Genomic DNA, 72,089 nt, shown 5'->3' with positions numbered 1-72,089 from the left:
GTAACTCCAAAAGCGGCCACCAAAGATCTTTATTGGATTCACGCGACGGGCTCTGCGCGTGTGCTGGCTGGCTGAGAAGAGAGATAGAGGAGGGCTGAGCACGGACTCTAGGAAATTTGTTCTACGTAACCAGAACCTCGATATAAGCTCGATATAGTGGGGTGCCATGGGCCATAACTAGCATTCACGTCTAGCAGTACGGCACACGCCACCCACACGAGTCCCATCCGACACCAATTTTCTTGGAGTCCATGCTACAGCCATCTCTTCTCCTCCTATTTTCTCAGCCATCGCGCGGTGGGAGGGGTGCGGGTTTGCCGATAGTCAGTTTGCTCAAGTGCGGTCCCACTTGTAAGTGAAAATGCAACACAGCACGCATTCCCCCTTGAGCGGCATGACGAACCAACTGTGTGGGGTGCTACGTACACGAACATGGCAGGCTTTTCCTTTTGAACTTGTAACTTGTAAAATTTGGTTCTTACGATTGGAGTGATCACTCTTGCCCTTGGTTAGGGTCCGTAGGTGCGTAGGATTTCGTAGATTGGACTTGCGGGGAGCCTTTAGGCTGGTCATAGTGGGGAGTATCGTATACTAGTATCATGCATATGATACTAGTGTATGATACTACATTCATAGTGCATAGTAACATAGATTAGTATCATAGGTGGTCTCATTTATTTCCATGCATGACACATAGTAGCATAACATTTATGATGTTATGATATCTACCTATGTTACTATAACCATCTCTCTCTTCTTTAATTGACTGCCACATAAGCATGTTTGTGAGTCCCAAGTGCATGTTACTACTTATGTTACCCCCACTATGGCTAGCCTTATATGAGAAGTGCAGACTGCGTTGCATTCACGTGTGTGTTGGCCATCTACTCCTTGGCCCTCTACTGCACCTGCCTTTGGTTGTATGACAGGTGGGCCAGCCACCTATTGGGCCCACGAGTCATTCACCCAAACGCAGGTGCAGTAAGTCAATGAAGTTGCGTCCCCCTCCGTCCCAAAACACTTAGGCACGATACATTAACTCCCTCCTCGTTTCTTATTTCATGACATATCAACCAATGAGATATGTGGGCCGTGCATGCTTTCAATGACTTGAGACTACCAAACATGACATGCAGTGCTTAGTTCATTGCATGTAATCCTATTAATTAGCAAAAAGAAATTAAGTTCTCTCGCTTTCCCCTTCGTCTTGGTTACGGTGCACAACCTAAGAGCATGGTTAATACTTAATAGTATAGCCAGCTGCTGGCTATATGATGTTGCCATGTCATAGTAGAGCCATCACTTGTAGGCACTCATACAATAAGGTTAGCTATAACACTGGCTATAAGAGTACTACTTTTTCTCATCTTCTCTCTCTCTCTTTCTCTCTTTCTCAATATTTATTGTATATCGGCCTAGGAATCCGCATATAGCTAGGCTCTTGCATGAGAGCCCACTAATCTTTTTCACTTGCTCTAAGATGACTTATACACCTAGACGGAGGGAGTAGTCTCAAGTCATTGGATGCATATGCACCCCACGTCTCATATTGGGTGATATCTTTTTTCGTGGCAAAAAACAGGGAAAGAGGTGGGTAGTTAATGCACTGTGCCTAAAAGTTTTGGGATTACTATTTGGTTTTCATAACGTGACTTATGCACTAGTACGGAGGGAGTACAATAGTAGTCTTTGATAGCAATTTTTTGTTGGTAGCTTACAAAGTTGAGCGCTCGGTGAGTACAATAGTTGTCTGATTGATGAGACTTCAAATTTGAGCCATCTACCGGAAGGAATAAAACAATACACCATGTATTTATTTACAGAGGGAGTAGTACATTTTTTGTGACATGCATTACTAGATATTGCTAGTCAAATATTAAATCCAGATGGACGTGGTAGTACTACTAAATCCAAACGATGGTGCTAGTACTAGTAGTAGTACTACCAATGTAGTAGCATTGTACTACCTGTTTGTCAAATTATTACGTGCTGCTCGTCGCAGTGAAGTGACAAGACCCTGCACCGGAGATGACACCCGAGTATAGGCGTCGTGTTCGACATAACACATAAGTCAGCCTCATCGTCTGCAGTCACTATCATCATGGCTATAGAGCTGGCCTGCTTACAACTAGTCGTGTTCGACATAATTTCCCGTGCGTAGATGCCCGTGCATTGCACGAAACACCAAGATTGGGGGTGGACAGCACCAGAAGCGGCCATCGCGCCAGATTTTTCCATGCCTTCTAGATGTGGTGGGAGGAGATAAGGCTGATTGTGAGAGACAAGGAGTTGTTTGTAAATAGGGAACAAGTGTGGGCATCTTTTTGCAAAACTGGAGAAGTTTGGTTTGTATGCGTCAGATCTAGATCCGACGGCTATTGGTGAAAGATGGTAGGCACAACATCATCACCAACTCAGGACCTCTTTGATTTGCAGGATTTTGAAAATGCAGGAATAGGACACGGCAATATTACAAGTTTCAAACTGATATTACAAATGTTAGGAGTAATGCTGCACCTACGAAGAGGGAATCTAGGAAGTTTACGTAAGAACTTCCGTTACTTTAGGTGTATGCAGCATTATCATACAAACTAAAATCCACCGCCCTGACAAGTCACTAATGGGAAAATAAATTTTCGAGTCTCTGGCTGTATATGAGCCCATGAGAGATAGCAGAGAGAGAGAGCTACTCCCTCCGTTCGATAATGTAGTGCCAATATTTTTTTAAGTCAAAATTTTGAAACTTTGACCACGTTTATAAAGAAATTACTTATATCTCCAATACCAAAGATAAATGATAGTATGAAGTAAGTACATGTTGTGATGAATCTAATGATCGTTCCAGATGTAAATGTTTTTCTCCACATATACCTGGTCAAACTTTTATGAGGTTTGACTTTTCAAAACATCCATATGCTTATGGACGTGAGAGAGTCCCTAACTAGAGAGAGAGAGAGAGAGTGAAATAGAAAGAGTGAGTGAAAAAAGTGTGTGTGCGTGTTTGAAAGAGACATGGACAACACACGATAAAAGTAGAGAAAAGGCGTGTGTGTCTTATGCAAACATATCACACATGCATCTTCGACAATGGAAGCAAGGTGAGGAGATAGTGTGTGGTTGTGTGCAACCGAGAGAGAAAGACCCCTAGCACGTGGCCAAGAGGGGTCTGACAAACAAGGGAGAGAGGTCGAGAGAGACGTACGGAGAAAATGCAGACATGGGGAGGAGAGAGTGTATGTTTGTCATAGAGAGATCCCCTGGAGATCGTGATGAGACTACAAGGGTGGGAGATTGAGTAACAAGGTGTGTGCGCAATAGAAGATACCCCGAGAGATATCGAGATAGACGTATGGATGGAAGGAGACAATACGTGTGTTCCAGATGGCTAGTGAGAGATAATCATACTTAGGGGGGAGTGCATGCGCCTATGATGGAGTGAGGGATTATGGTACTTAGGGGTGCGTGTCACATAGAGAGAGAACAAGGGAGCAGAGTGTTGGATGGGTCTATATTTAGCGCGAGCGAGACATGTGTATGTGTGAACTAGGGAGATACAAAGTTTGAGAGATATAGAGGAGCCCCGATAAGGCTGAGTGGTGCGTCAGATAGCTGAGAGGGGGAAAGAGATATTCCATCCACTCGATAATGCAGTGCATGTAAATTTTTTAGAAGTCGAACTTTGGAAACTTTGATCAGGTTTACGCAAATGTTATTTATATCTACAATACCAAAGATACATCATACGAAACTACATCTCATGATGAGTCTAATGGTATATGTTTTCCTTTCTAGATGTAAATGTTTTTCTCCACGTACATGGTCCAACTTTGTGATGTTTGACTTTTCAATAAATCTATATGCTATGGACCGAAGAGAGTGCCTAAGTCGAGAGAGATCAAGTGCGTGTGAAGGAGAATGAGTGAGTGTGCAAAAAGAGTATGTGTGTGAAAGAGAAAGGGGCAACAAACGATAAATTAGAGAGTGTGTGTGTTTTTTCGTCTCTTATGCAAACATATCACACATGCATCTCCGAGATAGAAAAGCGAGGTGAGGAGATACACGAAGATAGCTAGTGTGTGATTGTTTGCAACGGAGAGAGACACCCCTAGAGCACATGTCCAATAGAGGTCTGGCCAACAAGGAACAAAGGTCGAGAGGGACACATGGAGAACATGGATGCATGGGGAGGGAGAGAGGGTGTGTTGTGATAGAGAGATCCCCTCGAGATCGTGAGGGGACTATATGGGTGGGAGATCGAGGGAGGTGCGTGCGCGATAGAAAGATGCCCCAAGAGAAATCGAGATAGGCCATGCACATGTTTGTGATGGAGACTAAGATTAGCTAGTAATACACATAAAGGGGGGACTATGTGTGCCTACATTTGAGTGAGAGACCATATACTTGGCTAGGCATGAAATTGTGTGTGTGCGTGTGAGATGGAGAGAGAACGAGGGAGAGAGAGATAGAGTTTTAGATGGGTCTATCGAGTGCGAGTGAGATATGCATGTGTATGTGTGACCCAGGTAGATGGAGAGTTTGAGAGAGAGAGGGAAGAGCTCCGAGATGATAGAGTGGTGCGTGAGAGATTTACGGGCAACGAGCCAAGGAATTTGTGTGTGTATGATGAGTGCACCCAAGATATTTAGCTTGGACTAGAGAATCATACATAGTGTGTGAGAGAGACCTATAGATGGAGTATATATGCATCCAAACTAGAAAGACCCCCCCCCCACACACACACAAAGAGAGAGAGAGAGAGACGGAGAGAGAGGGATAGGGACCAAAAAGGTTTGTGTGTTGGATGTGTGCGACAGAATTGAAGATTGTTGTCAAGACAGACAGAGAGAGAGAGAGAGAGCAGGAGTCCGGAAGAGGGGGAGGTCGCGTTTTATGCACCAAATACTGATATAAACTATGTTTCGATATATACTTGCATTAAAATATTTAAATTGGAGAACATGTTGTCTGCAATCCACACATGAATGGAGATATGCGTATATCAAACAAGTTCATTAATTTGACTTTCAACATGTTCATGGAGTACAACAATACTTTACAACCTGCTACTCGATTGAGGTGTTCAATTTTGGATTAGTTCACTATTTTGACCTGGTGAACGAGCTATTTCATTGGATCGAGATATTTCATTTTGGGTTTGATTCCCATTTTTGAGTGGGTCAACTATTTGTCATATAGTAAATCACTAGCAACGAGCATGTAAAAACACATTACTCCTGAGCATCATCTCTCCATCTAAAAAAGAAGTGGCAAGCTATTATTTCAAAATTTGATTTGAATCGACTTGGTAAGGTAGACGTGGATGCTCGTTCTCCCAAAATTTGAACGAACCATTAAACACCCTCTGCTCGGTGGAATTCTCCCGAGCAAATAAATGGGAGACGCGAAATTACCGGCCTATGTGGGACACGCATCAATTGGCCCATTGTACATCGAGGGTAGGTTCGTAACTTCATCCAAGTGTGCCTTTTCCTCGGCTGAAATGACATGTGCCAAATAATTCATAAACCATGGTCGGCAAAACACCCTCTCCTCTCCCGAAATAGCTCGCGCCCACTGTTTCAAAACACGCTCTCCTCGCCCGAAATCGCTCACGCCCACTATATTTGAAAACACGCCCTCCTCGCCCGAAATCGCTCGCACCCACTATATTTCAAAACACGCCCTCCTCGCCCGAAATCACTCGCGCCCACTATTTGGGAGAAGCGAAGTTACTCTACTATCCCAGACCCTCAGTACACAGACCCAAGCCAAGAAGCCTAAAGGCAGGGGTAGAACTGTAACCCCCCACCACCACCACCACCACCACATTTCAGCAAATGTGTCCATAAGACATGGTTGCCCCTCCCAATTCCCCATTCATACCTCATGGGTGCCAAATCACCTTCTCCCCGGAAGCTCCCTTCTCCCGAGCCGTGAAACCTCAGCCCCTCCCCCATGGCGCCCCCCACCGCACCAAATTCACAGCCGCCCTCCTCTCTAATCCTAGAGACGCTGCCCATTTGCCGTTGTGCACTGGGTCGTGTGCCTCTTACTCCGTGCTGCCGGAGCTGCCTTGACGACGGCTGTGTGAATCGTACTGAAGCCAATTCACCCCCGCCGTTGTTCATGGCGCTGGAGCGGCTCCAACTTTGGACCCATCCAGAGCCCCAGCACTGCTTCCCCGTAGCCGTCGACCATCGCGACATCTCTGCTTCCCTACTACCAGTAGCCACCGCAACCGCGCCGGCCTAACCGACTAGGCAGCTGGAGCTTCCTACTTCATCGGACCGCCAGATAGGTCGCACCCTCATCTCAAACCACTTTATTTAGGCGTCAGTTGTCTGAATTTTTATTCTGGGCCAATCGATTCCCAATGGGAAGCGACACTCCTCGAGCCGGCAGAGCTCCTAGGCTGTCAGTTGGCTGGTGTCTAACGTAAGGGTGCGGGGGCGCAAGTTCGCCGCGGAAGCAGTGCTTAGATGGCTATCATAGAGTTGCGTGGGTTAAAGGTACTGCCGCAGCCGTATCTGGATGACGGCGAGTCTTTGTGGATTGGCCCGGGGGCGGCGCAACCACGGTAGTGCGGTGGGGCTAGGAGCAGGGTTTTGGTCGGGGCCACGAACGGCGGAGGCAGGCTGCTCTGCCAGTGGTCGCTGGCTCTTCGGGGAAGATTCCGAACAGTGTTAGCCAGGAGGCACAAGACGTCCATCAAGCCATCCGGCATAGAGCGGACAGTACCAAAATAAAATAAAATCATGCGACCCCAATTTAGTCTTCAGTCAACAGACGTGTGACCACTCTCGTACCTTGCTGTTGATCTCTTAGGGTATTTCTTCAGATCAGAGAGATGTGTCATTCTTAACATAATGTGTTTTCTGCGTCTTCATCCACACCGTGTTCTGACTCACCGCAGCTGCTCCAACAAGGGAAGCATACACCAGAAGGGAGATATAGTCCCCACTCAATAGTTCCCTGCATCGAATGCGCGTGCCTGACATGGACAGCCACAACAACTGCAGGGCCATCGACAAGTCAGCACATGATGCTCACTATTATGGATGGCGGCCAGATAGGTTGTACCATCATCTTACTTGTGTGCAACATTTATGGCTTTGTTATTCATCTAAACATGGAAAATAGATTATCACATTTCATTGTATATTCATGCTGATCTCTTATGAGTCTTGTTCAGGAGTTAACGTTGTTCCATAATTATCATCCATCAGCCAATGCTATCCCACAGGCTGGTGATTATAGTATTATACCACTTCTAGTATAACCTATGTTGTTCCTTAATACTTCTGTGTGCCATCTAGTTAATCTTGAGTACAAACGATACATATTATGTATCTTTCATCGGTGTTCTCCCTTTAGTTTCTAAGACCTGTTGCTGCTAGTTAACCCCAGCCTACTATTTATCTCATTTGCTACAGGAACTCATTACATAAATCTAACTACTAGTTGTCTTCCATGCATGTCAGATATAATTGCACACACTGATTTATCCACAAGAACCTCACAAAGAAATGTAATGGCCAACAACCTTGACGTCAATGATACCCAATATGATGGTACATGTAGAGGCAGTTCTTCACAAGACTTGTAGAAAGATGATGAATCCTATTCACCCCATAAGGTCCTTGCTCTAACTTGGCCCTTGATATGGGTACAACATGCATATAATGTCCTGGAGTGCATCTACTCTGTTGCAATGCCTTGTACTTAGCGTGCTAATCATGCATGTAAATATGGCATGTGTTCCTGTTTTTCAGTACCTATTACATTCATGATAACATGTTTTCAAATTCAAGTACTGTCATTCTACTCTATCGCAATGCCATCTGCTTAGTTTGGACATCATGCTTCTCAATATCTTATGCATTGTTATTCATCAGTATGTACTTCATCTGTCTACCATACCATGTTTTTCTTACATTGAAGTGTTGTTCTAGTGGTGTCTTGCAATGCCATCTTAGTTTCCCAATCATACATGCATACGTTTCCTTAGTATTTTTCTGTATGTATTCCACTAGCATATAGTTTTACATTCAAGTAGTGTTTTTTACAATGTTGTCTTGTCGTATCGCTAGCTCTTACATCATACTCCCTCCGTCCAGATTACATGTCGCAGAAATGGATAAAACTGGATGTATCTAGAACTGAAATACGCCTAGACCCATCCATTTATTTCCGGATGTTGGGAATACATGTCAATATGTCATGCCTTTCCATTCTTCAGTACCTATTCCATCTCTGTTGTAGCATGTTTGATAATTGAAGCACCATTCTTCTATATAAGGCATGCAAGGGGAAGATGTCTATGTTAGAATCTGAAGGGTTACAAACCAGGTCTTTGCAAAAGATCCAAAAGCCAGGAGATAATAAACCAAATCTAGTTTTCATAGATACTGCTCCAGAACAGAGAACCCCAACTCCCACTGATAATAAGAAGATTCCAGTGGCCAAAGAACTAGTCCGCTCTAGTCCAGCAAAAATATGTCAACTCCATTCTAAGAAGCGTGTGCGTATCCTCGCATCATGAAATTTTATAGCATTCTGATCATATTTTCTACATTTTTCTTACCAATCTCTCTTTTAGAAAATAAGCTTAAAGGATAGAAGACTTTCTGTACTAGGATCGTATTCGAGGAAAGTATCTTGCCGGAATTCTCTGTGCTCCAATGCTAATGTAAGTTCTTGTTGTATATCACTATATTTTTACATCAGCATGTATTTTGTTAATCGGTGTGAACACCTTTATCTGATCGAAATTCAGTTGTAGCAAAATGTTAAAGGCAAGAATATTGATTTTTGTAAGGAAAAATGCCTGGTAGTTTTGCATACTGAGCTGCATGAGTGTACTATCTCATATCATGCACATTACTGAATTGTAGTGCTGCTCTGGTTGCCCATTAATTCATTTTGTCAATGTTGCTTTCGTATTACCTTACTTGGCTGATGATAGATGTGCCATATTGTGTTAATTTGGTGTGGGCTAGTTGTCCAAATGTTCTTGTGTCAATGTTGCTTTCCTATTATCTGACCTGGCCAAGGATAGCAATGCTAGTGTGTTAATTTGGTGCAGGCTGCTGAAGATAAGAAGACAAACTTTGAAAGCAGCAAGGCAACCCCATTGTTCCTTTCCAATAAATCTAGGCCAGGTAATATGGCAATAACTCATGATTAATCTGTTTTGTTCCCCTCCTAATTTATGTTATGATGCAGTGGTCGAGACACTCTCCACTATCAATAATACAAGCCTGCCAAAATTGCCATCTAAATCTGTTCAGTTTCTCTGTCTAGAATGCAACGGAAAAAATGTATGTTTGTGAACCAATAAATGGCTGAAGCAATGATGGAAATGGTGGAGGAATTAGAGGTGCACATTCGTGCGCAACAACAACTGATCAATGTTTTCAGAGATAGTGTAGCAAAGCAGCAAGAACTTGCCCACATGCTTATGGGCGTCATCTGCGCTGAGTTGCAGATTGTGACATCGCAGATCGTTAGGTTTTGTTCATTTATTTGCACTGGCATCAATCTTTGATTGCCCAATGGATGTAGTTTCCTGTAATATATGCTGGATGTGCAACATTTTTCCCTGTATGCCATACCTTTGCTTGATTGGTTTGGGTCATGTGCATAATTGCTCATCGTAATGGGCTCAAATTATCTAATTGGGCCTAAAGACATGTACGAACTTTAGTGGGCCCATTAAGTTAATGGGCCATTACCAGGCCGAAAGTTAATGGTCGGCCCTCTTACCTCTCGGGTCGTTAACAGGCCGACATCGAAGCGGGCGACAGGTGGGCCCATTGGATTTCACGGGCCGTTAACAGGCCGTTACTAAGGTTGGGCTACATATGGCCCAACTATATTGTGGGTCTTTAGCAGGCAGAAAGAGACAGCGGGCTCGTACTGGACCATGAAGAGCATGGGCTACTAAGAGGCCGAAAGTCAGGTCGTACAGTAAATGGCCCAACTGTGTTGGGCCTTTAGCGGGCCGAAAGAGAAACCGGTCTGGTATTGGACCATGAAGAGCATGGGCCGTTAAAAGGCCAAAACTCAGGTCTGACTACAAATGGCCCAACTCATTTATGGGTCGTCAACAGGCTGAAAGACACACCGGGCTGGGAATTGGCCCAAAACGTAAATGGCTCGCTAAAAGACCAAAACTAAGGTCCGACTACAAATGGCCCAACTCATTTATGGGTCGTAAATGGGCTGAAAGACACACCGGGCCGGACATTGGCCCAACACTTAAATGGATCGCTAAAAGGACAAAAGATGTACATCCTGAAAATTGGCCCATCCCTTGAATGGGTCGTTAACAGGCCGAAATCACATCGGGCCAATATCGAGCCCAAATATATATCGGGCTATTAATGGGCTCGAACTGACGATGGGTTGCAATGGTGTCAAATCTTTAACGGGCCGTTGACGGGCCGAATTGGCACATCTTGTATGGGTCGTGGGCTTAAATGGACCTGACACAAGTAGGCCTTATATGGGCCGGCCTGCTAATTTATTACTGGGGCGGCCTTTTTCACCGGAATGGGCCACTGTTGGGCCATGCTACGCGTCGACCTATCATAGGCGCCTCCTGTCCAATGAGTGGATGACATCTGTCCCAACGGTGAGCCAACACATGTTTCCTCCAGCCAATGAGAATCTTACACGTGGAAAATCCCCAATTGTCTGGGCTGTTAACGGGTTATCGGATCCGAAACCGGACCCGGTAGCTTAACGCGACCTGTTACGGTGGATGCCACATGTCGATCACCCTTGACGAAAGCACTTCTATTACGTGCCATTTATCGTCTTGGAAGTGGACACTTCTGTGATGATACTTTTGGTAATGTCATGGAACACTTCTACGACAACACAGCTATGACTATCTTGATTCTATCATAAAATTGTCATGGATGTACATGCATGATAGAGAACGTGACCTACTATGACAAACACGTATCATCACGGAAGTGTCTTTTTTTGTAAGTGATTACATTTGAAGTCAGTAGCCTAATATATTTATTTCACAATTACAATAAATGATTAATTCACTACAAACTAAGAAAACAAATGTGTACTCCCTCCGTTTTTATTTAAGTACGCGTATTAGCATTGGTCAAAGTCAAGTTCTGTAAACTCTCAGAAAGTTTATAAAAAATATTAACATATACAATAACAAATAAATACCATTAGAATCATTATTGAATATACTTTCACATCATACATATTTGTTATGGTAAATCTTTATATTTTTCTATAAACTTGGTCAAACTTTAGGAAGTTTGACTTCGTTCAAACCTAATATGCAGAGTTAATAAACTTTAGGTAGTAAATACTAGTACTACTCGCTAGTTTCTTAGCCCAATCACCCAACACGCCACACGGGGAGTTCAGTGTCACAAAATTTTGAGGTCGGCGGGAAAATCTCTCGCGACCTTGATTCAAGCAGTGCGAAGTTACCATCATAGCCTTCGGAACAGGCCTATGGATGACGCTTAGTAGGGGCTGTTTTCATAACTTCAGGTTCACCCTACCCAACCAACCCCACCCTGGCACCCCGAGTAGTACACCTGAATACTCCCCATTTTCTATCCCCACAGCAAAATAGACTTCTCCACGACACCACAGCCTTCATGCTCTTCCCCTTCTACATCGGCGCACTCGTCCACCGCGGCGCATCTGCCTTATCGACGACCTCGTACGCCGCACTAGAGATGGTCCACTGTCATCGTCGTACACGAAGCCTCTTCCCCAGCAGCATCTTCCACGGTCTCGAATCTGCTTCTTGAAAGTCGACGCCAAGCGCAGAAGCACCACCGTCATGGACAATGAACTGACTCCCGTTGCCAACCATGATGCACAGAGGCCGCCGCGGCCATCCTTCTCCTCCTTGATTGGTAATGTTTGTATTGAATCACTTTGCAGTACATGTGCAGTTCCAATTTTGTTCATACCTACCCTTGAAATTTCCAGGTTGCTATTGTTCCCGTAAAAGTAATTGGTTATAGCCTCCATTGTCCAACAGAATATCAGCATGTAATTGTGTGTCACTCCTGTATCGCGCTGTGCTTGGGTAGGTTGTTCGTATGCAACTAGTAGTGTGGCAAATGATGGAAAGTGTTTTAGAACTAGCAAGATTCCCATGCGTTGCATGGAATATCAAGATGCATTTGTATGAGTAGTTTATATTGTAGGAGAAAAGGATGAACAAGGGAAGGCCTTATTTTCAAATCTAGAGAGGGGTGTGGGTATCTTCCTGCAAAATTGCCATAGTTTCCTTCCTATTCATTGGATATAAATCAGACGGCCTATATTGCAGGATGGTAGGCACACCATCATCACCAACTCTGTTTTTTTAAGAAGAAAAAAGAGTAGAGAGTAGAGAAGTAGAGATAAATATAGAATATAAAATAAATATAACAATAGAGAAGAGAGTAGAGATAAATATTAAATATAAAATAAATATAACAGTAGAGAAGAGAGTAGAGATAGCAAGGACGTCCAGAAAGGATTGCTCGCACGGGAAAAAGCGGCCGGGCTCGCGCTAGTTTTGGCGCACGGCGTCCGGCGCGCTTTATAAATTCCAACGCCCTCTCACCGCTCTGTGCCTTGCCACCGCTCTCTCCCCGCTCTGTGCCTCGCCACCGCTCTCTCCCTGCTCTGTGCCTCGCCACAGCTCTCTCCCTGCTCTTTCTCGCCTCGCCGCCGCCGTGCCACCATGCCGCCGCTTCGCTGGGAAACTTGGGGATACTGCGGCGTCCGCGCGCGCCCCTCCAGCGGCTTCTCCGCTGAGATCCGGTTCTGCGGGATGCGCCTCGGCCTTGGCAATTTCTACACTGCCAACGAGGCCGCCCACGCGTACAACACGGCGGCGTGGCGCTTCCGGTGGCCTCATAGAACATTGAACTTCCCCAACGTGCCGATGCGGGAGCAGGCACAGGAGCCCAGGCCTCTGCTGCGGCTTATCACCGACGAGGATCATCGTGACAACCGGAGGCGGGAGCACCATCTCGGCATCACCGAGATGGACAATGAAGCCATGGCACTGTGGCGTGCTACGTCTTGAGCTTGCATTGGTTTTCCCCGAAGAGGAAGGGATGATGCAGCAGAGTAGCGTAAGTATTTCCCTCAGTTTTTGAGAACCAAGGTATCAATCCAGTAGGAGCCCACGCTCAAGTCCCTCGTACATGCACAAAGCGATAGCTACTCGCAACCAACGCGATTAGGGGTTGTCAAGCCCTTCACAGTCACTTACGAGAGTGATCTGATAGATATAATATTTTTGGTATTTTTGGTATTATGATGCAAAGTAAAGAGTAAAGGCAAAGTAAAAAAGCAAAACAAGATTAAAGTGATAGAGATAGATATGATGAGAATAGACCCGGGGGCCATAGGTTTCACTAGTGGCTTCTCTCAAGAGCATAAGTATTCTACGGTGGGTAAACAAATTACTGTTGATCAATTGACAGAATTGAGCATAGTTATGAGAATATCTAGGCATGATCATGTATATAGGCATCACGTCCGTGACAAGTAGATCGAAATGATTCTGCATCTACTACTATTACTCCACTCATCGACCGCTATCCAGCATGCATCTAGAGTATTAAGTTAAAAACAGAGTAACGCCTTAAGCAAGATGACATGATGTAGAGAGATAAATTCATGCAATATGAAATAAACCCCATCTTGTTATCCTCGATGGCAATGATACAATACGTGCCTTGCTGCCCCTTCTGTCACTGGTAAGGACACCGCAAGATCGAACCCAAAGCTAAGCACTTCTCCCATGGCAAGAACTACCAATCTAGTTGGCCAAACCAAACGGATAATTCGAAGAGACTTGCAAAGATAACCAATCATACATAAAAGAATTCAGAGAAGATTCAAATATTATTCATAGATAGACTTGATCATAAACCCACAATTCATCGGTCTCAACAAACACACCGCAAAAAGAAGATTACATCGAATAGATCTCCACAAGAGAGGGGGAGAACTTTGTATTGAGATTCAAAGAGAGAGAAGAAGCCATCTAGCTACTAACTATGGACCCGAAGGTCTGAGGTAAACTACTCACACTTCATCGGAGGGGCTAGGATGATGTAGAAGCCCTCCGTGATGACGGCCCTCTTCCGATGGAGCTCCGGAACAGGCCCCAAGATGGGATCTCGTGGATACAGAAAGTTGCGGCGGTGGAATTAGGTTTTTGGCTCCTGTTCTGATCGTTTGGGGGTACGTGTGTATATATAGGAGGAAGAAGTACGCTGGAGGAGCAACGAGGGGCCCACGAGGCAGGGGGCGCGCCCCCCACCCTCGTGACCGCCTCTTTTGTTCCTTGGAGCAGGGTCCAAGTCTCCTGGATCACGTTCGGTGAGAAAATCACGTTCCCGAAGATATTATTCCGTTTGATATTCCGTTTATCCGAAACACTGAAATAGGCAAAAATCAGCAATTCTGGGCAGGGCCCCCGGTTAATAGGTTAGTCCCAAAAATAATATAAAAGTGGAAAATAAAGCCCAATATAGTCCAAAACAGTAGATAATATAGCATGGAGCAATCAAAAATTATAGATACGTTGGAGACGTATCAGGCATCCCCAAGCTTAATTCCTGCTCGTCCTTGAGTAGGTAAATGATAAAAAGAGAATTTTTGATGTGGAGTGCTACTTGGCATAATTTCAATGCAAATCTTCTTAATTGTGGTATGAATATTCAGATTAGAAAGATTCAAGACAAAAGTTTATATTGACATAAAAATAATAATACTTCAAGCATACTAACAAAGCAATTATGTCTTCTCAAAATAACATGGCCAAAGAAAGTTATTCCTACAAAATCATATAGTCTGGCTATGCTCTATCTTCCCCACACAAAGTATTTAAATCATGCACAACCCCGATGACAAGCCAAGCAATTGTTTCATACTCTAACTTTTTCAAAACGTTTTCAATCTTCACGCAATACATGAGCGTGAGCCATGTATATAGCACTATAGGTGGAATAGAATGGTGGTTGTGGAGAAGACAAAAAGGAGGGGAAGATAGTCTCACATCAACTAGGCGTATCAACGGGCTATGGAGATGCCCATCAATAGATATCAATGTGAGTGAGTAGGGACTTGCATGCAACGGATGCACTAGAGCTATAAATGTATGAAAGCTCAACAAAAGAAACTAGTTGGTATGCATCCAACTTGCTTGCTCACGAAGACCTAGGGAAATTTGAGGAAGCCCATTATTGGAATATACAAGCCAAGTTCTATAATGTAAAATTCCCACTAGTATATGAAAGTGACAACATATGAGACTCTCTATATGAAGGACATGGTGCTACTTTGAAGCACAATATATGAGACTCGCTATATGAAGGACATGGTGCTACTTTGAAGCACAAGTGTGGAAAAAGGATAGTAGCATTGCCCCTTTTTATTTATTTTCTTTTTTTGGGCCTTCTTTTTTTCTTTGGCCTTTCTCCTTTTGTATTGGGACAATGATCTATTGAATGATGATCATCACACTTTTATTTATTTACAACTCAATGATTACAACTCGATTCAAAAACAAAGTATGACTCTATATGGATGCCTCCGGTGGTGTACCGGGATATGCAATGCATCAAGAGTGACAAGTATGAAGAAATTATGAACAGTGGCTTTGCCACAAATACTTGTGTCAACTACATGATCATCCTAAGCAATATGACAATGATGAATGTGTCATGATGAACTAGATGGTGAAAAGTTGCATGGCAATATATCTCGGAATGGCTATGGAAATGCCATAATAGGTAGGTATGGTGGCTGTTTTGAGGAAGGTATATGGTAGGTGTATGATACCGGCGAAAAGTGCGCGGTATTAGAGAGGCTAGCAAAGGTGGAAGGGTGAGAGTGCGTATAATCCATGGACTCAACATTAGTCATAAAGAACTCATATACTTATTGCAAAAATCTAGAAGTTATCAAAGCAAAGTATTACGCGCATGCTCCTAAGGGGATAGATTGGTAGGAAAAGACCATCGCTCGTCCCCGGCCGCCACTCATAAGGAAGCCAATCAATAAACAAATCATGCCCCGACTTCGTTACATAACGGTTCACCATACGTGCATGCTACGGGAATCACAAACTCTAACACAAGTATTATTTAAATTCACAACTACTCAACTAGCATGACTTTAATATTATCACCTCCATATCTCAAAACAATTATCATGCTTCAATCTTTTCTTAGTATTCAGCACACTCAAAAGAAAGTTTCACAAATCTTGAATACCAAGCATATTAATATTAAGAAAATTACCATGCTATTTAAGAGACTCTCAAAACAATTTAAGTGAAGCATGAGAGATCAATAGTTTATTTAAAACAAATCCACCATCGTGCTCTAAAAGACCTAAGTGAAGCACATAGAGAAAAATTATCTAGCTCAAAAGATATAAGTGAAGTACATAGAGCAAAACTACTTAGCTCAAAAGATATAAGTGAAGCACATAGAGCAAAACTACTTAGCTCAAAAGATATAAGTGAAGCACATAAAGTATTCTATCAAATTTTAATTCATCTATGGCTCTCTCAAAAGGTGTGTACAGCAAGGATGATTGTGGCATACTAAGACACAAAGACACAAATAATACAAGACGCTCCAAGCAAAACACATATCATGTTGGTGAATAAAAATATAGCTCCAAGTAAATTACCGATGGAAGTGGACGAAAGAGGGGATGCCTTCCGGGGCATCCCCAAGCTTTGACTTTTTGGTGTCCTTGGATTGTCTTTGGGGTGACATGGGCATCCCAAATATTAGGATCTTTCCACTCCTTGTTTCATGATCCATCAAAAGAATTTACCCAAAACTTGAAAACTTCACAACACACAACTCAAAATAGAAAACTCGTGAGCTCCGTTAGCGAAAGAAAACAAAAGACCACTTCAAGGTACTGTAATGAACTCATTCTTTATTTATATTGGTGTTAAACCTACTTTATTCCAACCTCTCTATGGATTATAAACTACTTTACTAGCCATAGATTTATCAAAATAAGCAAACAACACACGAAAATCAGAATCTGTCAAAAACAGCACAGTCTGTAGTAATCTGTAGCTAGCGCAAGATCTGGAACCCCAAAAATTCTAAAATAAATTTCTGGACGTGAGGAATTTATCTATTAATCATCTTCAAAAAGAATTAACTAAATATCACTCTTCAAATAAAAATGACAGCAGTTCTCATGAGCGCTAAAGTTTCTGTTTCTTACAGCAAGTTCAACAAGACTTTCCCCAAGTCTTCCCAACGGTTCTACTTGGCACAAACACTAATTAAACACAAAAAACACAACCAAAACAGAGGCTAAATAATTTATTTATTACTAAGCAGGAGCAACAAGCAAGGAATAAAAATAAAATTGGGTTGCCTCCCAACAAGCGCTATCGTTTAACGCCCCTAGCTAGGCATAAAAGCGAGGATAGATCTAGGTATTGCCATCTTTGGTAGGCAATCCATAAGTGGCTCTCATGATAGTTTCATATGGTAATTTTATTTTATTTCTTGGAAAGTGTTCCATGCCCTTTTTTAATGGAAATTGAAATCTAATATTCCCTTCCTTCATATCAATAATCGCACCAACCGTTCTAAGGAAAGGTCTACCAAGAATAATAGGGCAAGAAGGATTGCAATCTATATCAAGAACAATGAAATCTACGGGCACATAATTCCTATTTGCAACAATAAGAACATCATTAATCCTTCCCATAGGTTTCTTAATAGTGGAATCCGCAAGATGCAAGTTTAGAGAGCAATCATCAAAATTACGGAAATCTAGTAAATCACACAAAGTCTTGGAATAGTAGAGACACTAGCACCCAAATCACACAAAGCATAAAACTCATGATCTTTAATTTTAATTTTAATAGTTGGTTCCCACTCATCATAGAGTTTTCTAGGGATAGAAACTTTCAACTCAAGTTTTTCTTCATAAGATTGCATCAAGGCATCAACAATATGTTCGGTGAAGGCTTTATTTTGACTATAAGCATGTGGAGAATTTAGCACGGATTGCAACAAGGAAATACAATCAATTAAAGAGCAACTTTCATAATTAAATTCCTTGAAATCCAATATAGTGGGTTTAGCAACATCTAGATTTTTATTTCTTTCAATCCCACTTTCATCAATTTCATCATTAAGATCTAAACACTCCGAATTTTTAGAACGCCTTCTAGGTAAAGGAAGATAATATTCAGTTTCATCAAGATTAACATTGCAAAATAAAGATTTAATAGGAGACACATCAATAACTTTTAGATCTTCATCTTGATTTTCATAGGTATTGGAAGAACACGCTTTAATAAAGGCATCTTTGGAAGCACGCATCCTAGCGGTTCTTTCCTTGCACTCATCAATGGAAATTCTCATGGCTTTGAGATACTCATTGATATCATGCTTAGGAGGAATAGATCTAAGCTTTAAAGAATCAACCTCAAGAGAAATTCTATCAATGTTTCAACCCAAATCGTCAACTTTAAGAAATTTCTCCTCAAGCAAAGCATTAAAATTCTTTTGTGAATTCATAAACTCTTTAACACTATTCTCAAATTCGGAGGGCATCTTATTATAATTTACATAAGAGTTGTTGTAGGAATTACCATAATTATTAGAAGGATTACTAGGATGTGGCCTAGGATTAAAATTCCCTCTATAAGCGTTGTTACCAAAATTATTCCTACCAACAAAATTCACATCCATAGATTCATTGTTATTCTCAATCAAAGTAGACAAAGGCATATCATTAGGATCAGAAGAAACACTCTTAGTAGCAAATAATTTCATAAGTTCATCCATCTTTCCACTCAACACATTAATTTCTTCTATCGCATGCACTTTTTTATTAGAAGATCTTTCAGTATGCCATTGAGAATAATTAACCATATTATTATCTAGGAGTTAGTAGCATCTCCTAAAGTGATTTCCATAAAAGTGCCTCCCGCGGCCGAATCTAAAAGATTTCTAGAAGCAAAATTCAATTCGGCATAAAAATTTGTATAATCATTCACAAATTCAAACCATGAGTAGGGCAATTACGTATCATTAATTTCATTCTCTCCCAAGCTTGTGAAACATGTTCATGATCAAGTTGTTTAAAGTTCATAATATCGTTTCTAAGAGAGATGATCTTAGCGGGAGGAAAATACTTAGAGATAAAAGCATCTTTGCACTTGTTCCATGAATCAATACTATTCTTAGGCAAAGACGAAAACCAAGCTTTAGCACGATCTCTAAGAGAAAAAGGAAATAGCTTCAATTTAACGACATCATTATTGACATCTTTTTTCTTTTGCATATCACATAGATCAACGAAGCTATTCAGATGAGTAGCGGCATCTTCACTAGGAAGGCCGGCAAATTGATCTTTCATAACAAGATTCAACAAAGCAGCATTAATTTCACAAGATTCAGCATCGGTAAGAGGAGCAATTGGAGTGCTAAGGAAATCATTATTATTGGTATTGGTGAAGTCACACAATTTAGTAGTATCTTGAGCCATCACGACAAACAAGCAATCTAACACACGAGCAAACAAAAAGCAAGCGGGCAAAAAGAGGCAAATAGAGAGGGAGGATAGGGAGAGAGAGGGCGAATAAAACGACAAGGGTGAATTTGGGGGAGAGGAAAACGAGAGGCAAATGGCAAATAATGTAATGCGAGAGATAGGGATTGTGATGGGTACTTGGTATGTTGACTTTTTGCGTAGATTCCCCGGCAACGGCGCCAGAAATCCTTCTTGCTACGTCTTGAGCTTGCGTTGGTTTTCCCTGAAGAGGAAGGGATGATGCAGCAGAGTAGCGTAAGTATTTCCCTCAGTTTTTGAGAACCAAGGTATCAATCCAGTAGGAGCCCACGCTCAAGTCCCTCGTACCTGCACAAAGCGATAGCTACTCGCAACCAACGCGATTAGGGGTTATCAAGCCCTTCACGGTCACTTACGAGAGTGAGATCTGATAGATATAATATTTTTGGTATTTTTGGTATAAAGATGCAAAGTAAAATGTAAAGGCAAAGTAAAAAAGCAAAACAATATTAAAGTGATAGAGATTGATATGATAAGAATAGACCCGGGGGCCATAGGTTTCACTAGTGGCTTCTCTCAAGAGCATAAGTATTTTACGGTGGGTGAACAAATTACTGTTGAGCAATTGACAGAATTGAGCATAGTTATGAGAATATCTAGGCATGATCATGTATATAGGCATCACGTCCGTGACAAGTAGATCGAAACGATTCTGCATCTACTACTATTACTCCACTCATAGACCGCTATCCAGCATGCATCTAGAGTATTAAGTTTAAAACAGAGTAACGCCTTAAGCAAGATGACATGATGTAGAGAGATAAATTTATGCAATATGAAATAAACCCCATCTTGTTATCCTCGATGGGAACGATACAATACGTGCCTTGCTGCCCCTTCTGTCACTGGGTAAGGACACCGCAAGATCGAACCCAAAGCTAAGCACTTCTCCCATGGCAAGAACTACCAATCTAGTTGGCCAAACCAAATGGATAATTCGAAGAGACTTGCAAAGATAACCAATCATACATAAAAGAATTCAGAGAAGATTCAAATATTATTCATAGATAGAGTTGATCATAAACCCACAATTCATCGGCTCAACAAACACACCACAAAAAGAAGATTACATCGAGTAGATCTCCATAAGAGAGGGGGAGAACTTTGTATTGAGATTTAAGAGAGAGAAGAAGCCATATAGCTACTAACTATGGACCCGAAGGTCTGAGGTAAACTACTCACACTTCATCGGAGGGGCTAGGATGATGTAGAAGCCCTCCGTGATGACGGCCTCTTCCGGCGAAGCTCCGGAACAGGCCCCAAGATGGGATCTCGTGGATACAGAAAGTTGCGGCGGTGGAATTAGGTTTTTCGCTCATGTTCTGATCATTTGGGGGTACGTGTGTATATATAGGAGGAAGAAGTACGCCGGAGGTGCAACGAGGGGCCCACGAGGTAGGGGGCGCGCCCTAGGGGGGGGGCGTGCCCCCACCCTCATGACCGCCTCTTTTGTTCCTTGGAGCAGGGTCCAAGTCTCCTGGATCACGTTCAGTGAGAAAATCACGTTCCCGAAGATTTTATTCCGTTTGGACTCCGTTTGATATTCCGTTTATCCGAAACACTGAAATGGGCAAAAAAACAGCAATTCTGGGCTGGGCCTCCGGTTAATAGGTTAGTCCCAAAAATAATAAAAGTGGAAAATAAAGCCTAATATAGTCCAAAACAGTAGATAATATAGCATGTAGCAATCAAAAATTATAGATACGTTGGAGACGTATCATGGCGCCAACGCTTCCCGCGGGACATCATCAACGAGTGCGAGTGAGGAGTCCTGGATTACGGGGTCCTCGGGTGTCCAGGCTATGCAACATGGGTTGAACTAATGGGCCGTGAAGATACAAGATAGAATACTTTACCACGTGTCCAGATGGGACTCTCCTTTGCGTGGAAGGCAAGCTTGGCGTGCGGATATGAATATTCCTTTCTCTGTAAACTGGCTCTATACAACCCTAGCCCCCTCCGGAGTGTATATAAACCAGAGGGTTTAGTTGAGAGGCAATCATAATCATATAGGCTAGACATCCAGGGTTTAGCCATCACGATCTCGTGGTAGATCAACTCTTGTAACCCCTATACTCATCAAAGTCAATCAAGCAGGACATAGGGTATTAGCTCCATCAAGAGGGCTCGAACCTGGGTAAACATCGTGTCCCAGTCTCCTGTTACCATCGATCCTTAGACGCACACTTCGGGACCACCTACCCAAGATCTGCCGGTTTTCACACCGACATTGGTGCTTTCATTGAGAGTTCCTCTATAGCGTCAACTGAAGGACCGATGGCTCGCCTTGTCAGCAATGATTGTATCACTTCCGAAGGAGACCTAATTCTAGGGCAAACCCTCTGGCTCGGCGACTTCACTGTGGGTGCCCGTCCGGTCATTAAGCCAAAGGCAACCCCCCAAGTCACCGAAAATCCCCTTTGTATCAGCCCCGAATATTCCGAGAAGACGGACCCGGCAGATCTATTGTCTTTGAACGAACTGCTAGATCGCATCGCCGCCCTAGGAGTCTCAACTGACTATGATCAGATTGGGCTTAAACCTGATCAGAGAGAAATTAAATCTCCGCCGGTCACCCATTAGGTAGCGGTTGTGGAGGAACAGGCTGACAATAACTCCTCTCCTGCATTGAGAACCAACTATGTTCGTATTTCCGAACCCGGAGAACCGGATACCCACCCTCGAGAGGACAGTCCATGTCCCCCGAACAGAAAATCGGGCGTTAAGCCTGAGAATTCCCAGACACTCCGGATCCTGGGCTGGTAACCTCGGAAATTCTTCAAGCTCCGGACTACATGGTGGGTCAAGGTGCGAATTTGAGCCCGCCCACCCCCCACTAGCAATATTCTCCAATAAACTCCGGCTCTTCGGACATATGCGACCTAATGTATGTGCGGTAGCAGCCTCGGGAAACAGTCCATCAGTTTTGGGATAGATTCCTCCTTGTTAAAAACAAGATAAAGGACTGCCGCGACGATGACGCAATTGCAGTATTCCGCAACAACTATACGGATGAGGGAATCCTTAATTCCCTCAATCGTCATCATGTCCTGCACTTCGCAGATTTGGCATGCATAGTAAAAAAGTACTGCGCAATGGAAAGCACCTGGAAAACTCAGACAGACTGCTGGGAATCGCGGGCCTTTAAGCCATCTCCAGGACGAGCAAAAACGGTGCACCCTCATAGGGCACCTAATCATCATCTCGTGGACAAGAAATTGAAGCCCTTTACGGGACACAGAACAATCTTTGAAGAATGGCTCGACGGGCCTTGTCAAATACATACGAAGCCGAATACCGAACCAACGTTCTGCCTACGGGCATGTTGGATACTCCGGCAGGTGGCCAAGAGCAGTGAGGGTATGCTCACTGATACTACAACAGAAAAGTACTCTAAGGAACATGATCCCGAAGTACTCACAGTCTTTGAGACCTTCTCATCAAATAATCAGCGCAACGGGCGCTGCGTGACCTTGCCGAAGTCTGCCATGTAGCAGCAATAAACACTTGGAATGATACGACAATTACTTTCAATGCCGATGACGAACCAAGATCCCGCTTAGTCCGGGCACCAGCCGCTCTGGTCCTCAACCCAATTGTGGACAGTTTTTGGCTCACTAGAGTGCTAATGGACGGTGGCAGCGGACTGAACCTCATCTACGAGGACACGCTCAATAAAATGAAAATGGACAGGAGTCACATTGAGCAGAGCAATACATCCTTTAGGGGAATCATTCCCAGCAGAGAAGCAAGATGCTCGGGGAAAATTAAGCTAGATGTGGTATTCGGAACACCAGAAAACTATAGGTCTGAAGAGAAAATCTTCCAGGTGGCTCCTTTTCACGGCGGATATCATGCCATGTTAGGGGGAGATGCATTCACACGCTTTCAAGCTATACCTCATTACGGGTATATGAAGCTCAAAATGTCCGGGCCCAATGGTGTTATCACTATCTCAAGTGATCTGGACATAGCACTCCGTGCCGAAAATAAAGTCGCATCCCTGGCCCTTGAGGCATTGTCCGAAGCCCTAGCGGCCAAGGAACCCACCGCACTGCGTTCCATAGTGGATAGGGACGACGTAATTCTTGACAAAAGGCCCAAATCCACCTCTTTCAAGCCAGCTGACGAGATAGTTAAATTTAAAGTCCACCCGGTGGATCCCAAGAAAACAGCTTCCATTGGGGCACAGCTGGACCCGACGGTCAATGCTGCATTACACGTGTTCTTGCGTGAGAATTGGGACATCTTCGCCTGGCACCCCTCAGATATGCCAGGAATCCCATGCACCATGGCCGAACATAGTGTCAATATACTCAAGGGATAGAAGTCGTTCAAGCAAATGCTCTGGCAATTTTCCGAACCCAAACGACAGGCTATGGCGGAGGAGCTGGCCAAACTACTCGAAGCTGGGTTTATCAAAGAGATCAAACAATCGGAGTGGCTAGCAAATCTGGTCATGGTACCAAAGAAGAATAAATCCTGGTGCCTATGTGTTGATTTCAAAGACCTTAACAAGGCCTGCCCTAAGGACCCCTTCCCACTACCTCGCATCGACCAGATTATTGAAGCAACCGTGGAACACGATTCACTTTGTTTCCTCGACGCATACTCCGGATACCATCAAATTGAGATGAAGGAATCCGACCAAGCCGCAACGGCATTCATCACCCCGTATGGGCCTTTCTTCTTCAACACTATGCCTTTCAGGCTCAAAAACGCCAGCGCCACTTACCAACACATGATTCAAACGTTCCTGGAAAATCAAATCGGCAAGACTGTGGAGGCACATGTAGATGACGTAGTCATCAAAACCAAGCATGTTGAATCATTGGTGGATGACTTGCGCCTCACATTCGACAACCTCCGAACATATGACATAAGGCTCAATCCGGAAAAGTGTGTTTTCGGCGTTCCCGCCAGAAAATTACTCGGGTTTATTGTCTCCAATAGGGGAATCGAAGCAAACCTAGACAAATTCGAGCCTTGTCACAATTGGCAACACCAACCGACCTCAAGCAGGTCCAAAAATTAGTCGGGTGTGTGGCAGCCTTGAGCCGCTTTATCTCCAGATTAGGAGAAAAGATGTTGCCACTGTATCGCCTGCTCCGACACACGGACCACTTTGTCCGGGCGGATGCTGCAACAGCCGGGCTGGAGGAAATAAAAACTTTGCTAGAAAGCAACCCCATCCTGGCCGCACTAAATGTCGGTGAACCAATGCTGCATTACATATTGGCAACTCACCAGGTGGTGAGTGCGCTGCTCGTCATCGAACGAGAAGAGGAAGGACATAAATTCCCACTCCAGAAACCAGTATATTACGTATCGACGGTCCTCACACCATGCAAATCCAGATGCCCACATTATCAGAAGATAGCATATGCGGTCTTTATGGCATCCCGCAAGCTACAGCACTACTTCCAAGAATGCTCAATCACGGTGGCTTCTGAAGTACCACTCAATGATATTATAAACAACCGGGATGCCACCGACAGGATTGCCAAATGGGCCACTGAGCTCCTACCATTTTAAATAACATACAAACCATGGTGAGCCATTAAATCTCAGGTGTTGGCTGACTTCGTCGCTGAATGGACTGAGGCCGAACTCCCTAAAGAGTACGGCACATATTCCAACTGGGTGATGCACTTTGACAGCTCTAAAATGTTAGCCGGACTGGGGGCTAGTGTCATCATGACATCCCCCACAGGAGACACAGTTTGTTACATGCTCCAAATATTGTATACAGACTCTAACAATGTAGCCGAATACGAGGCCCTATTGCATGGTCTCCATATGGCTGTCTCCATGGGCATACTGCCTTGAGGTGTGCGGGGATTCCAACCTTGCAATATCCCAAATAAATGGAGAATTCGACGCAAAAGATCCGAAGATGGCAGTTTGCCGCAATGCTGTACTCCAAATATCAGCTCGGTTCGAGGGTCTCGAGTTTCATCACGTGGCTCGAGAGAGTAATCAAGCCGCGGACATCCTTGATCGCATGGGCGCTAAACGCATCCCCATCCCACCTAACACCTTTGTGGATGAGAATGGGAGCACCGACCCGGAGCCGATCATACCCCCTAATTTTGAACACAGTCCCGATATCATCGGGGGCTCAGGCACCGAAATAACACCATCGGCCCACGAAATTATGGCTGTAATTGCCCCATGGACCGAGCCTTTCCTTGCATACCTCACTAGGAACGAGCTCCCTAAGGATCAGACTGAGGCCCGTCGCATCGTTCGACGTTCGAAAGCCTACAAAGTTCATGAAGGATAACTATACAAGAAAAGTACTACCGGGGTCCTTCAATGATGTATATCCGAAGATGAGGGACGATAGCTCTTGGCTGAAATACACGCTGATCTTGGCGGCCATCATGCCGCAGCCCGGGCCCTTGTAAGTAAAGCCTTCCACATGGGTTTCTTTTGGCCCACAGCCCGGGCAGATGCACAAGACCTCGTGCAGCGCTGTGTTGGATGCCACCTTTTCGCTAACCAAAGCCATATGATGCCTACTGCCCTCCGAACAATCCCCATTACTTGGCCCTTTGCGGTCTGGGGGCCCAATATGGTCGGACTTCTTAAAGGGGGAAGCCAGAAGAAGAAATACTTGTTGGTAATGGTCGACAAGTTCACTAAGTGGATAGAAGCCAAACCAGTTAAAATGGCTGAAGCCAGACCGGTGATAGACTTCATATCCAGCATCGTACACCGTTATGGTGTCCCGCACAGTATTATTACTGACAATGGCTCTAACTTTACGCAGTGTGTTCAGAAGAATCATTATGGTTTCATAAAAAGCAGAACAATTCAGGATTGTATTGGGTGGACTTTTGAGTATTTACACCAGTGTCACCAGTCCAAGAGACCAATTGTCATTCTAAGTTGGATTTTGAGAAGGATTTTGATTCCCTTGAGCATGAGGCAATAGTGCAAATATTGAGATATAAGGGCTTTAATGAGAAGTGGATTCTTTGGATGAAGCAGCTTTTGACCACAGGTACCTCATCTGTTCTACTTAATGGAGTTCCTGGTAGGAAATTCAAATGTAAAAAGGGTGTCAGACAGGGTGATCCAGTCTCTCCCCTCCTTTTTGTCCTACCTGCTGGTCTCCTACAGACTGTAATCAATTACATGTTCAGAAGGGGCATTCTTCACCTACCTATACCTTGTCATGATCAGGATTACCCTGTGATTCAATATGCTGATGACACTTTGATTATTTTGCCTGCTGACAAGGACCAACTTATAGCTCTGAAAGACATGCTCAAGGTTTTCTCTGTGTCCACTGGTCTTGATGTGAATTACCACAAATCCTTTATTATTCCCATCAATGTGGACAATGTTGTCATGATTGAATTAGCTGCTGCTTTTGGATGCCAGATTGGGAAAATGCCATTTACATACGTGGGGCTGCCAGTAGGAACTACAAGGCCCAAAATGGTGGATTTTATGCCATTGGTGGACTGTATGGAGAGGAGAATGACAGCTAGCTCCTCTTTTTTAAATCAGGGGGAAAGACTTCAGTTTCTGAACTCTGCCTTGTCTTCTATGCCCATTGTCTTCCTTGGCAGCTTGGTTGTTCCTGGTGGAATTCTTAAACAATTGGAGAGAATCCAGAGACCATGCCTCTGGAGGAAGAATAGGGGGGAGCTTGCCCCTTCTCTTGCTGCTTGGGACCTTATTTGCAGACCAAAAAACAAGGGAGGCCATGGTGTTCTAAATCTGGGTGTTCAGAATGTTGCACTCCTACTCAAACATGCAAATAACTTTCTTAATAAAAAGGATCTCCCTTTGGTGTCTTTAATTTGGGATTCTTACTATCATGACAGAGTTCCCCAAGGAACTTCCGACTGTGGCTCTTTCTGGTGGAAGGATATATGCAAGGCCATGCAAAACTTTAGGGAGTGTGCTTGGGTTAAGATTAATGAAGGGACACTGCCCTTATGTGGTCAGACAACTGGCAGCTTGATGATCAGGTGTCTAGCCTTCAATTCAGATTTCCCAGGCTCTTTTCCTATGTTAAGGACCCCTTGATCACTGTTAAAGAGTTCTTGGACTCTCAGGACATGTTCCAGCACTTTCATCTTCCTTTGTCCACCCAGGCTTTCAATGACATGACCACTCTCCAGTTTCTGTTGGATGGCCAGAATGGAGCTCCTGGGTCCAAGGATGTTTGGTTCTGGAGGGGCACTGCCAAGGGATACTCACCAAAGTTGTTTTACTCACATACTTTTGTGTCTGAGTCTTTCAACCCTTTGACAGCTTGGATCTGGAAGTCCTCCTGTATAATGAAAATAAAAGTATTTGCTTGGCTGCTTATTATGGACAGGTTGAACACCAAGAACATGGTGTTCTTTGTACTTTGCAGACTAGGGAAACAAGAGATCATCTCTTCTTTAACTGCAATTTGTGTCAGATTTTGGAACTACCTGCAAATTGATTGGTCATCTGGTGACTCTATGATTGATTTGGTTATCAATGCTAGCAGGAGCTTCAGGAAGCCATTCTTCACTAAAGTGGTGTTCATTGCTTGCTGGAATATCTGGATTGTCAGGAATGCTAAGGTCTTCAGGCATGAGAGAGCTGGATTCAATAAATGGAGAAGTGCATTCATCCATGATATTACCTTAATGCAATATAGGGTGAAAGCTGCCTATAAGGATGATCTTCTTAGATGGATTTCATTTCTGCCACCTTGAGGTCTTTCTTTTGTAATTTTATCTTGGTTCTCTTCCTTCTTAACTTAGCTTAGTTTGATTACCTCTTGTAATCCCCCTTTGTACTTGTACTTGCTCTCTCTTTTTCAATAAAGTTTTGATATGCTGTGGGGGTTTCCCCTATAGTTCCCAGTCAAAAAAACGGCTCTAACTTTACAGCCGACAAGGTGAAAACTTGGTGCGCCAACTTGGGCATGAAGCTTGATTACGCCTCCGTATACCACCGTCGGAAAAACGGTCAGGTCGAACGGGTAAACGACATGATAAGGAGCGGCATCAAACCCTGACTAGTGCGATCTCTCCAAGAATCATACAAACACTGGGTCGAGGAACTCGATTCCGTACTCTGGGGGCTGCGGACCATGCCCAATCGCACGACCGGATATACCCCCTTTTTCATGGTGTACGGTGCAGAGGCAGTCTTGCCTTGCAACATTATTCATGACTCACCTCGAGTGCGCATGTATGAAGAGAGAGAAGCTGAGCTCGATCAGCAGGACGACCTGGATGGCCTGGAGGAGGAGCGCGATTCGCGAATGCCCGTTCCGCATTCCATCAACAGCAGGCCCGGCGATACCAAAGTAGAGAAGTACGGGAAAAGACCTACAATGTCGGTGAACTAGTTTTACGCCTACCAGAAAACAAAAAGGCAAGCTCAAGCCCAAATGGGAGGGTCCCTTCATTATAGATGAAGATCTCACTGGAGGAGCATATCGTCTTCGCAATGCTTCGGATAATCGCTTGGATCCAAACCCATGGAACGCCGCAAGGCTCCGACGATTCTACGCCGAAGTCCGCACATATACCTTTTTTCTCATTCTGTCTTCCCTCCTTTTTACAGATTTTCCCTTTTTTGCCTCATTTCTATACGACTTCGAGTTCATGTTCGGATAAACCGTACACCTGAAGGGTAGACATCCTCAAATGCACTTACCCCACAATACCTGGGGGCTTCTTTTCACAAGAATCTTATTCTTGTTATTATTCTTCGAACATCGAGATCACCATATATATATATATATATGTCATCTATCCATATATGTCTTTTCTTCACCATTATATGCACCTTTATGACTTAAGTTTTTGCCAAGCTGGGTTGCCTGGCTCCCGTACTTATGCCCTACGTTCCCGTTTGTTTGGCTAGGGCATAAAGGGAGCACCTCTGCGATTGTTATAGCTGGGTCGTCCGGACATGTACCTCAGACGGATCAAGTCGAAAGCTAGCGTCCTTAAGGGAATGATTGGTCGGTGAGTGAAAGGGAACTGCCCTCGTGGCACTATAAAACCCTAGAGTATAAACGCGTACTGTGATTTTTCAGCATCACAGCTTCGGTATGCACAAAGAACTACATACTAGCCCAGGGAAAGGAACCCTTAACGGAACTATTCCCTCTGGAAGATGTTTCTTACAATCAAATGTAATATAACATAACTCCTCAAATACAACTTGTCTATTCAAGCAATGATGACCGTACTGCCCGGTTTCCGGACATACTTTGGTGTTTACCTATGGCATAGTATTCGGAAACACTCCTAACCTCGGGGTTTTGAAGGTCTAAGAAGAAAGTCTGCCATGACAATCTTTTTACAAATTCGGCTGGAGACAAGTTTGTTGAAAAAAGTACATTGCTACTTAGACTCAAAAACTTCTTCCCTCTAGACCCTCTAACAGGCTGTCTAGTTTACAATCTTGTTGGGAGAACTTGGCGGCCACCTTCACTTGGTCATACACCAGGCTGACCGGAATTTCCTGTCCGTCGGATCATCGAGGTCCGACCCAGGCCATATGATTGGGATCAAGTCTGGTGTATCGTCTTTTTACCATGGCCTAGGCTTCCCGAGCACCTTCTCGGCATGCTGATATCTTCCATAGCCCAAAACGGTGCCGAGCTCCCTTGAATAAATTCACAAGGTCCTCCATACTTCCTGGTGGAGAATTGGCTGGCCATAAAGCCTTAGCAATGCTTCTCATCGCCTTCCGTGCTTGCTCATGCACCTTTGACAGCTCTTGTAGCAGGCCGCCATGAAATCCGAACACCTCTTCTTCGGGCCGCCCAGTCAACACAACTGTAGACATAAAACTTGCCAGGATTCGCATCAGCGAACTATACGACAGTAAGTTAAAAGGCATACTGAATATGCCGCCTCTCAGCTTTTTGTTCTCCTTCAAGGCGTCTGCTAATTGGGCTCGCACATCTTTCAGCTCTTCGCCGAGCTGCGTGTTGGCGTCCTACAGCTTGTTCTTCTTGTCCCTGGTCCGTGTCACTACACGTTGACCAGTAGCCTCTTGCCTTTCGGCATGTTCTTTGTCCGCCTGCGCGGCCTTCGGTTTCCCTTCTAGCTGCGTCGCTGATCCTGCCATTGTAAAATGAAATTGTGCTCATTTGCATACACATGACTGGCACATGATTATTTTTCCAGACAGAAGGGAACATTACCAATTGGTGCCTCCTTGGACTTCTCCAGTTCGGCAGTAGCAGCAGTCAGCTGCGTCCGACACTGCTCTAGCTCCCGAGATAGCATGTTGTTCTTCTCCGTGAGTACCTGATTACACATAGATCCTTAAAATCAGTTGCTTCAACTATTTTCAAGTCTTGGGGGCTACTGGTATATGGCTATTAAATCTACACAAAATGATCTTACTCGCATATCCTTTGAAAGCTGGCGAGTGGCCCCAGCAAGCCCATCCCGAGCAGTTCGGATGTATGCGTCCGTCGAACTAAAGGCATTAAATGCCTGTTCAGTAAAGGTAGGATCGTGCATGGCGGCCCTCTGGCGTCGATGGTTCATGGCACTCTCCACCTCGGAGTTGGTGACGGATACATTGTCTAAATCGTCGGAGAGAGGACAGTCCGGCATGGCACCCATATCGACTCTAGCCCTAGAGGCAGGGTCCGGGGTCAGATTGATGGACATGTGTCCAACGAGGTCTCCGGATATAGTCCGGTGAGTGCTCTTCCTGAAATATGGGGGAGGAGAAAAACGTCACAGTTTGGTATGCTTGCCGCAGGGCGTATCAAAAGCCGTACCTTTTTAAGGAAGGTCGGAGCTTGGAAGAATAGTCGTCCGCCTTTCTTTTCGAAGATCCACCTTGTGTCGGCATACCCTTTTCAACGGACGATCCCGATGCGGCGTGGCGAGACGAGCGCCGCCCCTTTGAAGCACGAGACAGTGCAGCGGGTGAGGCACAATGGGAAGACTCCTTTGGAGGAGATGCTCCCTAGGCTCTTATGTGGGAAGACGGAAGAAGATCGAGGTAATCGGCTTCGATGGCCACTTATGTGCCATCAGAGGTCGCGTGATAAAAGACCCCCTCCTTGAGCTCCACGGATATATTCGGATCCTCCTCGAATCCGGGATCTAGGTCCCGATTATGGTCCTCCGGCTGCGGAGCGGGGTTGTAGATCCCTGTAGTAGCCTTTCTCCATTCCTGGTAAAAATGGTCGGGTTAAGATTGACTAATTACGACTCAGGAAGAATATTAAGTGAGGTGTTGGATTGAAAGCTTACCCGGCTAGGGGGTTGTACATGGAAAATCCATCTCGGCACTTGAGGCGAGTGAATTCTTCTTTCTCCCATTTGTAAAGATCAGCCAACATGGCGGCCAGGGCGGTGAAGTTATCCGGACCCTTACGCCCATAGCGGGATGTATCATCCTCCCCGTTGTAGTTCCACATGGGGAGTCCTCTGGATTGGAGTGGCTGGACACCACACGTTATGGAAATCACCATGACTTCAATTATGGAAAGTCCGGACTGGGCGAGTACCTTTATCTTGTCCAATAATTTCTTAACTTCCGCATTGTCCTCCTCCTCGAGGCTCCGGGGGCGCCAGCTGTGGCGTTTCTACGGGCTATTGGAAAATTCAGGTAGGCCACGTCGGATTGGGTCCAAAAAAATGAAGTCTTCAATATAGAACAACTCTGAGGGAAACTCCTCGGATGCCTTCTTCGGAGTGCCGGGAAGGTATCCTGTTCCGGCTATGCGCCATACTTCGGTGCCGCCAGTCGGTGTCAAAACCGGCGGATCTCGGGTAGGGGGACCCGAACTGTGCGTCTAAGGTCGATGGTAACAGGAGGTAGGGGACACGATGTTTACCCAGGTTTGGGCCCTCTTGATGGAGGTAATACCCTACGTCATGCTTGATTAATATTTATGAGTATGTGGATTACAAGAGTTTATCTACCACGAGATCGTAACGGCTAAAACCCTAGAAGTCTAGCCTGTATGATTGTGATTGCCTCTATGGACTAAACCCTCCAGTTTATATAGACACCAGAGGGGGCTAGGGTTGTACAAAGTCGGTTACCGAGAAAGGAATCTTCATATCCGAACGCCGGGCTTGCCATCGACGCCAAGGAGAGTCCCATCCGGACACGGGAGAGAGTGTTCTATCTTGTATCTTCACGGCCCATCAGTCCAGCCCATGTCCAACAGGTCGAACGCCTGAGGACCCCTTAATACAGGACTCCCTCAGTACCCCCTGAACCAGGCTTCAATGACGAGGTGTCCAGCGCAGATTGTCTTAGGCTTTGCAAAGCGGGTTCCTTCTCCGAATACCCCAAAGCACCCTACGAACACAGAAAACGTGTCCGGCTCTGCAAAAAAGGTACCACACACAACCGCAGAGTGTATAATATTTTACAAGTCCAATCTGCTGACATTTTTTGTAGCGTGACATCATGTCAGAACCCGGTCATTATTTCGAACCGTTTTTAGCTTCCCGCTTCAAGTTTCAAGATGCGGTTTTATTGGCACGTCTTGTCAAAGCAGAGATCGTGTCCCCTTGTTGCGGGATTCTCATCAATACGGGCATGGGTAATCCAACCGTGCTGCCTGCACGACCCTTGGGGAATAGGTGAGTTTTAAGGTGAGTGGGGAGGTGCTTGATATTCACTTCCTTTATAAAGGGATAAGGATTCACCTCTTTCACCCACGCCTTCCTTCTCTCTGCCCATCCCTTCTCGAGCTCTAGCACCCAAGATTCCATCCTTCCCACCTCAAAAAAGCACTCCAGCCATGTCCAGATCTAGAGCGCAGGGCAAGTGGATGGTTTCCTCCTTTAAGGAGAAGGACATCACCAAGCTCCGGGAGGCCGGGTACTTAGCCAAGGAAATCGCCCACCGGCTTCCGGCCAAGGGACAGATTGTCCCCACCCCGGAGCCCCATGAGAGGGTTGTGTTCATCCCCCACTTTGTTTGCGGGTTGGGATTTCCTCTCCACCCATTCGTCCATGGACTCATGTTCTACTACGGGCTGGATTTCCACGATCTGGACCCCAACTCCTTCCTCAATATCTCGGCATTTATTGTCGTGTGCGAGGCCTTCCTCAGTATCCCACCCCACTTCGGACTATGGTTAAAGATCTTCAATGTGAAACCGAAAGTGGTGGATGGCCAACATACAGTGTGGAGGTGCCATGGTGAGCAAGATGCCCAACGTCACATGGCCCAAGGGTACCTTTGTGGAAACTGTCAACGGGTGGCAATAGCAGTGGTTCTACGTCACAGAACCTCGTGATGCCACCTGGGCCGCGGCTCCTGAATACCAGTCTAGCACCCCGATGTGGCTGACCTCCTGGCTAGAGAAGGGCCTGGACTGGTCTTCATCGGATGAGCTGACGGCGCTTCAGACGCGCATCAGGAGCATGGTGGACAAGAACGTCAAGTTTGTCAACATGATCCAGGTGATGCTCCCTCGCGGATCCTTCCGTGCCAAAGACGGACTTGCCATTTGTGGCAGTTCGATCCGGCCAAGCACCAGACCTTGCAACAATTCTTCGACACTATGCATGAATACATCTGGAAGGTGCTCTTGAAGGCCAACGAGACATGGTCGGCGACGACCGAGGACCGTGGGCATGACCTGGCCCATCCCGCTAGTGCGGTAAGTTTTCCGTATTTCAAGGTGTGTCCTTTACTTGCATACGCAAGGAAGATGTCTAAGCTTCGCTATTTGTTTTTTCAGGGCTGGACAAAGAAGGCAGAGCGGATTCAGTGTCCGGCTCCGCTGCCCGAAGAACTAGCTATCCCGCTTCTGATGAAGATGCTGGTTCCGGCGCCCTACCAAGCGCCGGAGAAGAAGGCAAAGAAGAAGGCCAAGGAGACTAGGAGTTGTCTCCACCGTAAGGGCACTTCGGACATAACGTCCGAAGACGTCGAGACCCACTCCTCCCACAGCGATGGAGACGATGAGGAGGAGGAAAGTGATTCTTCACTAGAGGGGGAGGGAAGAAAAGGGCGGCATCCACGCATCTGGAGGTAGAGGCGTCCAAGAAGGGGAAGGCCTCCGCGACGGACAGCTCCGCTTGGGACATTGACAGCAGCTTTGAGTGGCGCCCCAGGGATAAACCCCTAGACGAATCATAAGTACTCAAAGACGCACACAAATATCCACCTTCTTTACTTCATAATTTTAACATGTTAAATCATGCACTTGTAGTCCGGCTCGCTCCGACCTTGAGCGATCCTCATCTTCGGGAAATTCGCTGGATCCAAAGGTGATGGACAGCGGGTCCCTTCCGGTGGCCTCCTCTCCCAAGACTACGGAGGATGTTGAAGTGCTGTCTCGAAGGACCCTCCCGGCTCAGGGGGAGGCATAGGAGGTCGTCACGGTGGCGCCAGAGGATGATACCTCGGCCACTGGACACATGGGGGAGCAGATCCCAATGGAGACTGGCGATGGGGGCCATATCCAATTTGGCCCCCAGCCGAATACGACCCCGGAGACCTACATGGCTCCGGAATCCGGCAAGCAGCCTCCTTCGAAAGAAGGAGGTGCACCAATTCCCCCGATGACCTCTGTCCATCCATAGGCACCAGATACTCTATTGGAAGTGCTGCAAAGTCCTTCCATTGTTGAGGAACACCGTGTCCTTATGGGTACGGTGATTGAGAGGGTTCAGTCCGTTAACAGCGGACTGAATGAAGCCTGCACCAGCCTCCTAACAGGCTTTCAGGTAAGCGACTCAATTGTATAAAAATAATGTCATAGTATAGACAGTAGCCCCTGAGACTCTGTCCGGTGTTCGGAAGGAAAGGCCGGACAGGGGATCAAGTAATTTTTGCAGGAGACTAACCAAATATGTCTTATGTGAATAAGCAGGCGTCATTGCTGGCTACGACCTCTCATGTTGCTGAGGTCTCCGGACTAAACCAGGGTCTGTAGAGGGCCGAGGAAGAGCTTGGCCGTGTAAAAAAATAGCTAGAAGACAAGCAAGGTATGCAATGACCTTTTGTATATCCAGAAAGGATGAATGATTTGTGCTGACCATAGTGCCATGATATTTGTTAGGAGCGGTGACCGAGGTGGAGGCCCTCAAGAAGGCATTGGCCGAGGCCGAGGAGAGAGCGGCAAAGGAACAAGCCGCCCGCGAAAAGCATGAGGCCAGGGTCGCTGAGGTCCTGCAGGAGCTCCAGGACGCTATGAAGAAATACGAGTCCTTGCAGTGCTGCATTGCGGATCAAGAGTCCGAACTCACCAAGGCCTGGCGAAGCACACAAGATGCCTTGGTCGAAGCCCAGGGTGGCCTCCAGGAAATCCAAGAGGCCAGAAAAATCACGGCGGGTAAGGCCTTCATTATGCAGAGCAAATATGTGAGGAAGAGAAATCTCTTACTAACCCGGATTTGGAGTTCTCCACGAGTGTTTGCGGATTACCGCACAGTGTTGCCGATGCTGCGGAGTTCTTCCGAGCCGAAGAGGGGAGCTCGACAGAGAAGTTGTTCTGGTCGCAATACCTTGCGCCAGAACATCCGGTCCCCTTTAGCGATCAGCTAAAACAGCTGGTCAAACTACATAGGGTGGCCTAACTAGCCATGAAAGATTTAGTAATCCGGCTCTGGCCTAGCGAAGGCATACCCAGCAGCTACTTCGGGCTCGTGAAGCGGCTGGTCAATGCTTGCCCCCAGCTTGACGTCATCAAGCAGTCAGTCTGCATCGAAGGTGCGTGGATGGCCTTCTCCCGTGTCAAGATAAAGTGGGCGAAGATGGACGCCGTCAAGCTTGCGGCCGAGGGACTGCCTGCTAGCAAGGAGCGCCGCACGCCGGAGCGGTATTTTGATGATGTCCTCAAGGGGTCCCGCATTGAAGAGGACCAGTGTTCAAAAGACATTATCTTCGAGTGAATACATTCATGTTATCTTGTCTTGTATGATGAAACAAAGCCATTATGTAATATAATGCTTGTTTATTATTTAAAAAAATTCCCTCTTGTGCGGTCGTTTTTATTAAATCTGATAGTTGGCCAGTCGTCGGCTTCAGCCCCCATGTAGGTAGTACGAGGGTGTTCGGGATGGAATCTAAACACTCTTGATCCAAGAATTTGGTCCTTGAAGGAGGTGTTTAGCGCAACGAACCAGGCAATCAGACTATGTGGCTTTATCACCCTCACTTAGCCATAGGAGTTTGACAATAAAAATGTAGGCGTGGCCCCTAGTATTCGTTAGTCCGGACTAGGGTGTTGTAGACACCTGATCGGGTGAAAGCCGATCCGTCGCATAATGCGGAAAAAATCGCAGGAGATTTTAACCTCCGAAGAGCTGACCGGCTCACGCCGCATCATGACAGTCAGTTTTCGGCTTTCTCTACTGAGGTGATCATCCGGATAAACTAGGACACAATCGCAGTAGTTCTCCCTTTAATACCCTAGCCGATAGAGCAGAACGTAAGGTAGTAAGTACAGGAGCCAGTCAACCCAACTATTGACCAAAGACATGATTCAGAGCCAATGCATATAATGCTAAATTCGAGGGCCGAAATATACTATAAAAGTGTTCGGACATGTTGTCGTAGTATGGAGCGCAATAAAGCCCCTGGCGAACTACAGCGTACCAAAGTGTACGGATGCAATCGGTAAGAATAGCAAAATAAAATGAAGTAGTAAGCTAGTGCCACATAAGTTGGGCCGCAAACTGTTTCCATTATGATTTTGATTAGTACGTCAAAGCGTATTTGTATAAATAGTGCGATAAGCAACAGTGGCTATTTAACATGCCAAGACCAAGGGGGGCTACGTACGGGTCCTGAAAACAGGTAGAATGATCGTTAAGAAGAACATCTAGAGATTCCCCCACACGTCTGTGCTACTTGCCACCTTGGTATGTCCGTCCTTCGAAAGGATCGATTATCAGGCCGTCGAGAGGGGCCTGTGAAAAAGAAACCTGAAAAGGATAAAAAGAAAAGTAAGAGTATGTGTGTCCTGGGAAGGTCGAGCCGTATTGTGGACCATAATCAAGTTATGCCTCTGTCTGTGCCCATGGTATTTTGAGTGCATAGTTATGTAGACGCGGTACATATGCCGCCATTTGGTCAAGACTGAGATGGAGGCCGAATCGCTAGTCGAGCTCCTGATGGGCTGGACTTCCCTGGTGCAGAGTAGTCTGGACTCGTTTGACAGTGTCCGAGAGCGTGGCCGCCGAATTAAGGTTCTGCTTGTTAAGGCCGCTCTGTACTTCTGCTGCCAGGGCCACGGTGTGCTCCTCAGTAGAGAGGGAGTGTTCTGTGTTTCCATTGACTCTGATGACACCGCGTGGTCCGGGCATCTTGAGCTTGAGATAAGCATACTGCGGCACCGCATTGAATCGAGCAAACGCGGTTCGTCCGAGCAGTGCATGATAGCCACTACGGAAAGGGACGATATCGAAGAATAACTCTTTGCTTCAGAAGTTGTCCGGAGATCCGAAGACGACCTCCAATGTGATTGAGCCCGTGCAATGGGCCTCTACACCTGGTATAACTCCTTTGAAGGTAGTTTTGGTGGGCTTGATCCTTGATGGATCGATGCCCATTTTGCGCACTGTATCCTGATAGAGCAGGTTGAGGCTGCTGCCACCGTCCATGAGGACTCGGGTGAGGTGGAATCCATCAATTATTGGGTTGAGAACCATTGCAGCTGAACTGCCATGATGGATACTGGTCGGATGGTCCCTGCGATCAAAGGTGATCGGGCAGGATGACCATGGGTTGAATTTTGGGGCGACTGGCTCTATCGCATAGACGTCCCTGAGCGCACGTTTGCGCTCCCTCTAGGGGATATGGGTAACATATATCATGTTCATCGTTTTGACTTGGGGGGAAACTTCTTCTGTCCCCCTCTTTTCGATGGACGAGGCTCCTCGTCGTCATTCTTGCTTTGCGACCCCTTCTCCTTGTCCTCGGCATTTAACTTGTCGGCCTGTTTAAAGACCCAACAGCTCTAATGGGTATGATTGGCTGGTTTATCAAGGGTGCCATGGATCTGACATGGACGATCGAGTATGCGGTCCAACCTAGAAGAGCCCTGATTATTCCTTTTATATGGCTTCTTCCAATGACCGAACTTGGAGCCACCGAATCTGGCGTTGACCACCGTGTCATCAGTATTGTCACCATTGTTTTGATGCTTATGTCTGTTGCGTTGGGTCTTGCCATTGCTATTCTTGGTTTTGGTGGTGCCAGGTTCACCTGCATTATTATTGCTAAGGGCTAGCCAACTGTCTTCGCCCACACAGAAGCGGGTCATAAGTGTCGTGAGGGCCGCCATGGACTTCAGCTTTTCTTGGCCAATGTGTCGAGCGAGCCATTCGTCGCGGATGCTATGCTTAAAGGCTGCTAGGGCTTTGGCATCCGGGCAGTCTATGATCTGGTTCTTTTTAGTTAAGAACCTGGTCCAGAATTTCCTGGCTGACTCTCTGGGCTGTTGAACTATATGACTTAAGTCATCGACATCCAGAGGTCTGATGTATGTGCCTTGGAAGTTGTCGTGGAAGGCGTCTTCTAGGTCTTGCCAGCTGCCAATAGAGTTTTTAGGAAAGCTGTTCAGCAAGTGCCTGGTCGGTCCCTTGAGTTTTAGGGGGAGGTATTCGATGGCATGAACATCATCACTGCGGACCATATGAATATGGAGAATAAAGTCTTCAATCCATGCCGCGGGATCTGTTGTTCCATCATATGATTCGATATTCAAGGGTTTGAACCCTTCTAGGAATTCATGTTCCATTACTTCATCAGTGAAGCAGAGGGGGTGTGCGACACGTCTATATCGGGCCAGATCACGACGTAGTTTGGATGGAGTCCGTCTGCGGTTTTTGGCCCGGACGTGATTGTGCTTGTCATGTTCGGCTTGCTAGCTGTCTCGTGCGTCAGGGCACGCCCCCGTGATCCATAGATTTATCTGGTTGGACCTGCTTTATTCATCAGGTCCTACCACAGGTCATATGTCTACCCATGAATGGTTGTGTCTCTGCCTTTACAGCGAGATAGTATGGGTCGGTGTTCGGCTTGAGTTGTCATTTTGTCCCGGTCACGTGGTGGTCGGTCAGCCGCATTATGTGCTGCTGGTACGGGCTCGCGTGCCTTGTCGTTGAATTGGGGTAGCAGTTTACGCTTTGGGTAACTTTTGTTTGGGCGCACGAGGCCGTATTCCTCGGCTGCCAGGACATTAGTCCATCTGTCGTTGAGTAGATCTTGATCAGCTTGAAGCTGCTACTATTTCTTTTTCAGGATCCTTGTAGTGGCTATTAGCCGTTGCTTAGGTGCTCGAGAGGTTCCTTGGGCACGATAAAGTCTTTGTCGCCGAGGCTCACCTCATCCTCGGAGGGTGGAAGGTAATTACTGTCCTCCGTGTCTTCGTTTGCAGCCTGTTCATCAGGGCTAACTTTCCCATCCTCCCGATCATCTTGTTTAGAGTTTTGCTCGATGGGGTTTTCTTGGTCTTCGGCATCATTCGGAGTATTGTTGTCTCTCGTGCGGGTATTGTTGTCTTTGCTGCAGCGTGATTTAGAGCGGTGTCGTCGGTGCTTTGGTTGTATCTCACGAGGTTTATCCTCGACTGGGTTTTCTTTGCCATCGATGTTAGCTTCTTTGGGTGTATCCACCAGGTACACGTCATAGGAAGAGGTTGTCGTCCAGCGTCTGGTAAACGGCGGGTTTTGGGCCTCCTCTTCTCCGGCATCGTCGTCCATACCGTCGATGTTTTCGGAGTCGTAATCGAGCATGTCTGTTAAGTCCTCGACAGTGGCTATAAAGTGGGTGGTGGGTGGGCGTAAAATTCCCCGCTCTCAGCCCCTAGTCTGGGCTAGGCGTAGTTCAGACGTTGCTCCTCTGTAATTACGAGGGATCGCATCAAGTCCAGAGCCTCGCTTAATGGTGAGGTTTGTCGAGGGAGAAAAGAATCCGTGGAGCATGGTGGGAAGGGAATTCCTTGGCCTAGCTCACACGATGATGACTCTGAGAGTTTGGAGCCAGTGTCCGGGGAAGAGTCCGGCTTTGTGATGGTTGCCGGCGACACTGCTTCCTCCGTCTCTCCAGTACAGGGCCTAGTGGCCACAGATAGTCTGGCGGGTTTAGAAATCCCGTCTTCGGTCCTGGCGAGGCGCTTCAGCTCTAAGGCTAGAACGGAGGTTGGGGTCGTGAATCCTTGGAAGATCAAGTCTCCTCGGATATCAGTGACATAATCCAGGTTTCCAAAACTAATCTGGTGACCTGCGGTGTAGCTGTCGATCTGCTCTAGATGGCCAAGCGAGTTGGCCCGCAGTGCGAAGCTGCCAAATACGAAGATCTGGCCGGGGAGAAAAACATCCCCTAGGGAAGCATCATTGCATATGGTGGATGGAGCCATCAAACCTTCCGACGGCGACACAGTGGAACTCTCAATGAAAGCACCAATGTCGGTGTCAAAACCGGCGGATCTCGCGTAGGCGGGCCAGAACTGTGCGTCTAAGGTCAATGGTAACAGGAGGTAGGGGACACGATGTTTACCCAGGTTTGGGCCCTCTTGATGGAGGTAATACCCTACATTATGCTTGATTAATATTGATGAGTATGTGGATTACAAGAGTTGATCTACCACGAGATCGTAATGGCTAAAACCCTAGAAGTCTAGCCTATATGATTGTGATTGCCTCTACGGACTAAACCCTCCAGATTATATAGACACCGGAGGGGGCTAGGGTTGTACAAAGTCGGTTATAGAGAAAGGAATCTTCATATTCGAACGCCGGGCTTGCCATCCACGCCAAGGAGAGTCCCATCTGGACACGGGAGAGAGTCTTATGTCTTGTATCTTCACGGCCCATCAGTCTGGCCCATGTCCAACAGGTCAAACGCCCGAGGACCCCTTAATCCAGGACTCCCTCCCCGCCCACCTCAAATATGGATCCATTTTGGGAGCGGGGTACGAGGCAGAAAAGCTTCCTCCATAGCTCGAAATGGGCCTTGCAGCCTAGGAATAGCTCGCAAAGAGCGACAAAACGTGCGATGTGCAGAATGGAGCCCGACGTGAGATTGTGCAGTTGAAGGCCATAGTACTCCAGGAGACCTCGGAGTAAAGGATGGATTGGAAATCCAACGCCTCTTAGGAGAAAGGAAATGAAACATACTCGCTCCCCTTCTGAAGGGTTTGGGAAATGTTCCGCCAGGGCTTCGCCAGTAAAGGAGGTTAATCCCGCCCGAACGGGGACTAGATCCACAGGGGGGAGATATCCCTGCATCTGGAGCTTGGTCAGCTAGGAGCGGGATATAGAACAACTCTCCCAATCTCCTTTTTGCAGACCGTGGGGGCGGGAACAAGAACTCGGAGCGCTGGCCAAGTTTGCGTGGTTTCCTGTGACAAGCTATAAGGATTTTCCACCTAGTGTGGAATGGCATCTAAGATTCAATCTCCTTAAATAGACGCCTTCCTTACACGGCCCGGGTGTTATGTGTAAAAATGCTTGGACCCTTCGTATTCATCTGACACGTGAGAGCTGGAGCGGCGATGGCACAAAAGCCGAAGGATATAACATTTAATGTAAAGCCAAAGACCAAAGACCGAAGATGTAGATACGAATATAGTCCTTTGGTTTAGATGCTTGGAGATCTACGGACGAGGAACCCGCCTTGCAATGCCGAAGACAATTTGCGCGCCGGACACATCATCATTGAAGATTGGTTCGGGGGCTACTGAGGGAGTCCTGGATTACGGGGTCCTCGGGCATCCGGGCTATGCAACATGGGCCGGACTAATGGGTCGTGAAGATACAAGATAGAAGACTTTCCCCCGTGTCCGGATGGGACTCTCCTTTGCGTGGAAGGCAAGCTTGGCGTGCGGATACGAATATTCCTTTCTCTGTAAACTGACTCTGTACAACCCTAGCCCCCTCTAGTGTCTATATAAACCGGAGGGTTTAGTCCGTAGAAGCAATCATAATCATATAGGCTGGACATCCAGGGTTTAGCCATCACGATCTCGTGGTAGATTAACTCTTGTAACCCCTATACTCATCAAAGTCAATCAAGCAGGACATAGGGTATTACCTTCATCAAGAGGGCCCGAACCTGGGTAAACATCGTGTCCTGTGTCTCCTGTTACCCTCGATCCTTAAACGCATAGTTCGGGACCCCCTACCCGAGATCTGCCGGTTTTGACACCGACAGCGAGTTCTACATGCAAAGGAGGGCGGAGAGGAAGAAGAGGAGAGCGGAGTGATCCACCTATCGCAAGGACAAGCGTACACGAAAAGCGGACGCTCAATTCAACATGAGGCTAGGAGCAGCGTCACCCTGGGAATCCGATGACAATCGGTATATTCATGCCTACATTGAGACGTCGGACGAGGAAATCACTGAGGAGGAGTCAGACGATGAGGAGTAGTTGAACTATCTATTTTTTTATCTATCTATGCTATATCTATGTTGAGAACTATCTATGTCTATACTCTCTAGTGTCTACTCTCTATCTCTACTTCTCGATCTCAGCACTGTAAACGCTTTTTTAAAGCGCCGCACATTGTGCTTCTGTTGGAGATGCTCTAACATGGCAGACGAGTGCTTTAATGTTGCCTACAATATGTGTGAGTATTACTACTAGTATATTTTTCTTGCCATGTTGAGATTTTAAAACTACGAGTCCGAACATGCAGAGGATCAATGAATACCAAACATAGGATATTGGGGCCATCTTCAAGGAGTATGGCAAGTTAAAGAGGATCTGCACCGAACCTATAAAACGAGCTTTGGTAAGTAACACCCTTTCAATTACTTTCGTTTAGCCTCGTGTTCTTCAATGTGTATATGTTGTAGTTTATGTTTCTCTTAGCCTCGTGTTCTTCGATGTGTAATAAGAAGAGTCTTAATTGTCCTAGTGCTTTCGCTTTTAGCTTGATGTAGGAAGTGGGTGTTCTCACCTTGTAGTCTGTTTTTATATTTTTTTCCTTTTGATTTCACTTCTTCGAGTCATGTTTATCTGGCTTCTACTAAATGGATCTGGATTGTTCTGAGTATTGATCTAAAAAAGAAGTAACTTCATGTCAGGATGCAGTTCTTGCGAGGAGGGAAGTATGTTCAACCTCGAGATCATGTTTCCAAAATGAGGCTGGATTACACACAAGGTGTCAGTTCCCTAATGATGCTAGATTAGACACAACATGCAAATTCCTAGATGATGCTGGATTACACACAAGCCAGGTGGAGTCATCAACTGTTTGTGTCCTCGTGGCTCTAGTAAAGGCTGAAAGAAAGCGTGGAGCAACCCTTGAGAATGTAGTTGAGTTTCTGAAGAAGCGAAAAGAGCAATCAGATGCTCTCTTCACCCAAGCCAAAGAAGAGATGGAAGAAGCCAAAAAGAAGCAAGAAGAGGCAGAGCAGGCTAGGCGTCTCCTGCTATCTAAAACTATTGTCAATACAAATTTTCCTTCATAATAGCTAGGTTCAAATGGTTATTCAGTCAACATGCTTGTTGTGATATCCATGCATCTACTAATGTGGCACAAAATAATTTTTTTAGGGTCATGTAAAAACAACAATTACTTTCCAAACAATAATAGACGAAGCATTGGACATGGTATAGTTCACGCGCAAGCCCAACATTCCAAGTTCAACTTCCACATCAAACTCATGTTCACAGATATCTGCACATTCATAGATAATGTCCAAAACCATGATTCACTTCAAAGCCAAAAAATGTGAGGAGAGTTATAAATAAAGAAAAAACCTCCAGTTCCTGCTACCAGTGCGAGCACAACAAGTCAAGACCATGCGTAATTAATTATATTTTGATCATTTTTTGTGTTCTAAAATGCCGCCCGGCTCGCGGAAGGACGTTTTGTCGGCACACGCGCGGATTCAATGGAGGCAGGCAGGGCAGTTTGAAGCCGGTTGCATGCGGCGAGGAGGCGTGTCCAGCCAGGCCTGCAGCGAGTGGGGCCCTCTTGGCCGGCGCGCCGGTTCAATGCATGCGCTATGAGAGGTTGCGTCCGTGTCAGAGCAATCACTCCCTCCAGTCCGTTTTTGTTTGGGTATAACAAAATCTTGTTTTCCATTCACATTTTACAAGTAAAATTCATGGAGAAACTTTGACCCAAAATACGATGGGGACTAGTACACCAGGACGGAGGTAGTAGTTTTTTTATCAAAGAAGGTTTTCCTCCATCTGATTTTCATTACTGAAAACCAACATCTAAACCATAGTATTTTCCCTAGAACTACCAGGTTCAACATCTCGCAACATAACCCCATACAACCATATGCCAAGGAGGTAGTAGTTATAAATTCCATTTTCGCTCCATACCAATCGTTTTAAAAACTAAGTACTTATAACGCGCCATTGAAAATTGGAACTCTTACCCCGCTAAAAAAATGATATTTTAAATGTGGCTACTCGATTTGTGGCAACTGGCGAGCCACCGCCTCCAGGTCGTTCACCTATGGTCCCGACCATCAACTCATGTGGATCAAATTATCACACTAGCTGACTATTCCTACAAAGGTGTGCTCCACCACATACCCGGTACCCGCGCATGCAGCAATCGTTTTAGGCTTTATTCGTTAACGGTGCCTTTACATAACTCTCATGTGTGCGAGACAGCAAGAGACCAACTGCGTGCGTGCGCCTCTTCTCCTCGTATATGTACTCCACCGTTTGTTTGGTGTCCAAAAAATTATACAGCAGTATTAACTACTAGCAATGTGGCAATGTGTTGCCACATGATCAAAGTATATTAATACATATTCACCGATTTGATAGAAAAAAGAGATTAGTTTTGAAATACGTGTATCACTAAAAATATGTTATGTTTCGCTCAAAATATATTCCTTTGGCGGTTTTGATGAGATAAGGGAGGAATGTTGTTAGTTTCAAGATTCGAGAAGTGGTATATCTCTAATTTCTATTCTTACTAGCAAGATGGACATTTGTTGCACGGAACATCAAGATCTTGTGAGAGAAAAGGGTGAACAAGGGAAGGCCTTATCTGCAAATGTGGAGAGGAGTGCGGGCAAATTGCCATAGTTTCCTTCCTATCCATTAGATATAGATCGGATGACCTATATTGCAGGATGGCATGCACACCATCATGTAACACCCCGGATATGACTTTCCCAATATGTACTCCAACTCTTGCCGTTTCCGGCTTTAAGTTATTTTATTTTCTCGGGTTCGGGTCTTTGTCTCCATGTGTTGTTGTCGTTGTCATGCATCTCATATAATGTCGTCATGTGCATTGCATTTGCATACGTGTTCATCTCATGCATTCGAGCATTTTCCCCATTGTCCGTTTTGCATTCCGGCGCTTCGTTCTGCTACGGTGGTCATTTCTACCTTTCTTTCATGTGTGGGGATTAAACTTTTCCGGATTGGACCGAGACTTGCCAAGCGGCCTAGGTTTACTACCGGTAGACCGCCTGTCAAGTTTCGTACCATTTGGACTTCGTTTGATACTCTAACGGTTAACCGAGGGACCGAAAAGGCCTCGTGTGTGTTGCAGCCCAACACCCCTCCAAGTTGGCCCAAAACCCACCAAAACCTTCTCCATCATCTAGAGCGTTCGATCACGATCAAGTGGCTGAAAACCGCACCATATTTGGACACTCCTAGCTCCCTCTATGCCTATATATACATCCCCCTCTCCAAATTTCGGATCTCCCCGTCCAAAACCCTAAAAAAAACACCTCGCGCCGGCCGGACACGTCCGTCCCCGGCCGGACAGCGTCCGCCGCCGCCTCCGGCCAACCGGGGCGCGCCACGTCACCTGGGGGAGAACCCCACTTCGCCGCCGCCACGCGGGCCCGCCAGGCCCGCACCGGGCCCCCGCGGCCCACCTGCCCACCGCCGCCCGCGCCTTCGTCCTCAAGCTCCGCGGCGAGCCCGCGCCGCCTCGCCTCTCTCTCCAGCGGAGCCACGCCACCACGCCGCAGCACGAACTCGCCGGCGGCCGCCTCGTCCCTCGGTGGCAGGAGCCTCCCCGCCGCCATCGCCGGCCGTCACCATCGACGCCGCCGCCCCGGCCTTCCTCCTCCCTCCTCAACGCCGCCTCCCCGAGCTCTCCGGCAAGCCGCCGGCCTACCTCCCCGACGAACTCCGGCGTTCCTCGGTTGGCATGCACCCAAATCCAGATCCGAGCTATAGTAACCTAGGGTTGACCTCGATTTTTTTCCTAAGTCTGCATATTATGTGCTCATGTTCTTCATGCTATAACTTTGCATCTGTAGCTCCGTTTTGGGCATATAGCATATCAAAATGTTCATCTCAGAGAGTACATCATTTCATCTCATTGCATATTTTTCCTTTGAGTTCATCTTGATGCCCGAAATGTTGTTAGAAGAGTGCTACTTGAGATAATTATCAGATCTGCTATTCCATTTAGCTATTTATCATTTTTGCCATGATTTTTGCGTGCATGATATGCCCATGAGCTCTACATATGTTTTGTTAAGGGTTTTGCCATCTATCCAGAGATAGAAGCCATGTATTTTTGTGATGTGTGTGGTGACTAGCACAAGCTTGCAAAATGAGGCACTTGGTAATTCTGATTTCAGGGACTTAGCAATTCCACTAAGTCCTTGATCTGTTTTTCTCATGATGCCATATGTTCTTGTTGTTTCCTAGTGATCCGTGCCTCTCTTGAGGATGGTCAGTAAGGATATTTTGTTAATCTTGTAGTGCTCTATCCATCCATGTCTTTGTTTACAATTATGGAGCACCCTAGCTTGAGTCAATCAAGCTCTACTTTTGCTACTTCATGAATCTGGGCAGATTGTCTACTTGTTAGCGATTTTGCCGATGATGGTGTAGTTGATCCGTGCAGCCTATGCTATTGTTCTTGCCATGTCTAGCTTGCATTTTGTGTATTCTCGATGGATGTATGCTTAGCCTGTCACGACTTGCTCCGTAGTGAGTGCATCGAGCTCGTAAACATGCCTACTTGATATCTGTTTTCAGCATGCTCCAGTTTTCACCAAGTCTGAGAACTGATTATGTTTTTGCCATGTTCACATGCTTGCAATTGTATTTTCTGATCCCTTTTGGCTCAAGGTCACTAAGGGAATTTTGTTAAGCTCTTTGAGTAGCTCCATGCCATGCTTTACTTTGCCATGTTCAGGTCCTGTATCATATAGTTTTGGTTCTCCAAAGAGTGCTATCTGATCTGAAATTCCGGACAACTGTTAATTTCACTAAGTCTGAGATCTGTTTGCCATATGCATTTTTGCCATGCTTGTTTGAACCTGTTAATGGATGAATTGGCCGTAGCTCAGTGCTAGACTTTTGTTAAGCATCATGAATGCATCCCTGCCATGTATTTTGTTGTCTTATTTGGGTGCTGTAGCATGTTCATCTTGTTGCATTTAGATGGCTACTTGCTGTAAATCGCAGAACGTGGCCATATTTGAATTGCTTGCCATTTCCAAACCGTAACTCCGATTCCAGCGTTCTTTATATCGTTTTCAAGCGATTTCATCTCATCTTTCTAGTGGCACACTTGGATTTCCATGTTGGGGCCAGGTTCATGCATCCCTTGTCAAATCTTGCATATGCATCCCGCATCGCATCCCACATAACATACCATCATTGCATCATATTGTTTGAGCTTTGCACGTGGTTGATTGTGTTCCGTTTGCTTGTTTGTCTTGTTTGGGTAGAGCCGGGAGACGAGTTCGCTTACGAGGAGCCCGTTGAGTTTGCTTTTGAGGATCCAGTCAACCCTGGCAACTTTGCAGGCAAGATGATCATACCCTCGAAATCACTACTATCTTTGCTATGCTAGATTGCTCGCTCTTTTGCTATGTAAATGCTACGATGCCTACCACTTGCTTTCAAACCTCCCAAATTGCCATGTCAAACCTCTAACCCACCTTGTCCTAGCATACCGTTGATTGGCTATGTTATCGCTTTGCTCAGCCCCTCTTATAGCGTTGCTAGTTGCAGGTGAAGATTGGAGACCGTTCCTTGTTGGAACATTATTTACTTGTTGGGATATCATTATATTATCTTGTTATCTTAATGCTTCTATATACTTGGTAAAGGGTGGAAGGCTCAGCCTCTCGCCTAGTGTTTTGTTCCACTCTTTCCGCCCTAGTTTCCGTCATATCGGTGTTATGTTCCCGGATTTTGCGTTCCTTACGCGGTTGGGTTATAATGGGAACCCCTTGACAGTCCGCCTTGAATAAAGCTGCTCCAGCAATGCCCAACCTTGGTTTTACCATTTGCTACCTAGCCTTTTCCCTTGGGTTTCGCGGACTCAAGGGTCATCTTATTTTAAACCCTCCCCCCCCTGGGCCAATGCTCCTCTGAGTGTTGGTCCAACCTAGAGCACCGTGCGGGGCCGTCCCTTAGAACTTGGGTTACGTTGGCTCCCGTACGCTTAGCTTATCCGGTGTGCCCTGAGAATGAGATATGTGCAGCAACTATCGGGATTTGTTGGCACAGGGGTGGTGTTGCTGGACTTGTTTTACCATTGTCGGAGTTGTCTTGAAGAACCGGGATGCCGAGTCTGATCGGAATGTCTCGGGAGGAGGTCTATTCCTTCGTTGACCGTGAGAGCTTGTCATGGGCTAAGTTAGGACCCCCCTGCAGGGATTTGATCTTTCAAAAGTTGTGCCTGCGGTTATGGGCAGATGGGAATTTGTTAACGTCCGGTTGTAGATAACTTGAACCTTAACTAAATGAAAATGAATCAACTGAGTGTGTTACCGTGATGGCCTCTTGTCGGCGGAGTCCGGGAAGTGGACACGGTGTTCGCGTAATGCTTGCGCAGGTTGCTCTCTAATTTCTCGCTCGCGCCTTGCCTCCTCTTCTTGCTCTCTTTTGCGAACAGGATAGCCACCATATTTTGCTAGTCGCTTGCTGCAGCTCCACATATTTACCTTGCCTTACCTATAAGCTTAAATAGTCTTGATCACGAGGGTGCGAGATTGCTGAGTCCCTGTGGCTTACCGATTACTATTACACCAGATGCAGGGCCTGATGATTCCGCTCCAGGTGACGTGCTTGAGCTCAAGTGGGAGTTCGACGAGGACTCTCAACGATACTACGTGTCTTTCCCTGATGATCAATAGTGGTGCCCAGTTGGGGGTGATCGGGACCGTGTCGCATGTTGGGTTATCTTTTATTTTGGCGCCGTGGTCGGGCCATGAGTGTTTGGATGATGTAATGTTATTTATGTACTTGATTGACATTGCGAGTGTAAGCCAACTATGTTATCTCCCCTTTTATTATCTATATTACATGGGATGTCGTGAAGATTGCCTAACTTGCGACATATGCCTTCAATGCGATTATGCCTCTAAGTCGTGCCTCGACATGTGGGAGATATAGTCGCATCGAGGGTGTTACAAGTTGGTAATCAGAGCCTTCCCCAACCTTAGGAGCCCCATTGTTTGATCGTTTTTAGCAGCCGAGTTGTGTCTAGAAAAATGTTTGGAGTCATTTAGGAATTATATATCGAAGAGTTTAGGAACTCTTTTTACTTCCCAGTCTCCTCATCGCTCTGGTAAGGCATCCTGACGTAGAGTTTTGACTCTTCTCTTCTCAAATTTCACTAAAAAAATTTTAGGATCACGCGGGTATCTTGGAATTGTTCCGATGGTTTTATGATGAGAACATTGTCTTGGTGCCTCCTGTCAGGGGTTTTGTGGAAGTGTCCCGGGGAGTTGAGCTCTGAGGTGTTGTCGTCATAATTTTATCGTTGCAGTTATGGAATAACTGAGTTTAGTACGCCGACATCGAAAATCTCTTTTATGCAGTTCGTTGGTGAGATAACCTCGACGCCACCCAGTACTGGGGCGGGAGTTCGGGAGTATCGCAATAACTTGTATAACGGATGCTTTTCGAAGGATGAGGTAGATGGTTTCCGAAGTTTTTCTCGGTTATGTGTTGAAGGATGGATACAACTGGATGTAGGACTTGCTAGATTTGGGTGAGATATTATGCTTCCCCTGTATCCCCAACACCTGATTGCATAACCGGAAAGGTTCGGGAGTTTCATAGGTGGGAATTCTCGTAGCTCTAGTTCTTCTTCCACGGATATTTGGTTTGAGATTGGGATTTCTTACCGAGTATTCGTTCTTGATCCGTACCTTGTTGATTTATTTCTCTACCTTAATTCTAAGTGGCTTCTCAATTTATGGATATGTGACCATTTCAAGAGGAATGCATTCATTCATTTTGTTCGGATGTGAAGACTTTATGTTGCAATTTTCATTCCGTTGGATTCACCTTCAATATTTGTCTATCAATGTGCTAATGGATGTTAACCTCTTCAGGATGGCTCCTCCAACGCGCACGACTCCGAACCCTGATCCGCCACCACCTCCACCTCCTCCGGAGGCATGGCAAGCTGTGATGGCCGCAACCAATGCAAACACACAGTTGGTCATGCAAATTCTTCAAGAGCGTAATCAAGGCAACCAAGGGTACCAAGGCAACAATCAGAATCACTTTGCTACACTCAACCAGTTCCTTGCTAATGGGCCAAAGACTTTCAGCAATTGTGTTGAGGCAACTGATGCTGACGATTGGCTCGTGGATCTGTGCAAGCATTTCGAGTGAAGTAACGTCAGGCCTGAGGACTTTGTCCAGTTCGCTTCCGTCCAACTCAAAGATCAAGCTGCAGAATGGTTCCAGCAATACAAGGATTCCAGAGGTGGACGTGTTATTACCTGGGATGAATTCCGTCAAGATTTCAGAGCTCACCATATCCCTCAGAGCGTGGTTGAAAGCAAGCGTGAGGAATTCCGCAACCTGAAGCAAGGCTCTTTGTCTGTCTACGACTACAACAAGTTGTTTCAGAAGCTCACCCGTTTTGCCAAGAAGGACGTCCCTGATGAGAAGAGCATGATATACCAGTTCAGGGGTGGTCTCAGAGAAGAAATCCAGCTCGCTCTTGTCCTCTTTGAGCCCTTGAGGTACGATGAGTTCTACAACATGGCATTGAAGCAAGAGGCCGCTCAATTGAGGTGTGATGCATCCAAGAAGCGAGTCAGAGATGCTACTCCTTCTTCCTCTGCTCAAGTGGCCAAGCAGCAGAAGTATTGGCTTCCTCCTCCTCCGTTCCGGCAGCCGTATTAGCAGAAGAGCAAAGGTGGCAGTCGATCTTCCCACCCACCCAACCCTGGTTTTCAGAACAAGACTTCGTCTCAAGATCCAAGATCGAGTGCTCCGTACTACCGTCCGCTTTCAGAGGTCATGTGCAACAAGTGCCAACAGAAGGGTCACTATGACAACAAGTGTCTCAACTAGAGGTGTCTCCCTCCTCCTCCTCCTGTGAGATCGGCAAGTACAGCTGTGGTCAAGCATAACCCCAAGCACGCTAAGGTCAACTTGCTGAATGCAGCTCAGGCAGAGGACTCATTAGATGTCATCATGGGTAACTTTCCAGTTAACTCTTTTCCCGCAAAAGTTCTTTTTAACACTGGTGCATCGCATTGTTTCATGTCGAGATCATTTGTTTCCAAGCATGACTTCGTTTTGCAAATGTTGGGTAAACCTATGGGAGTGGTTTCTCCGGCTAAGTCTATGAGGGCTACTTCAATAGTCCCGGATATTTCTATCATGATGGGTGATTTCAAGTTTCTGGCTTCTCCAATGGTTCTTGGTAACTCGGATATTGATCTTATTCTCGGAATGGATTGGCTTTCTAAGAACAAGGCTCAGCTTGATTGTGCAGCCAGGCAGATTCAATTGACTCATTCGTCTGAGGATGTAATTGTGTTTGCCGCTCGTTACCATCCGTCTGTTTTCTCTCAATGAGAAGGGTGAACTCGATGCCATCTCGCAAATTCCAGTCGTTTGTGAATATCAAGACATCTTTCCAGAAGAGCTTCCAGGAATGCCTCCGCATCGGCCAGTTGAATTCGTTATTGATCTTGAGCCTGGTACGGAACCAGTGTGCAAGCGTCCTTACAAGCTCGGACCTGAAGAGTTGAAGCAGCTGAAGAAGCAACTCGATATTCAAGAGAGAATGGGTCTCATCCGGCCTAGTTCTTCTCCGTGGGGTTGTGGTGTTCTTTTTGTGAAGAAGAAGGATGGAACGGACCGACTTTGTGTTGATTACCGTCCATTGAACAAGAAGACCATCAAGAATAAATACCCACTTCCCAACGTCAATGAGCTGTTCGAACAACTCAAAGGGGCCCAAGTATTCTCCAAGCTTGATCTCCGTATGGGTTATCATCAGATTCGTATCCGTGAGCAAGATATTCCCAAGACGGCTTTCAGGACAAGCTATGGTTCATATGAATACACTGTCATGTCTTTTGGCCTCGTCAACGCTCCTCCGAGGTTCTCTCGCATGATGAACTTCATCTTCAACACCTACACCAATGAATTCGTTTTGGTCTATCTCGACGACATTCTGGTTTTCTCGAAGAACAAGGAAGATCATGCCAAGCACTTGCGTTTGGTAATCGTTAAGTTGAGGGAACACAAGTTCTACGCCAAGTTCTCCAAGTGCGAATTTTGGCTCGATGAGGCTCTTTATCTTGGTCATATCATCTCTGCCAAGGGCATTGCGGTGAATCTTGAGAAGGTGTCTGCAATTGTGAATTGGGAACCTCCTCAGAACGTGAAGCAACTCCATAGCTTCCTCGGTCTCGCAAGCTACTGTCGAAGATTTGTTGAAAACTTCTCCAAGATTGCGAAGCCTCTCTCAAATCTTCTCCAGAAGCACGTCAAGTACGTTTGGTCTCCGGAGTGTGACATTGCTTTCAACACTTTGAAAGAGAAATTGATCACTGCTCTAGTTCTGACTCCGCCTGATGAATCCAACCCGTACGAGGTCTTTTGTGATGCCTCTCTCCAAGGTCTTGGCGCAGTGTTGATGCAAGAGAAGAAAGTTGTTGCTTATACCTCTCGCCAGTTGAAGCCCAATGAGAAGAACTACAACACTCATGATCTCGAGTTGGCGGCAGTTGTGCATGCTCTTTTGACTTGGAGACATCTCTTATTGGGAAGAAAAGTGGACATTTTCACTGATCACAAGAGTCTCAAGTACATCTTCACTCAGCCTAATCTTAACCTCTGGCAAACTCGATGGGTCGAAATGATTCAAGAGTATAATCCGAGTATCAAGTATACTCCAGGCAAGGCCAATGTGATTGCTGACGCATTGAGCAGGAAAGCTTATTGCAACAGTCTGATTCTCAAGCCTTATCAACCCGAGCTTTGTGAAGCTTTCCGCAAACTTAATCTGCAAGTTGTTCCTCAAGGTTTCCTCGCCAACCTTCAAGTCTCTCCTACCTTGGAAGACCAGATTCGCCAAGCCCAGCTTCTTGATGCTATGGTGAAAAAGGTGAAGATTGGGATTGCCAAGAGTCAACCCAAGTACAAGTACTACCGCCTTGATGACAAGGACACTCTCTTCTTCAAGGATCGTATTGTTGTACCCAAAGGTGACCTCCGTAAAGTGATCATGAACGAGGCTCACAATTCTCTCCTCTCCATCCACCCTGGGAGCACGAAGATGTATCAGGACCTCAAGCAGGCTTATTGGTGGACTCGAATGAAGCGCGTGATTGCTCAATTCGTGAATGAGTGTGATGTCTGCAGAAGAGTGAAGGCAGAACACCAAAGGCCAGCTGGTCTCCTTCAACCTCTTGCCATTCCAGAATGGAAGTATGACCACATTGAAATGGACTTCGTGACTGGGTTTCCAAAGTCCACGCGTGGCAATGATGTTACATTCGTTGTCATCGACAAACTCACTAAAGTGGCTCACTTTCTGCCTATCAAAGAGTCAATCACTGCAGCTCAATTGGCGGAACTCTATACCTCTCGAATTGTCTCTCTGCATGGTATCCCACAAGTGATCTCTTCAGACCGTGGCAGCATCTTGACCTCCAAGTTTTGGGATTCTTTTCAGAAGGCCATGGGCACCAACATTCGTTTCAACACAGCTTTCCATCCTCAAACTAGCGGTCAAGTTGAGCGTGTCAATCAGATTCTTGAAGATATGCTCAGGGCTTGTGTGATCTCCTTCGGCATGAAGTGGGAGGATTGTCTTCCATATGCTGAATTCTCCTACAACAACAGTTTTCAAGCAAGCTCGGGCAATGCCCCATTTGAAATCCTGTATGGCAGGAAGTGCCGTACCCCTCTCAACTGGTCTGAAACTGGTGAACGTCAGCTTTTGGGTAATGACTTAATCACAAAGGCAGAGGAGATGTGCAAAGTCATTCGAGATAACCTCAAAGCAGCCCAATCCCATCAGAAGAGCTACTATGACATTAAGCACCGTGATTTGGCTTTCGAGATCGGAGATCATGTTTACCTCTGCGTCTCTCCTATGAAAGGTACTCGTCGCTTCGGTATCAAAGGGAAGCTTGCCCCCAGATACGTGGGACCTTTCAAGATTGTCAGCAAGAGAGGCGATCTCGCCTATCAACTCGATCTTCCTTCAAACTTTGCAAATGTTCATGACGTGTTCCATGTCTCTCAGCTCCGAAAGTGCTTCAAGACTCCTGATCGCACCGTCAACTTCGAGGACATTGAGCTCCAAGAAGATCTCTCTTATCGTGAGCACCCAGTTGTTATTCTTCAAGAGACTGAATGCAAGACTCGCAACAAGTCAATCAAATTCCTTAAAGTCAAGTGGTCACACCATTCCGACCGTGAAGCTACCTGGGAACTCGAGGATCACCTCCGTTCTGAGTACCCCGCGTTCTTTCAGTCCTAGATCTCGGGACGAGATCCTTTCGTAGTGGTGGAGTGTTGTAACACCCCGGATATGACCTTCCCAATATGTACTCCAACTCTTGCCCTTTCCGGCTTTAAGTTATTTTATTTTCTCGGGTTCGGGTCTTTGTCTCCATGTGTTGTTGTCGTTGTCATGCATCTCATATCATGTCGTCATGTGCATTGCATTTGCATACGTGTTCATCTCATGCATTCGAGCATTTTCCCCGTTGTCCGTTTTGCATTCCGGCGCTTCGTTCTCCTCCGGTGGTCATTTCTACCTTTCTTTCGTGTGTGGGGATTAAACTTTTCCGGATTGGACCGAGACTTGCCAAGTCGCCTTGGTTTTTTACCGGTAGACCGCCTGTCAAGTTTCGTACCATTTGGACTTCGTTTGATACTCTAACGGTTAACCGAGGGACCAAAAAGGCCTCATGTGTGTTGCAGCCCAACACCCCTCCAAGTTGGCCCAAAACCCACCAAAACCTTCTCCATCATATAGAGCGTTCGATCACTATCGCGTGGCCGAAAACCGCTCCTCATTTGGACACTCCTAGCTCCCTCTATGCCTATATATACCTCCCCCTCTCCAAATTTGGGATCTCCCCGTCCAAAACCCTAAAAAAAACACCTCGCGCCGGCCGGACACGTCCGTCCCCAGCCGGACAGCATCCGCCGCCGCCTCCTGCCAATCGAGGCACGCCACGTCACCTGGGGGAGAGCCCCACTTCGCCGCCGCCGCGCGGGCCCGCCATCGTCGGCCGTCACCATCGACGGCGCCGCTCCGGCCTTCCTCCTCCCTCCTCAACGCCGCCTACCCGAGCTCTTCGGCAAGCCGCCGGCCTACCTCCCCGACGAACTCTGGCGTTCCTCGGTTGGCGTGCGCCCAGATCCAGATCCGAGCTACAGTAACCTAGGTTTGACCTCGATTTTTTTCCTAAGTCTGCATATTATGTGCTCATGTTCTTCATGCTATAACTTTGCATCTGTAGCTCCATTTTGGGCATATAGAATATCAAAATGTTCATCTCAGAGAGTACATCATTTCATCTCATTGCATCTTTTTCATTTGAGTTCATATTGATGCCCGAAATGCTGTTAGAAGAGTGCTACTTGAGATAATTGTCAGATCTGCTGCTCCATTTAGCTATTTGTCATTTTTGCCATGATTTTTGTGTGCATGATATGCCCATGAGCTCTACATATGTTTTGTTAAGGGTTTTGACATCTATCCAGAGGTGCAAGCCATGTATTTTTGTGATGTTTGTGGTGACTAGCACAAGCTTGCAAAGTGAGGCACTTGGTAATTCTGATTTCAGGGACTTACAAATTCCACTAAGTCCTTGATCTATTTTTCTCATGATGCCATAGGTTCTTGTTGTTTCCTAGTGATCCGTGGCTCTCTTGAGGATGGTCAATAAGGATGTTTTGTTAATCTTGTAGTGCTCTATCCATACACGTCTTTGTTTGCAATTATGGAGCACCCTAGCTTGAGTCAATCGAGCTCTACTTTTGCTACTTCGTGAATCTGGGCAGATTGTCTACTTGTTTGCGATTTTGCCGATGATGTTGTAGTTGATCCGTGCATGCTATGCTATTGTTCTTGCCATTTCTAGCTTGAATTTTGTGTATTCTTGATGGATGTATGCTTAGCTTGTCACGACTTGCTCCGTAGTGAGTGCATCGAGCTCATAAACATGCCTACTTGATATCTGTTTTCAGCATGCTCCAGTTTTCACTAAGTCTGAGAACTGATTATGTTTTTGCCATGTTCACATGCTTGCAATTGTATTTTATGATCCCTTTTGGCTCAAGGTCACTAAGGGACTTTTGTTAAGCTCTGTGAGTAGCTCCATGCCATGCTTTACTTTGCCATGTTCAGGTCCTGTATCATATAGTTTTGGTTCTCCAAAGAGTGCTATCTGATCTGAAATTCCAGACAAGTGTTAATTTCACTAAGTCTGAGATCTGTTTGCCATATGCATTTTTGCCATGCTTGTTTGAACCTGTTAATGGATGAATTGGCCGTAGCTCAGTGCTAGACTTTTGTTAAGCATCATGAATGCATCCCTGCCATGTATTTTCTTGTCTTGTTTGGGTGCTGTAGCATGTTCATCTTCTTGCATTTAGATGGCTACTTGCTGTAAATCGCAGAACGTGGCCATATTTGAATTGCTTGCCATTTCCAAACCGTAACTCCGATTCCGGCTTTCTTTATATCGTTTTCAAGCGATTTCATCTCATCTTTCCAGTGGCACACTTGGATTTCCAAGTTGGGGCCAGGTTCATGCATCCCTTGTCAAATCTTGCATATGCATCCCGCATCGCATCCCGCATAGCATACCATCATTGCATCATATTGTTTGAGCTTTGCACGTGGTTGATTGTGTTCTGTTTGCTTGTTTGTCTTGTTTGGGTAGAGCCGGGAGACGAGTTCGCTTACGAGGAGACCGTTGAGTTTGCTTTCGAGGATCCAGTCAACTCTGGCTACTTTGCAGGGAAGATGATCATACCCTTGATATCACTACTATCTTTGTTATGCTAGATTGCTCGCTCTTTTGCTATGCCAATGCTACGATGCCTACCACTTGCTTTCAAGCCTTCCAAATTGCCATGTCAAACCTCTAACCCACCTTGTCCTAGCATACCATTGATTGGCTATGTTACCGCTTTGCTCAGCCCCTCTTATAGCGTTGCTAGTTGCAGGTGAAGATTAGAGACCGTTCCTTGTTGGAACATTATTTACTTGTTGGGATATCATTATATTATCTTGTTATCTTAATGCTTCTATATACTTGGTAAAGGGTGGAAGGCTCGGCCTCTCGCCTAGTGTTTTGTTCCACTCTTGCCGCCCTAGTTTCCGTCATATCGGTGTTATGTTCTCGGATTTTGCGTTCCTTACGCGGCTGGGTTATAATGGGAACCCCTTGACAGTCCACCTTGAATAAAACTCCTCCAGCAATGCCCAACCTTGGTTTTACCATTTGCCACCTAGCCTTTTCCCTTGGGTTTCGCAAACTCAAGGGTCATCTTATTTTAAACCCCCCCCGGGCCAGTGCTCCTCTGAGTGTTGGTCCAACCTAGAGCACCGTGCGGGGCCGTCCCTTGGCAACTTGGGTTACGTTGGCTCCCGTACGCTTAGCTTATCCGGTGTGCCCTGAGAATGAGATATGTGCAGCTCCTATCGGGATTTGTCGGCACAGCGGGTGGTGTTGCTGGACTTGTTTTACCATTGTCGGAGTTGTCTTGAAGAACCGGGATGCTGAGTCTGATCGGAATGTCTCGGGAGGAGGTCTATTCCTTCGTTGACCGTGAGAGCTTGTCATGGGCTAAGTTGGGACTCCCCTGTAGGGATTTGATCTTTTGAAAGTTGTGCCCACGGTTATGGGCAGATGGGAATTTGTTAATGTCCGGTTGTAGATAACTTGAACCTTAACTAAATTAAAATGAATCAACTGAGTGTGTTACCGTGATGGCCTCTTCTCGGCGGAGTCCGGGAAGTGGACACGGTGTTGGAGTAATGCTTGCGAAGGTTGCTCTCTAGTTTCTCGCTCGCGCCTTGCCTCCTCTTCTTGCTCTCTTTTGCGAACAGGATAGCCACCATATTTTGCTAGTCGCTTGCTGCAGCTCCACATATTTACCTTGCCTTACCTATAAGCTTAAATAGTCTTGATCGCGAGGGTGCAAGATTGATGAGTCCCTGTGGCTCACCGATTACTATTACACCAGATGCAGGGCCTGATGATTCCGCTCCAGGTGACGCGCTTGAGCTCAAGTGGGAGTTCGACGAGGACTCTCAACGATACTACTTATATATCGGAGAGTTTAGGAATTCTTTTTACTTCCCAGTCTCCTCATCGCTCTGGTAAGACATCCTGATGTAGAGTTTTGACTCTTCTCTTCTCAAATTTCACCAAAAAAAATTTAGGATCACGCGGGTATCTTGGAATCGTTCCGATGGTTTTATGATGAGAACATTGTCTTGGTGCCTCCTGTCAGGGGTTTTGTTGAAGTGTCCCGGGGAGTTGAGCTCTGAGGTGTTGTCGTCATAATTTTATTGTTGTAGTTCTAGAATACCTGAGTTTAGTACGCCGACATCGAAAATCTCTTTTATGCAGTTCGTTGGTGAGATAACCTCGACGCCACCCAGTACTGGGGCGGGAGTTCGGGAGTATCGCCATAACTTGTATAACGGATGCTTTTCGAAGGTTGAGGTAGATGGTTTCCGAAGTTTTTCTTGGTTATGTGTTAAGGATGGATACAGCTGGATGCAGGACTTGCTAGATTTGGGTGAGATATTATGCTTCCCCTGTATCCCCAACACCTGATTCCATAACCGGAAATGTTCGGGAGTTTCATAGGTGGGAATTCTCGTAGCTCTAGTTCTTCTTCCACGGATATTTGGTTTGAGATTGGGATTTCTTACCGAGTATTCGTTCTTGATCCGTACCTTGTTGATTTCTTTCTCTACCTTAATTCTAAGTGGCTTCTCAATTTATGGATATGTGACCATTTCAAGAGGAATGCATTCATTCATTTTGTTTGGATGTGAAGACTTTATGTTGCAATTTTCATTCTGTTGGATTCATCTTCAATATTTGTCTATCAATGTGCTAATGGATGTCAACCTCTTCAGGATGGCTCCTCCAACGCGCATGACTCCGAATCCTGATCCGCCACCACCTCCACCTCCTCCGGAGGCATGGCAAGCTGTGATGGCCGCAACCAATGCTAACACACAGTTGATCATGCAAATTCTTCAAGAGCGTAATCAAGGCAACCAAGGGAACCAAGGCAACAATCAGAATCACTTTGCTACACTCAACCAGTTCCTTGCTAACGGGCCAAAGACTTTCAGCAATTGTGCTGAGGCAACTGATGCTGATGATTGGCTCGTGGATCTGTGCAAGCATTTCGAGTGCAGTAACGTCAGGCCTAAGGACCGCTTCCTTCCAACTCAAATATCAAGCTACAGAATGGTTCCAGCAATACAAGGATTCCAGAGGTGGACGTGTTATTACCTGGGATGAATTCCGTCAAGATTTCAGAGCTCACCATATCCCTCAGAGCGTGGTTGAAAGCAAGCGTGAGGAATTCCGCAACCTGAAGCAAGGCTCTTTGTCTGTCTACGACTACAACAAGTTGTTTTAGAAGCTCGCCCGTTTTGCCAAGCAGGACGTCCCTGATGAGAAGAGCATGATATACCAGTTCAGGGGTGGTCTCAGAGAAGAAATCCAGCTCGCTCTTGTCCTCTTTGAGCCCTTGAGGTACGCTGAGTTCTACAACATGGGATTGAAGCAAGAGGTCGCTCAATTGAGGTGTGATGCTTCCAAGAAGCGAGTCAGAGATTCTACTCCTTCTTCCTCTGCTCAAGTGGCCAAGCACCAAAAGTATTGGCTTCCTCCTCCTCCGTTCCGGCAGCCGTATCAGCAGAAGAGCAAAGGTGGTAGTGGATCTTCCCACCCACCCAACCCTGGTTTTCAGAACAAGACTTCATCTCAAGCTCCAAGATTGAGTGCTCCGTACCACCGTCCGCTTTCAGAGGTCACGTGCAACAAGTGCCAACAGAGGGGTCACTATGACGACAAGTGTCTCAACCAGAGGCGTCTCCCTCCTCCTCCTCCTGTGAGATCGGCAAGTACAGCTGTGGTCAAGCATAACCCCAAGCACGCTAAGGTCAACTTGCTGAATGCAGCTCAGGCAGAGGACTCATCAGATGTCATCATGGGTAACTTTCCAGTTAACTCTTTTCCCGCAAAAGTTCTTTTTGACACTGGTGCATCGCATTGTTTCATGTCGAGATCATTTGTTTCCAAGCATGACTTCGTTTCGCAAATGTTGGGTAAACCTATGGGAGCGGTTTCTCCGGCTAAGTCTATGAGGGCTACTTCAATAGTCCCGGATATTTCTATCATGATGGGTGATTTCAAGTTTCTGGCTTCTCCAATGGTTCTTGGTAACTCAGATATTGATCTTATTCTCGGAAGGGATTGGCTTTCTAAGCACAAGGCTCAGCTTGATTGTGCAGCTAGGCAGATTCAATTGACTCATTGGTCTGAGGATGTAATTGTGTTTGCCGCTCGTGATGATACCATCCGTCTGTTTTCTCTCAATGAGAAGGGTGAACTCGATGCCATCTCGCAAATTCCAGTCGTTGCGAATATCAAGACATCTTTCCAGAAGAGCTTCCAGGAATGCCTCCGCACCGGCTAGTTGAATTCGTTATTGATCTTGAGCATGTCACGGAACCAGTGTGCAAGCGTCCTTACAAGCTCGGACCTGAAGAGTTGAAGGAGCTGAAGAAGCAACTCAATATTCAAGAGAGAATGGGTCTCATCTGGCCTAGTTCTTCTCCGTGGGGTTGTGGTGTTCTTTTTGTGAAGAAGAAGGATGGAACGGACCGACTTTGTGTTGATTACCGTCCATTGAACAAGAAGACCATCAAGAATAAATACCCACTTCCCAACATCAATGAGTTGTTCGAACAACTCAAAGGGGCCCAAGTATTCTCCAAGCTTGATCTCCGTATGGGTTATCATCAGATTCGTATCCGTGAGCAAGATATTCCCAAGACGGCTTTCAGGACAAGCTATGGTTCATATGAATACACTGTCATGTCTTTTGGCCTCGTCAACGCTCCTCCGACGTTCTCTCGCATGATGAACTTCATCTTCAACGCCTACACCAATGACTTTGTTTTGGTCTATCTCGACGACATTCTGGTTTTCTCGAAGAAAAAGGAAGATCATGCCAAGCACTTGCGTTTGGTACTCGATAAGTTGAGGGAACACAAGTTCTACGCCAAGTTCTCCAAGTGCGAATTTTGGCTCGATGAGGTTCTTTATCTTGGTCATATCATCTTTGCAAAGGGCATTGCGGTGAATCCTGAGAAGGTGTCTGCAATTGTGAATTGGGAACCTCCTCAGAACGTGAAGCAACTCCATAGCTTCCTCGGTCTCGCAAGCTATTGTCGAAGATTTGTTGAAAACTTCTCCAAGATCGTGAAGCCTCTCTCAAATCTTCTCCAGAAGCACGTCAAGTACGTTTGGTCTCCGGAGTGTGACATTGCTTTCAACACTTTGAAAGAGAGATTGATCACTGCTCTAGTTCTGACTCCGCCTGATGAATCCAAGTCGTACGAGGTCTTTTGTGATGCCTCTCTCCAAGGTCTTGGCGCAGTGTTGATGCAAGAGAAGAAAGTTGTTGCTTATACCTCTCGCCAGTTGAAGCCCAATGAGAAGAACTACCCCACTCATGATCTCGAGTTGGCGGCAGTTGTGCATGCTCTTTTGACTTGGAGACATATCTTATTGGGAAGAAAAGTGGACATTTTCACTGATCACGAGAGTCTCAAGTACATCTTCACTCAGCCTAATCTCAACCTCAGGCAAACTTGATGGCTCAAAATAATTCAAGAGTATAATCCGAGTATCGAGTATACTCCAGGCAAGGCCAATGTGTTTGCTGACGCATTGAGCAGGAAAGCTTATTGCAACAGTCTGATTCTCAAGCCTTATCAACCCGAGCTTTGTGAAGCTTTCCGCAAACTTAATCTGCAAGTTGTTCCTCAAGGTTTCCTCGCCAACCTTCAAGTCTCTCCTACCTTGGAAGACCAGATTCGCCAAGCCCAGCTTCTTGATGCTATGGTGAAAAAGGTTAAGATTGGGATTGCCAAGAGTCAACCCAAGTACAAGTGCTACCGCCTTGATGACAAGGACAGTCTCTTCTTCGAGGATCGTATTGTTGTACCCAAAGGTGACCTCCGTAAAGTGATCATGAACGAGGCTCACAATTCTCTCCTCTCCATCCACCCTGGGAGCACGAAGATGTATCAGGGCCTCAAGAAGGCTTATTGGTGGACTCAAATGAAGCGCGAGATTGCTCAATTCGTGAATTAGTGTGATGTCTGCAGAAGAGTGAAGGCAGAACACCAAAGGCCACCTGGTCTCCCTCAACCTCTTGCCATTCCAGAATGGAAATTTGACCACATTGAAATGGACTTCGTGACTGGGTTTCCAAAGTCCAAGCGTGGCAATGATGCTATATTCGTTGTCATCGACAAACTCACTAAAGTGGCTCACTTTCTGCCTATCAAAGAGTCAATCATTGCAGCTCAATTGGCGGAACTCTATACCTCTCGAATTGTCTCTCTGCACGGTATCCCACAAGTGATCTCTTCAGACCATGGCAGCATCTTTACCTCCAAGTTTTGGGATTCTTTTCAGAAGGCCATGGGCACCAACATCCGTTTCAGCACAGCTTTCCATCCTCAAACTAGCGGTCAAGTCGAGCGTGTCAATCAGATTCTTGAAGATATGCTCAGGGCTTGTGTGATCTCCTTCGGCATGAAGTGGGAGGATTGTCTTCCATATGCTGAATTCTCCTACAACAACAGTTTTCAAGCAAGCTCGGGCAAGGCCCCATTTGAAATCCTGTATGGCAGGAAGTGCCGTACCCCTCTCAACTGGTCTGAAACCGGTGAACGTCAGCTTTTGGGTAATGACTTAATCACAGAGACAGAGGAGATGTGCAAAGTCATTCAAGATAACCTCAAAGTAGCCCAATCCCGTCAGAAGAGCTACTATGACACTAAGCACCGTGATTTGGCTTTCGAGATCGGAGATCATGTTTACCTCCGCGTCTCTCCTATGAAAGGTACTCGTCGCTTCGGTATCAAAGGGAACCTTGCCCCCAGATACGTGGGACCTTTCAAGATTGTCAGCAAGAGAGGCGATCTCGCCTATCAACTCGATCTTCCTTCAAACTTTGCAAATGTTCATGACATGTTCCATGTCTCTCAGCTCTGAAAGTGCTTCAAGACTCCTGATCGCACCGTCAACTTCGAGGACATTGAGCTCCAAGAAGATCTCTCTTATCGTGAGCACCCAGTTGCTATTCTTGAAGAGACTGAACGCAAGACTCGCAACAAGTCAATCAAATTCCTCAAAGTCAAGTGGTGACACCATTCCGACCGTGAAGCTACCTGGGAACGCGAGGATCACCTCCGTTCTGAGTACCCGACGTTCTTTCAGTCCTAGATCTCGGGACGAGATCCTTTCGTAGTGGTGGAGTGTTGTAACACCCCGGATATGACTTTCCCAATATGTACTCCAACTCTTGTCGTTCCCGGCTTTAAGTTATTTTATTTTCTCGGGCTCGGGTCTTTGTCTCCGTGTGTTGTTGTCGTTGTCATGTGTCTCATATCATGTCGTCATGTGCATTGCATTTGCATACGTGTTCATCTCATGCATTCGAGCATTTTCCCCGTTGTCCGTTTTGCATTCCGGCGCTTCGTTCTCCTCCGGTGGTCATTTCTACCTTTCTTTCGTGTGTGGGGATTAAACTTTTCCGGATTGGACCGAGACTTGCCAAGCAGCCTTGGTTTACTACCGGTAGACCGCCTGTCAAGTTTCGTACCATTTGGACTTCGTTTGATACTATAACGGTTAACCGAGAGACCGAAAAGGCCTCCTGTGTGTTGCAGCCCAACACCCCTCCAAGTTGGCCCAAAACCCACCAAAACCTTCTCCATCATCTAGAGCGTTCGATCACGATCGCGTGGCCGAAAACCGCACCTCATTTGGACACTCCTAGCTCCCTCTATGCCTATATATACCTCCCCCTCTCCAAGTTTCGGATCTCCCCGTCCAAAACCCGAAATGTTGTTAGAAGAGTGCTACTTGAGATAATTGTCAGATCTGCTGCTCCATTTAGCTATTTGTCATTTTTGCCATGATTTTTGTGTGCATGATATGCCCATGAGCTCTACATATGTTTTGTTAAGGGTTTTGCCATCTATCCAGAGGTGGAAGCCATGTATTTTTGTGATGTGTGTGGTGACTAGCACAAGCTTGCAAAGTGAGGCACTTGGTAATTCTGATTTCAGGGACTTAGCAATTCCACTAAGTCCTTGATCTGTTTTTCTCATGATGCCATATGTTCTTGTTGTTTCCTAGTGATCCGTGCCTCTCTTGAGGATGGTCAGTAAGGATGTTTTGTTAATCTTGTAGTGCTCTATCCATACACGTCTTTGTTTGCAATTATGGAGCACCCTAGCTTGAGTCAATCGAGCTCTACTTTTGCTACTTCGTGAATCTGGGCAGATTGTCTACTTGTTAGCGATTTTGCCGATGATGTTGTAGTTGATCCGTGCATGCTATGCTATTGTTCTTGCCATGTCTAGCTTGAATTTTGTGTATTCTTGATGGATGTATGCTTAGCTTGTCACGACTTGCTCCGTAGTGAGTGCATCGAGCTCGTAAACATGCCTACTTGATATCTGTTTTCAGCATACTCCAGTTTTCATTAAAGCTGAGAACTGATTATGTTTTTGCCATGTTCACATGCTTGCAATTGTATTTTCTGATGCCTTTTGGCTCAAGGTCACTAAGGGACTTTTGTTAAGCTCTTTGAGTAGCTCCATGCCATGCTTTACTTTGCCATGTTCAGGTCCTGTAGCATATAGTTTTGGTTCTCCAAAGTGTGCTATCTGATCTGAAATTCCAGACAAGTGTTAATTTCACTAAGTCTGAGATCTGTTTGCCATATGCATTTTTGCCATGCTTGTTTGAACCTGTTAATGGATGAATTGGCCATAGTTCAGTGCTAGACTTTTGTTAAGCATCATGAATGCATCCCTGCCATGTATTTTGTTGTCTTGTTTGGGTGCTGTAGCATGTTCATCTTGTTGCATTTAGATGGCTACTTGCTGTAAATCGCAGAACATGGCCATATTTGAATTGCTTGCCATTTCCAAACCGTAACTCCGATTCCGGCGTTCTTTATATCGTTTTCAAGAGATTTCATCTCATCTTTCCAGTGGCGCACTTGGATTTCCAAGTTGGGGCCAGGTTCATGCATCCCTTGTCAAATCTTGCATATGCATCCCGCATCGCATGCCGCATAGCATACCATCATTGCATCATATTGTTTGAGCTTTGCACGTGGTTGATTGTGTTCCGTTTGCTTGTTTGTCTTGTTTGGGTAGAGCCGGGAGACGAGTTCGCTTACGAGGAGCCCGTTGAGTTTGCTTTCGAGGATCCGGTCAACTCTGGGAACTTTGCAGGCAAGATGATCATACCCTCGAAATCACTACTATCTTTGCTATGCTAGATTGCTCGCTCTTTTGATATGCCAATGCTATGATGCCTACCACTTGCTTTCAAGCCTCCCAAATTGCCATGTCAAACCTCTAACCCACTTTGTCCTAGCATACCGTTGATTGGCTATGTTACCGCTTTGCTCAGCCCCTCTTATAGCGTTGCTAGTTGCAGGTGAAGATTGGACACCGTTCCTTGTTGGAACATTATTTACTTGTTGGGATATCATTATATTATCTTGTTATCTTAATGCTTCTATATACTTGTAAAGGGTGGAAGGCTCGGCCTCTCGCCTAGTGTTTTGTTCCACTCTTGCCGCCCTAGTTTCCGTCATATCGGTGTTATGTTCCCGGATTTTGAGTTCCTTACGCGGTTGGGTTATAATGGGAACCCCTTGACAGTCCGCCTTGAATAAAACTCCTCCAGCAATGCCCAACCTTTGTTTTACCATTTTCCACCTAGCCTTTTCCCTTGGGTTTTGCGGACTCAAGGGTCATCTTATTTTAAACCCCCCCGGGTCAGTGCTCCTCTGAGTGTTGGTCCAACCTAGAGCACCGTGCGGGGCCGTCCCTTGGCAACTTGGGTTACGTTGGCTCCCGTACGCTTAGCTTATCCGGTGTGCCCTGAGAACGAGATATGTGCAGCTCCTATCGGGATTTGTCGGCACAGCTGGTGGTGTTGTTGGACTTGTTTTACCATTGTCGGAGTTGTCTTGAAGAACCGGGATGCCGAGTCTGATCGGAATGTCTCGGGAGGAGGTCTATTCCTTCGTTGACCATGAGAGCTTGTCATGGGCTAAGTTGGGACTCCCCTGCAGGGATTTGATCTTTTGAAAGTCGTGCCCGCGGTTATGGGCAGATGGGAATTTGTTAATGTCCAGTTTTAGATAACTTGAACCTTAACTAAATTAAAATGAATCAACTGAGTGTGTTACCGTGATGGCCTCTTCTCGGCGGAGTCTAGGAAGTGGACACGGTGTTGGAGTAATGCTTGCGCAGGTTGCTCTCTAGTTTCTCGCTCGCGCCTTGCCTCCTCTTCTCGCTCTCTTTTGCGAACAGGATAGCCACCATATTTTGCTAGTCGCTTGCTGCAGCTCCACATATTTACCTTGCCTTACCTATAAGCGTAAATAGTCTTGATCGCGAGGGTGCGAGATTGCTGAGTCTCTGTGGCTCACCGATTACTATTACACCAGATGTAGGGCCTGATGATTCCGCTCCAGATGTGGGAGTTTGACGAGGACTCTCAACGATACTACGTGTCTTTCCCTGATGATCAGTAGTGGTGCCCAGTTGGGGGTGATCGGGACCGTGTCGCATGTTGGGTTATCTTTTATTTTGGCACCGTGGTCGGGCCATGAGTGTTTGGATGATGTAATGTTATTTATGTACTTGATTGACGTGGCGAGTGTAAGCCAACTATGTTATCTCCCCTTTTATTATCTATATTACATGGGATGTCGTGAAGATTGCCTAACTTGCGACATATGCCTTCAATGCGATTATGCCTCTAAGTGTGCCTCGACACGTGGGAGATATAGTCGCATCGAGGGTGTTACACATCATCACTGACTATGCTTTTTATAAGAGTATAGAGATAAAAAACAGAGTTGGTGATGATGGTGTGCCTACCATCCTTCAATATAGGGCATCTGATTTATATCTGACAGATAGGAAGGGAACTATGGCAATTTTGCAAAAAGATACCCACACCCCTCTCCACATTTGCAAATAAGGCCTTCCCTCGTTCATCCTTTTCTCCCACAAGATACTCATACAAATGCATCTTGATGTTCCATGCAACGCATGGGCATCTTGCTAGTTGTTGCAAAAAGCCCATGTGTGTGTTGTGTGTGTGAGAGAGAGGGAGAGAGGAGGAGGACGGAGTGCATGTGTGACAAAGACACAAAGAGTGTGTGTGCAATAGGTATCATCTTAAAATGAGGTGATAGTGTGTGTGTGCACGATCGAGAGGGCATGTCTCAAGAAGGGACGAAAAAACTACATAGATACAAGGAGCGCGAGAGAGAGATGTACGTGATGGTGGAAGCACGAGTGTGCGGGTGTATAAACCTATCTAGAGGCTAGCCGATCAATGTTTGTGAGAGAAATATGAGTCGGGGTGTGAAAGCAATAGTTTCATGTGTGTGAGAGCGAGAGACTGTAGTCTGGAAGGGGAGTGGAAGCAAGAGTTGTGTGTGTGCGTGTGTGTGAGCGGGGGATAGTTTGTATGATCAGTAAACAAATGAATAATGTCAGTTTTCTAACTGGGATGGAGATGGAAAGGAGACCGCAACAAATGTTGTGTCTGCAGGAGAGAGTAATTTTAGTGGTATGAGTCATATATAGAGACATATAGGGTGTGTGAGAGAACCCCATAGAGAGAAAGGCAAAGTGAAAGACGAATGAGACTGTGTGTGTGGCGGTGAAAAAGAAAGCTTAGGTACCTAGTGATACCAGAGAACGGTAGAGACGTGAGAGATAATGAAAACCGTGTAATGTATAATGATAGGGAGAGTGTGACGTCAAGAGACCATGTTTGCGAAGATAGGAGAAACATGAAGTGAGCATGCGGGTGAGCTGGAGAAAAGAGAATGATAGCTACATGAAGGAGCATGCAAGAGAGATGGGCGTGAAAGGAGTCAACATAAAAGGGATTCAAATATTTGAATTCGAGATGATGATACATGTAATTCATACTCGAACAAAAATCGATCTATCAAACATGCATACTCATATGAATCCATGCGCATTTATGTTATTTAATATGTAGATATTACTGATCCATACATTTTTGTAGAACATAATTTGGTTAAAAAATTGAATTCAACCTTATGATTTTGAGATCATTGTATTTGTAAATCATATTATACATATAAAGGAGCAGAATTCTTTGGTGTGCTTTTGAAAGTATATATAAAAAATGATGCATATAGAATTTTATTCCAATCGAAAATGGATCCTGCCCGAACAAAAATAGAATACAAACTGGATTCGAATTGAGTTGGCACGGTAAACGTGCACTCTTGCTTTGCAAAAATTTAAACGAAGCAGGGAAAGTCACAGTAATCGCCCAAAATCAAAATCTGCAAGATGGAAATTACTGCCTATCCCTGACACGCAAAGCCTATCGGCTCGATTTCTATAGGTTTTGATAGGGGTAGGTTTGTAATTTCACTCAAACGTGACATAACCGCCTCTCACCCGGATTCATACATAGTGGGCGCCAAAACACAATGTCTCCTCGGCCAAAATAGACTCCTCCCCGATTCATACATGGTGGGCACCAAAAACAAACTCTCATCTGCAAATATTCGGTGTATGCGATATTATCGTCCTATCCCCAACCGACTAATATTGCTGTGACGTAGGAAATTTTGAACGGGGGCTAAGTTTGTAAATTTCCTCGCATTTGAGATAAGGATGACATGAGGACATGGTTTCCCCTTCCTCTCTCCCTCCATTTCCCCCATTCGTACTCCGCGGGCGCCAAAACACCCTCTCTATCCCAGCCTCCTCCGTCCGCCACCCCATCCACCGCCGTCCTCCTCCACCATGTCAGAGCTGATACCCCGACGCTGTCGTCCATTACAAGAGATTGACCTCTCTCTTCCATAGCTTCGGACCAGGATCCTTGCATCCCGTCCTCTCACTTCATCCCCGCTGTCGTCCACCTTGCCGGCACCGCTCCTACGACCGTCTCATCCATCGCGCCCCGCCGCCACCGTCTACCCTCCTAGATCTGCTTCCACGCTGCCGATAGCCATCGCTACCGCAGCACCATCAAATTCTCAGCAGATGCATACATGGGCCCGCACCAGGGGCGGTACTCTTTCGTATCTGCTCAACTTATTTATCACATCAAGAAAATAGATCGCCACTACTTTACTCTGATTTCTTGTCAATCACTTACTTGTTAGTTGAAAGCAAACATTGGTTGCGAAGTTGCCTTTGTCCGGTTTGCACCTTCAGATCCGCCATGGAATGGTCAACACTATACTCACAATGCTTATGGTTTTCCCCTTTTATATTCCACCCTAGTTAAATGACAGTAGACTAAATTTCAAAATTGGGTCACTCGATTTTTGAGAGCTCGCCGGAGTTCGTCGGTGCGAAGGAAGGGGCTCGGGTGGGGATGGTGGTTGTGGGGGGCATTGGTGGGGCCTCGCCGAACAAAGAAATCTCGACGCGGGTGGGGCGGGGTTGGGAGGTGGGGGTGGTGGAGGAACACAGGCGGTGGGGGCGGTTCAGGGGAGGGAGGGGGGTCGGGGCCGGTGGTTCGGCCGGCGGCCCGTGTGGTGTTCTGTATGGGAAGAATCAGAGATGAGGAAGAAGAAGGGTTAGGAGACGTAGGATCTTCATCCAACCACCTGAAATGGTCGACTAACCCAAATGAAAAAAGTCACGCGACTTGCATGCAGACATGCCTTTATATTCAGTACCATCATCGTACCTGCTTAGCACTACTCCTAAATCCATCAAGCTAAACAATGTGCCACTCATAATTCCAAACTTGTTGCTCAAATATGAATCTGATATGATGCTGATATTACTAAAACAGATAATGTTTAATTGGTCAGCTAATATTCCTACTTTACTTTCAAAAAGCACATGCACCACATATAGAGAGACAGCAGGGGGTTGCATTCTTAATGCGCTCTGGTTCATCATGTGTGGGCATTGTGCAACGAACATTTTATTATCCAAAATATGATTGCTCTTCTTTAGCATGTTCCTCTTCCGTTCTTCTTTAATAAGTACTCTCTCTGCTCCTAAATACAAGTCTTTGTATATATTCCACCATGGACTACATATGGAGAAAAATGAGTGAATCTACACTCTAAAATGTATATGTATACATCTGTATGTGATCCATAGTGGAAATCTGTACAAAGACTTATATTTTGGAACGGAGGGAGTATGATACTAGTACAGTATGTTCCTTGTAGTGAAGATGAGCAGGGACATATGCAGTGTAGAGGTCTATACGGTCGATTGTGATGGACACTTTGAACTCGTAGGGCCTCTTTGATTCGTAGGATTTTGTAAACATAGGAATAGGAATTGTAGTGGCCTGCCCACTTGAATCCTATAAGATTAGCAAGGAAACGTGGGGAGCTGTGTCGCCTTTGAGAGTTACACTAATATTAACAGTACCACACCTTCAGTTGAAGAGAGCTGGTATCCGAAGCCTTTCTAGCCGTACTGGCAATACTAGCACATATATTCTAGCAAGATCCACTTTGCTGATTTTACTCCTGATGCTTATGGTTTTCTCGTTACATCTACACTATGATCTGTGTAGCTGCGTTGTGTCGCACTAGCAGCAGTCCACTCTTGAAGCTAAACAACACACCAATCATAAGTCCAAAGCTTACTTCTTCAAATACGAATTGTGATATGATACTGATATTAGTTAACAGACACACATTTAATTGGCCAAGTAATGCTCCCACTTGATTTTCCAAATGCATCTGGCCACATATAGAGCGACAACATGGAATTGCATTTCTTTGGGAGCTATGATTCATCATGTGTGGGCAACCAACATTGTATGCAATGAAGCGGAACCTCAAGAATATGCTCCCTCTTCCGTTCTTTAACATGTTCCTCTTTTGTTATTCTGTATTTAGTACGTATAGTATGTTCCTTATCAGGAAGGGGAGCAGGGAGATCTGCAGTCAACAGCTGATAGAGCTGGCATGTACGTGATCGATAGACTTTCAA

This window comes from Triticum aestivum, chromosome 2A (genome assembly GCF_018294505.1).
Source record: "Triticum aestivum cultivar Chinese Spring chromosome 2A, IWGSC CS RefSeq v2.1, whole genome shotgun sequence".
Lineage (NCBI taxonomy): Eukaryota > Viridiplantae > Streptophyta > Magnoliopsida > Poales > Poaceae > Triticum > Triticum aestivum.
The sequence above is the reverse complement of the archived record's forward strand: the minus strand, read 5'-3'. Positions refer to the sequence as shown.